General features: G+C 47.2%; 2 protein-coding genes across 2 annotated transcripts; both read left to right on the top strand.

Annotated features, from left to right (window-relative positions):
- Positions 1-14,624: 14,624 nt before the first annotated feature.
- Positions 14,625-45,234, top strand: XPNPEP2 (X-prolyl aminopeptidase 2). Its single transcript, XM_059680095.1, has 21 exons — positions 14,625-14,955; positions 17,898-17,971; positions 19,370-19,480; positions 20,616-20,679; positions 21,263-21,367; positions 21,627-21,713; positions 22,607-22,753; positions 26,338-26,439; positions 27,075-27,156; positions 27,409-27,604; positions 28,356-28,445; positions 32,072-32,181; positions 32,890-32,967; positions 34,060-34,131; positions 36,607-36,667; positions 38,555-38,624; positions 39,134-39,238; positions 39,666-39,725; positions 40,255-40,331; positions 43,132-43,221; positions 43,901-45,234. Exons 1-21 carry the CDS (start codon positions 14,907-14,909, stop codon positions 44,093-44,095), a joined length of 2,025 nt encoding a protein of 674 aa, XP_059536078.1. The 5' UTR covers positions 14,625-14,906; the 3' UTR covers positions 44,096-45,234.
- Positions 45,235-54,099: 8,865 nt separating this feature from the next.
- Positions 54,100-69,015, top strand: SASH3 (SAM and SH3 domain containing 3). The gene is made up of 9 exons (XM_059680096.1): positions 54,100-54,194; positions 55,619-55,913; positions 61,663-61,758; positions 62,466-62,612; positions 64,148-64,289; positions 65,968-66,116; positions 66,248-66,457; positions 66,604-66,754; positions 67,464-69,015. The coding sequence occupies exons 2-9, from the start codon at positions 55,857-55,859 to the stop codon at positions 67,652-67,654; spliced, it is 1,143 nt and encodes a 380-aa protein (XP_059536079.1). The 5' UTR covers positions 54,100-54,194; positions 55,619-55,856; the 3' UTR covers positions 67,655-69,015.
- The last annotated feature ends 1,789 nt before the right edge of the window (positions 69,016-70,804 follow it).

Below are 70,804 nucleotides of genomic sequence, written 5' to 3'. Positions count from 1 at the left end.
TGTCTGGCTCCAGACATGCTGGCTCCAGTTGGGCAGGTTAAGTCAGCTTCCAAGCACCTTTCATGAAGTTTCTCCAGTCCCTAGCTGTCAGCCTCAGAACACAACACAGGATGGGGGTTGGGAGTACTGGAAGAGAACAACCAAAGAGCATATATGCATATGTGCAAAGCCCATAGGCACAGACAATAATGTGGTGAAGGACTGGGTGGTGGTGGGGACAGGGGCTGGGTAGAGGCGAGCAAAGGGCAGGGGAGATATGGGAGAACTCTGTAATAGTGTCAACAATAAAAAAATGAGGATATCTCCTGAAACATTCATGTTCAACCCTAGTCAACATAAATACATGCACAGTCTTTTCTATTTAGACCCAACATACCCAAGCCATAGCTGGTGTGGTCCATGAGTTTGGAGCTGTTGTCTTCAGCAAAGAAGACAAACTGCTAGAGTCACCCATGTTCTCATCTAAGCCTCCTTCTTGAAAATTCAATAATAATTTATTGAGCACTCTCTGTGTGCAGGGCATTATGCCAAATATTGCATATGCATTATCTTATTATATCCGGACAACTACCTTACAAGTAGGTAAAATTATTATTATCCCCATTTAACAGATGAAGGAACTGAGACTCAGAGAAGTAGAAATCTTGCCTATGGTCACAGAACCAGTGAGTGGCAGAGATGTGGCAACTGCCACAGACCCTAACTGATTTGTATGCCTCCACTCTCTTTCCTTCAAACTAGCCTCCATGCCATAGTCACTGGTTGAGAACACAGACTTTGGAGTTATATCTGGATGGGTATAGCAGCTCACCTTTTTTTGCTGAAGAAAATAGCTCTAAATTCATGGACCACACCAGCTGTGGCTTGGGTATGTCAGGTCTGAATACAGAAGACTGTGTGTGTGTCTGTGATAAGGGAGAGCACAAATGTTGCAGAAGATAATTACGATGACCGTTAGATGTATTTAGGAAGTGAATTTGACAAAATATGGTGACTGACTATGAAGGCAGTGAAGAAGGAAGAGTCTGAAATGATTCTTGGGCAACTGGGTGTAAAGGAATGCTAATCATTAAAATAGGAACATTGAACATTACTTGGATGAGGAATGTGAAGGAAATAAAGAGACTCATTTTGGACATGGTGAATATGGGATAGCCAGGTGGAGATGGTCAGTGAGCAGTTGGTTTTATGAGTCCAGAGCTTATTAGGAAAGAGGTCTGGACTGGCATCAACTTATGGTTGAAATTTTTTCAAGGACAGTGGTATGCAAGAGAAAAGACAAGGACTGAAGCCAGAGCATCAATATTTAAGGGGAAGGTAGAATCAAAGGAGTGTAGGTAGATGACATGGATAGAGGAAGAAAACCAGAAAAATTGTCAAGGAAATCAAAGAAAGGGAAAAGTTCTACTAGATCAGCTATCACAGAAAGGTCAGTGCCCTTTAAATTGGTCCTTTAGCCCGGCCATCATAGCTCAGTGGTTGAGCATCAACCTATGAACCAGGAGGTCGTGGTTGGATTCCCGGTCAGAGAACATGCCCTGGTTGCAGGCTTGATCCCCACTGTAGGGCATGCAGGAGGCAGCTGATCAATGATTCTCTCTCATCATTGATGTTTCTATCTCCCTATCCCTTCCTCTCTGAAATCAATAAAAATATGTATGTTAAAAATAAATAAAATGGTCCTTTAGATTTTTGCATTAGAAGGCTCTGTTATCTATTACTATGTTGTTTGTTGTTGTTTTAATTATCTTTGTTGTTGAAAGTATTACAGATGTCCCCTTTCCCCCTTCCCCATTGACTCCCTTCACTCCACACCCTCCTCCCAGGCCTTCACCACACTATTGTCTATGTCCATGGGTTATACATATATACATATAAATTATTTGGTTAATCTCTTCCCTCCCCACCTCCCCCCTTCCCTCTGTGATTCATTAAACTGCTATGTTTTTTTTAAAAGTCACCCTAAAACTTAGTGGCTTAAAACAACATAAACCATTGTATTATCTTATTATCTTTCATGATTTCTGTGAGTTGGGAATTTGGGGAGCTGAGTAGTCTGGCTCAAAGTCTCTCATACGGTTTCAGTCAGAGAGTGGCTAGAGCTGGAGCACTGTAGGGAGGAGGTGGCTGGAGCATTCGAGGCTGGCCAGGCATCTCTCTCTCTCTCTCTCTTCATATGGTCTCAGGGCCTTGCCAAACCACCTCTCTGCATGGGATACTTTGAGCTTCCTCACAGCATGAGGTCTCAGGGTAGGTGAGCTGTTTATTTTTTATTTTTTTAAATATTTTTATTGATTTCAGAGAGGAAGGGAGAGAGAGTGAGATAAAAACATCAATGAGAAAGAATCATTGATCAGCTGCTTCCTGCACGCCCCCCACCAGAGATGGAGTCTGTAACCCAGGCATGAGCCCTGACCAGGACTTGAACCTGTGACCTTCTAGTTCATAGGTTGACTCTCAACCACTGAGCCACACCAGCCTGGCTAGGTGAACTGTTTACATGGCAGGTGAGGATCTCATGCTTTTATACATAACAACAAACAATCCAAGAAGAACTTAAGAAAACAATTTCATTAATAATAGCAAGCAAAAGAATAAAATATCTATCAATAAATATAACCAAGGAAGAGAAATACTTATATACTGAAAAGTGCATAGCATTGCTTACACAAACTAAAGACCTAATAAATGGAAAGATCTGTGTTCATAGATTAGAAGACTTAATATTGTTAAGTGGCAATACTGCCTAAAGTAATCTAAAAATTGAATACAATCCCTATCAAAATTCCAGTGGTATTTTTTTTTTTTTTTTTGCAAAAAGTGGAAAAGCTGAGCATCAAACTCATGTGGAATTACAAAGGGACCTCGATAGTCAAAATAATCTTGAAGAAGAAGACTATAGTTGAAAGACTCACACTTCCAGTTTCAAAACTTACTACAAAGCAACAGTAACCAAAATAGTGTGGTACCAGCATAAAGACAGATATATAAGCCAATTGAATAGCATGGAGACTCTAGAAAGAAACCCTTACATCTATGGCCTTGACCAGGGTGCCAAGATCATTATACAAAAATTAACTCAAAATGAATTAATGGCCTAAATGTGAAACAAAAATTATAAAACCCTTAGAAGAAAACATAGAGGAAAATCTTTATGACCTTAGATTTATCAATGCATTCTTAGATGTGACACCAAAAACACAAGCAAAAAGAGAAAAATAAATAAATAATTTAATTTTCTCAAAATTTGTTCATCAAAAGGCATTATCAAAAAAATGAAAAGAGCCCTAGAACATTGGCCTGCAGACTGAAAGATCCCCAGTTTGATTCCGGTCAAGTGCACATGCCCGGGTTGTGGGCTCAATCCCCAGTAGGGAGCGTGCAAGAGGCAGCCGACCAATGGTTCTCACTCATCAGTGATGTTCCTATCTCTCTCCCTCTCCTTTCCTCTCTGAAATCAGTAAAAATATTTTTTAAAAAGGAAAGTAACAAGATAACCTACAAAATGGGAGAAAATATTTGCAAACCCTATATCTGATAAGGGCCTACTGTCCAGAATATATATTTTTTAAAACTCTCACAACTCAACAGCAAACCAATTTTAAAATGGGCAAGGGACTTGAATAGACATGTCTCCAAAGAAGATATACAAGTGGCCAACAAGCACATGAAAGATGATTAGCATTATTAGTCATTAGGAAAACACAAATCAAAACCATGAGATACCTTTTCACAACCATTAGGTTGGCTATAATTTTTAATAATCAGAGAATAACGTGTTGGTGAGGCTATGAAGAAATTGAAACACTCATATTGCTAGTAGTAATGTAAAATGATGTGAAAACAGTTTGCTGATTCCTCGAAAAGTCAAACAGAATTACCACATGACCCAGCAATTTCACTCTTAGGTATATACCCAAAAGAATTGAAAACAGGTGTTGAGACAAAAACTTGCACATAAATGTTGATAGCTGCAGTCTTCACAATGCCCAAAAGGTTGAAACAACCCAAATTTCTGTCAACAGATGAATGGATGAACAAATTGTAATACAGCCATACAATGGATTATTCAGCCATAAGAAGAATGAAGTACTGATATGTGTTACAACTTAAATGAGCCTTGAAGACATTACGCTAAGTGAAAGCAGCCATACACAAAAGGTCACATAATAAATGAGTCTATTTATATGAAATGTCAAGAGTAGTCATATCTACAGAGACAGAAAGCAGATTAGTGGTTGCCAGAGGCAGAAAGACAAGAAGAAAGAATAGGGTGTAACTGCTTAATAGGTATGGAGTTTCATTTTGGAGTGGTGGAAATGTTTTTGAAACTACTAGGAATGGTGGTTTCACAATGTTGTGATTGTACTAAATTCTATTGTTCTCTGTAAAATGATTACTTTTGTTATGTTAATTTCACCTCAATTTTAAAAAAAGGAATGTTGCATCAAATAAAGCAGTATCACCTCTTCTGATCTAGCTGCAGAAACCACGTGGTATCATATTCAGCATATGCTATTGTCAAAATAGTCACAGAACCCTCCCAATTTCAAAGGGAGTAAATATAGCCCCTACTCTCAATGGGAGAACACCCCAATGGGAGAACACGAGCACCTGTAGTGGAGTGGTAGGGGCTAAAATCAGGCCACCCACAGTGGGTGATTGTGAAGATGGAAAATTGACCAAAGGGCACAAAATACCCGAATCAATGAAAAGATATGGTATGTTCCAGGACAAAAAGCTCAGTTTTATAAAGATAGATACTCTCACCAGATGAGTACATACATTTAAGCAATCTCAACTTGAATCATAACAGATATTTTATAGGACTTGAAGAGCTGATCTTGAAATCATCTAGAGAAGAAAATATATAATTATGACAAAGAAGTTTTTGAAAAGGGGGCAGGAAAGGTATACTACAAGGCTATAGTAATCAAAACAGCATGTTACTAGCATAGAAACAGACACAGATCACTGGAACAGAATAGAAAGCCTAGAAATAAACCATGCCTATAGGGTAAATTAATACATAACAAAAGAGGCAAAAACATACAATGGGTAAAGACAGTTCAGTCAGTAAATGGTGTTGGGAAACTGGACAGATGCATGCAAAAAAATGAAACTAGACTACCTTCCATAAACCAAAAATATAGGAAAATAAACTCAAAATGGATTAAAGAGTTAAATGTAAAACTCAAAACCATAAAACTCTTAGAAGAAAACATAGGCAGTAAATTCTCTGACATTTCTCTTAGCAATATTTTTTCTGATATATCTCCTCAGGCAAGGAAAACAAAAGAAAAATATAAACAAATGAAACTGCATCAAACAAAAGTTTTTGCACAGCAAAGAAAGTCATTAACAAAACAAAAAGGCAACCAGCTGAATGGAAGAACATATTTACCAATGATTCATCTGATAAGAGGTTAATATACAAAATTTATAAAGAAATCATACAACTCAACACCAAAAAAAAAAACCCCAAAGAAACAAAAACAAACCACAATCCAATTAAAAAATGGGCAAAGGACCTGAATAGACACTTCTTGAAAGAGGACATACTGATGGTCAATAGACATGAAAAGATGCTAACTTGGCCATAAAAAAGAATGAAATCTTACCATTTGCGACAGCCTGGATGAACCTTGAGGGCATTATGTTAAGTGAAATAAGCCAGTCAAAGAAAGACAAATACCATGTGATTACACTTATATGTGGAAATGTAAAGAATAATATATAACAAACAAACAAAACAGAAATAGACTCATAGATATAGAAAAATTGATGGTTGCCAGTGGGTAAGGAGGAAAAAGGGGAATAGATTAAGAAGTACAATTGCTAGTTACAAAATAGTCAGTGTGATGTAAAGTGGAGCATAGGGAATATAGTCAATAATATTATAACAACTATGTATGGTGCCAGGTGAGTACTTGAAATATCAGGGGGAACACTTTGTAAAGTATGATTGTCTATTCACTATGCTGTACACCTGAAACTAATATAAAATAATATTGAATGTCAACTGTAATTAAAAAGAAAATTATAAAAAGAAAATTGTAAATATTGACTCTGAGGCTCACACCTAGGGACCCTTCTGAAAAATATAAGTGAAACCAAGGAATGCACTGTTATCATGAGTTTTCCATCCTTCTCAATGCACGAATTGGAAACATTTAAGAAACAAGGCAATTGTCAATATCTAAAAACACATCCTTTTATTTAATTTTTATTTATTTATTTGTTTTTAAAAACACCTTTTTATTTAATTACTTAAGGCTTGGTGCATGAAATTTCATGCACTTGGGGTGGGGCGAGGGGGGCCTCAGCCTGACCTGCACCCTCTCACAATCCGGGACCCCTTGCTCCTTACCACCCACCTGTGGGAGCACATTGACCACCAGGGGGCAGCTGCTGCATTGAGCGTCTGCCCCCTGGTGGTCAGTGCACATTACAGTAACTGATTGTTCCGCATTCGGTAGATTTGCATATTAGGGTTTTATTATATAGGATTATTATTTATTATTTTTTTAATCCTCACCTGAGGATATTTTTTCATTGATTTTTAGAGTGGAAGAGAGAGGAAAAGTCAGAGAAATACCAATGTGAGAGAAATACATTGACCCCCACTGGGCATGGCTCAGTGGTTGAACATTGACCTATGAATCAGGAGGTCACAGTTTGATTCCCAATCAGGGCACATGCCCGGGTTTCAGGCTTGATCCGAGTGTGGGCCGCGCAGGAGGTAGCCTATCAATGATCCTCTCTCATCATTGATGTTTCTATCTTCCTCTCCTCTCCCTTCCTCTCTGAAATCAATAAAAATATTTTTTAAAAAAATAATTCTTATCTTTAAAAAAAGAAAAAGAAATACATTGATTGGTTGCCTTCTGTATGGGCCAGGGAGAAACCTTCAACCAAGGTACATGCCCTTGACAGGAATCGAACCTGGGATACTTTGGTCCACAGGCCAACACTTCATCCACTGAGCCAAACTGGCTAGGGCTGAAAACACACCATTTTAGACCCTGCAGAGTATCTTTGGAACCCTGTTTTCCAGGAATAGCCAGCAACATAGCCTTTGCACAGTACAGGGTGAGGGACTGAGTATATGGAGCCTCTGTGCTGATAAATGTTAGAAGGTATTAGAAAAACCTGGAGTGTTTAAACAAGGACGAAAATGAGAGCAAAGCACTACCCCTGCATTTTCCAGGCAAAGGACAGGTGACAAATACGCCCCAACTTTTGGAACTACAAAGCATCGCATGTTGGGGGAACATGTTTCAGTAGCACAAGATTCAGTAGCACATTGCCAGGACAGAAAACACTTCCAGACATTGGTATAATTCCCCATCAATTAGGCCTACTTAGATAATTCATTACTCTTCTCTGAGATTCTTTTCTTTTCTTTTCTTTTCTTTTCTTTTCTTTTCTTTTCTTTTCTTTTCTTTTCTTTTCTTTTCTTTTCTTTTCTTCTTTTCTTTTCTTTTCTTTTCTTTTCTTTTCTTTTCTTTTCTTTTCTTTTCTTTCCTTCCTTCCTTCCTTCCTTCCTTCCTTCCTTCCTTCCTTCCTTCCTTCCTTTCTTCTTTTTTTTATGTTGAAACTCTTTTTTTTAGATTAAATTTTTATTGTTCAGATTATTACAGTTGTTCCTCTTTTTTTCCCCCCATAGCTCTCCTCCACCTAGTTCCCACCCCAACCTCTGCCCTTACCCCTCCCACTGTCCTCATCCATAGGTGCACGATTTTTGTCCAGTCTCTTCCTGCACCCCCACACCCCTTTCCCCCCCCGCCAAGAATTGTCAGTCCACTCCCTTTCCATGCCCCTGGTTCTATTATATTCACCAGTTTACTCTGTTCATCAGATTATTTATTCACTTGATTTTTAGATTCACTTGTTGATAGATATGTATTTGCTGTTCATAATTTTTATCTTTACCTTTTTCTTCTTCCTCTTCTTAAAGAATACCTTTCAGCATTTCATATAATGCTGGTTTGGTGGTGGTGAACTCCTTTAGCTTTTTCTTATCTGTGAAGCTCTTTATCTGACCTTCAATTCTGAATGATCCAGCTTTGCTGGATAAAGTAATCTTGGTTGTAGGTTCTTGCTATTCATCACTTTGAATATTTCTTGCCACTCCCTTCTGGCCTGCATAGTTTCTGTTGAGAAATAAGCTGGCAGTCATATGGCTACTCCCTTGTAGGTAACTGACTGTCTTTCTCTTGATGCTTTTAAAATTCTCTTTTTGTCTTTTGCTCTTGGCATTTTAATTATGATGTGTCTTGGTGTGGTCCTCTTTGGATTCCTTTTGTTTGGGGTTCTCTGCGCTTCCTGGACTTGTAAGTCTATTTCTTTCACCAAGTAGGGGAAGTTTTCTGTCATTATTTCTTCAAATAGGTTTTCAATATCTTGCCCTCTCTCTTCTTTTGGCACCCCTATAATTCGGATGTTGGTACGCTTGAAGTTGTCCCAGAGGTTCTTTACACTATCTTCATATTTTTGGATTTTTTTTTTCTTTTTGCATTTCCAGTTTGGTGTTTTTTGCTTCTTCGTATTTCAAATCTTTGACTTGATTCTTGGGATCCTCTTGTCTGCTGTTGGACCTCTGTATATTATTCTTTATTTGTCAGTGTATGCTTAATTTCTAGTTGGTCTGTTTTCATATCCTCCAGGGTCTCACTAAATTTATCGGCAGTTTCCAGAAAATTCTTGAAAAACCTTATAACCGTGGTTTTGAACTCTATATCCAGTTGCTTGCTTTCTTCCATTTCTGTCATTTGTGACCTGTTTCTTTGTCTCCACATTTTTTATGCTTCCCTGTGTTGGTAGAGTGGCTTTGTGTGCTAGGTATCCTATAGGGCCCAGTGGCTCAGCCTCCCCAAGTACCTGAGGTGGACACTCTTGGTGCACCCCTTTGTGGACTTTGTGCACAGTCTTGTTGTAGTCTTGTTGTAGTTAAGCCTTGATTGTTGTAGTTATCACTGGGAGGAATTGACCTCCAGGCCAATTGGCTGTGAGAATCTGCTGTGTCTGCAGTGGGAGAACTTCTGTGCTGGAGACACCCTTCTGGGGCAAGACTTGCTTCAGTGGGGCTTTGGTGCTCACTGAGACTGCCCCCTGAGTGTGTCCCTTATGGACCTGAGGAGTTGTAATCTGGATGGTCCCACTCTGACCACTGGGTACACTGGCTCTTGGATTTAAGGAGGTACTAATTTAGCCTCTGCCTGAGGCTACCCTGCAGGAGCTAGGAAGAGATCTACAGATTCCCCTTCCTTTTTGGGGGTTTGGAGGTACCCAGATGAGGCCCAACTGTGAAGCAATGCAAACTGCTGTGGGGCCTTGGGCCTTCTCTTGGAAGTTCTGGGTCTGTCTTGCCCAGCTGCAGTTTGTTAGGTAACTTTCAGATTGCAAAGGGCCAGGGCATTCATATGCAAAAGCCTCTGCCACAGCCTGGGTTGGGCGGGGTCTCAGGGAATCAACAGGGTGGAGCAAGCAGCTATGGCTGATCCTCAGCCCTGCCCTAAGGGGCCCCGTATCTCAGTGTCCAGGTAATTGCTGCAAGCACCTCTGAGGGAAAGCCACCCTCGAGTTCTGAGTTCTGCCCTCTGCCAGACAGTCCAGTTTCTCCCCTTATGAGTTTGGGTCCCCAGAGACGTCCCGGAACTGGAATTCAGAGCAGTCGGAAGCCTGTGACTCCCTCCTGATTCAAAAAGACAGCCGTGTCCTCAGTTGCCAGTCCTTTCCGTGTGCTCGAGCCTCTGTACCTCTGAACTTTACTTCCACAACTCCTCTGAGTCTCAGTGTGCTTTTCTCTTTCCTTCTAGTTGTAGAATTTCCACTCAGCCAGCCTTCCTGTAGTTCTGAATGATGTCCGTTTTGTCTTTTCATTGTATTTTTGAAGTTGTTGTGGGAGGCAGCAATTTCTAGTATTTACCTATGCCACCATCTTGGTTTCTCTCTCCTTTCTTTTTTTGTAAGAGAACATTTATTTGGTAAATCACAGTGGTAGAAAAAGTAATCCCTAGAAGAAATGGGCTTAGACAACAAATTATAAAGGTAAAGAAAGGGTCCTTGGAGCTTGAGAGTGAGGAAGCTAAGGGTAACATGCCTAGACAAGAGGGAGGGAGGGAGGGAGGGAGGGAGGGAGGGAGGGAGGGAGGGAGGGAAGGGATGAAAAAGGGAAAGGCATGGGAGGGAGAGTCCCCTGAGGTATTTTCTTGTTAACTGGCTTATTTCATTCTTGGGATGGAGTTAATTTAAAAGATCTCTGTATTATGATGGGCTTTTATCTTCAGTAGTCCTTATACAAAAGTAAAGATTAGGCTTCTCTAGAAACAAAATAAAACACTCATAATCTATTTTTTAAATTACCAGGGGGGCCATTTTGCCTGAGATCCCATTTGCCCAATTTTTCAGAAGGTGAAATTAAGCATCTTCTCATTACTAACCTGGTTTGGGAAGCAAACAAAATTAAATCCACCTCCAAATAAAGCCACGTCCATTTTTCCAAGTTTATAGCTCCCTCTTCCCACCCCTACTTTGACTTCAGGAGAAACACAGGCACGCCTTAGCATGTGAAGGAGGTTGGCAAAAGAGAGTTTAAGGATAAGCTTTAGTGGAGATGCTCAGTAAACATTTGGATGGCTAACAAGGAGTATAGTGTGGGCAATCCACTGATCGGAACTCCAGGTTTGAGTTTCTGAATCCAGTAGTAGGGGGCATGTAGGAGGCAGTCAATCAATGTTCACTGATGTTTCTATCTCTCTCTCCCTCTCCCTTCTCTGAAATCTATAAAAACATATTTTAAAAAAGAAAAACACACGCAGACTGAAAGTAAAGGGCTAGAAAAACATATTACATGCAAATGAAAACAAACAACAAAAAAGCTAGGGTAGCAATACTTACGTCAGACCAAATAGGCCATGGCACTGCCTGCCTGTGTACTCTCAGGCTGTTGTTTGCATCCTTGCCTTCAATCTGCCCCCTGACCCTCCCCATGACCACTGCCTGAGGTGCCATTTCTGTGCTTCTCCTGGCAATGCTTGTCCACTTGCTGCTTCCCAAGACTGCCAAGATGGCCTCTGCCATTCTGGCCTGCTGGCTCTCACTTCACTTCTCAGGCCTCCCTTGGGTTCTACTCTTCCAGAGGGTCCCACAGCATAACTGCTTGAAAGCTGGTTGCTTTATGTGTATTTTCTATCAAACAAATGAAATTCCCTGTTATCATGATCTGAACTATGACTCAGGACACCTACTGTCACTGAGTGGGAGAAAAATGCAAATCAGGTGGATGCATTCTGATGGAAGTTAGTCAGGCATTGGTGCCCAGAGAGGGCATACCTAGATCAGAAGGCAAGATGACAAGCCTGGGGAGAGAGCAGGGTGCAAAAAAGAGGCATGAACAAGAAAAACCCTGAAGAACTTCTCCAACTTCAGAATTTAGCTTTAAGGTGATACTTGGACCAAAAAATGAGACAAGCAGAGATGGGCTGCCTGCAGAGGCCAAGCAAGACTTCAGGAGTCTTTGGTACAAGGACTCATGGTCATTCACCCTCCCCACCCTGAATCATTGTTTTCCACTTCAGGCCTGTTGCCAACTTGAGTTCAAGTCCCCAAACTGATGACTAAAGACATTAGTTTTGAGATAAGGAGATAAGGGAGGAGCTAGGTGGGAAGGCAGGTGAGATCATCATTGCCACCAGGGTAAAGACAGAAGCAGAGGGCTGAGTACTATGTGGATCCTTGGTAGCCTCTGAGATCATCCCCAGGGCAGAGTCCAGGAGATGGGGAGGGGCACCAATAGTTTTATTTGCTTCCAGAGTTGGCACTTCTGCCTAGCTGATCTTTGGTATAATATTAACTGCCATTTCAGCAGTGTTGGATGCCAGGGGCAGAAAGAACAAGGTATAGATGAGACAGGTATGACTTCTAGTTATGTATTTGGCTCAATAGACACTTATGTAGCATTGACTCCTATGGAAAATACATTCTGAGAGCTTCACAGACATTAATCCACTTAATCCTCATCATACCCCTAAAGAAGTTAGTGCTATTATTACCCCATTTCATAGGGCAAGGAAACTGTGGGCTCACAGAAGTGAAGTGACTGGTGCAGTGCCATGCAGTTAGTGAGTGGGAGTTGGGATTGAAACCCTGGCAGTCTGGCTCGTAGGCTCACTGATGAAGGCAGGGCCGTTTGTCCTAGACCAGTGATGGCGAACCTTTTGAGCTTGGAATGTCAGCACTTTGAAAAACCCTAACTTAACTCTGGTGCTGTGTCACATATAGAAATTTTTTGATATTTGCAACCATAGTAAAACAAAGACTTATATTTTTGATACTTATTTTATATATTTAAATGCCATTTAACAAAGAAAAATCAACCAAAAAAATGAGTTCGCATGTCACCTCTGACACTCGTGTCATAGGTTCGCCATCACTGTCCTAGACAGCTGTCTTCAGGGTTGTCTCACCCTGCCCTTTGCCACAACACTCCCTCCCCTCCCGCATGATTCCATCAAATTGCCCTGCTTGCCCTTCAGGATAGCTATTATGATGCAGGTGGGAGAGAAGGGCCTTTGAGGGGGTGTTCCCCAACCCTCTGGTCTCTGGGAATAACTTTATTCTCAGTCCTGGAATGGTGGAGGCTAGGGGGTAGAGAAAAGATAGTAAGCGTGTCAGCAGGACCAGACCACACAGGGTTCTCGAAGTCCTTGTCCCCAGTCAATCCTCTGAGGTTGAGGGCTCTGCCTCAGCTTTTGTTCCTAGAGGTAGAGTTCACTGAATCTTCTCACTCATTTATTTTTTTTTCATAGGTGAAGGGAGAGGGAGAGAGAGAAACATCAATGATGAGAGAGAACCATTGATTGGCTGCCTCCTGCACACTCCCTACTGGGGATCGAGCCCACAACCCTGGCATATGTCTTTGACCGGAATCGAACCTGGGACCTTTCAGTCCGCAAGTCAATGCTCTATCCACTGAGCAAAACTGGCTAGGGCCTTCTCACTTATTTAGACTCCCCTCCTTCAGAGAGTCCCAGGAAGACCCCCTTTCCCTCTTCAAGATGGTCTATTCTATTTTATTTGGATGGATTCTCTTAAAGCTGCCTTAAACTTGTGCATGTAAGCAGAGTATAAATACATTAAAAATAAAAGTGGGGCCCTCCAGGCTAGGTGAGCACCTGCTCATTGGGTCTGTTTGTATCTCAGAAGTATTCCTTTCCATGCCCGGCTGACGTGGTTCAGTGGTTGAACGTCAACCCATGAACCAGAAGGTCACAGGTCAACTCCCGGGTTGCAGTATCGATCCCCAGTAGGGGACATGCAGAGGCAGCCGATCAATGATTCTCATCATTGCTGTTTCTATCTCTTTCTTCCTCTCCATTCCTCTTTGAAATCAATAAAAATATATGTATTTTTTAAAAAAGAAGTATTCTTTCCGGGCTAAGGGTTCTAGAGGACATTTACTCGGAGCTGCTTTGGCACTGGTGCAGCAAGCTGTCAACTAATGCAGTGGCTGTGGAGACAAAGCTGGCCTCAGTTTCATCACTTCCATCATAGGGAGTCATGCTGGTTAGGATAACCAAAGTCATGTTCCAGAAGCTATAGCAGAAACTCCATGTCCAGTTAACCAAATTTGTCTTCTGGGAACCCCCAAATTCCCTTCTCTCAATCTTCTTTCCCCTTCAGTGGCATCCCCTAATCCAGTGGTTCCCAACCTTTATTTGGCCATGCCCCACCTAAGCATCTCTAAAATCCTGATGCCCCCCCCACCATGACATATAATTCTTATTATTCAAAAAGTGAACTCCTTTTCAGGTGGTAGAAGCCTAAAAGACCATTAACTTGGTCTAAACAAGCTTCCAAAGAACATGGCATCCAGGAAAGAGAAAAATAAAAGAACGAAAGGGCAGTTGAAGTATTGAGGAAGAAATCACTAAAAAATTGATTTAAAAAATAATATGAACTGATATGAAAAAATAGAAAATAAAGTTTCAAAACATATAATAGAGAACTGAAATGCATAAATATGTCACAATATATATATACTTATATGCTGTCTATGAAGCCCCGAAATGCAAAAAAATCAGTTAATAACTCATTCTCGAATAGCTCCCCTTAAAAATCAAATTGCTATCCTCCCCCCCTGCCGTGGAGTGTGTGCCCCACATTGGGAACCACTGCCCTAATCCCTCCAAACAGGCCTTTGGGCCTTTCCCTTCTCAGGTGTGAATGGTATTAACAGTCCCAAGAGAAGGGCAGTCTTACCCTCTGCCAGTGACTGGCAGCACTTTTGCAAAGCGGGCTCTCTTGAGGGGACTCGCTGCAGCTCACAAAAGTAACTGTCCAGCTATAAACAACTTCCCTGAGGGGTGCAGTGGGGCTTCTCGGGTTCTAGGGAGAGAGATCACTGGCTTTTTCTGACACAGGCCACCTTAAAAAAGGAGGAAGGATAAACACCCATCGCGAAGCAAAAGTGGGATTGTAGCCAGAGCCTGGGGTGGGAAGCTAATGGGAAACAGCTTGCCGGAGGGAGGGGGACAGAATTCAGGAATGGCCAGAGGCTGGCTGCTGTAGATAAAGGGGGCTGGGAGAAGCAGGTTGATTGAGACTAGCTGCTGCTCCTCTGTCTCGATCTTTGGACTCTGCCCCGGGGCCGGCTCACACCTTATTCCAGGAGACTCATAGCAAGCAGAGGCTTCTCTGCCCACCCTGAGTCCTGGATCCTTCATAAACAACAGACCAGAAGGGGATTCTTCATCAACCAGCTGGACACCTCCATATCACCAGCCCCTGCCCTCTGGCTGCTCCTGCCCGGGAAAAGGCCTGGAGGAAGAGGCCAGGAAAGGAAGAGACCTGCCCCTCTCCTCTGTCCCTCCATTGACCCAGCACCAGCATCTGGAGACTCCATGGCCTGGGCTTCCTGGGGCTGCTGCCCCTGGCTTGTCCTCCTCTCTGGTATGTGCATCCCGATCTCTCCATCCCCTCCCACGCCGGGCGGGCAGGTCCAGCTGGAGAGTAGCTCTGGCCTCCCCTTCTGGGTTCAGAAATGGTTGGAGTGAGGGCTGGGCCCGGTTGTCTCTTTTTCTCTTGAGCCCCCTCTGTCTTGAGGAAGAACACCAGGGCCAGTCCTTGAGACCCTCAAGACTCAGGTCTAGTCTGGTTTGACACCTTTCCATTCCCACCTGTTTAAGGGGAAAAAATGATTCTGGCACTTTTTTTAAAAAGTAAGGAAGAGCCCTGGCCTGTGTGGCTCAGTTGGTTGTGGAGTGTCATCCTATACACCAGAAGGTGGGTTTGATTCCCGGTCAAGGCATATGCCCAGATTGTGGGTTCTAACCTTGGTCGGGGCACATGTGGGAGGTGACCGATCAATGTTCTATCTATCTATCTATCTATCTATCTATCTATCTATCTATCTATCTACCTACCCATCTATCTAATCTCCCTTCCCCTCTCAATTAAAAACAAAAGTAAGGAAGATTTTATTCAAGACTATTGCAATAGGGACACTGCAATAGAGGAGGAAGATCAGGCTTAACTCTGAATACAACAAAGATGGCCAATGATCAGAGAAAGGAGGTCAGTGGATGGGAAATTCCTAAGAGGAGAGAGACATCGAGGGTAGGGAGATAAGATTCTTTTTTAAAAAAAACTATTTTCATTGATTTCAGAGAGGAAGGGAGAAGAGAGAGATAGAAACATCAATGATGAGCAAGAATCATTGATCAGCTGCCTTCTGCATGCTCCACACTGGGAATCGAGCCCGCAACATGGGCATGTGCCCTGACCAGGAATTGAACTGTGACCTCTTGGTTCATAGGTCGACGCTCAACCACTGAGCCATGCTGGCTAGGCAAGGGTAGGGAGATTCTTGCTAAATCGACTTAATAGGATACTTGTGGAAGGCAGGCCATGGTGATCAGATACCAAGGGTGGGAGTGAGGAATTTGATCAGATATCAAGAGGTAATTAGATATTAAGGGTGAGGGAGTCTCTCTAAACTCACTTAGGAATATTCTTTCTAAGACTGGGAGATTCAAGACCATCAAGGACAGGATGGGCATGGCAGGCCAAAGTCAAAGCCTAATCGTGAAGAGGGCTTGGAGAAGCATAACTAAAGCTTGGTCTTTGTCACCCTTTATTTGTCCTCTTTGGTCACAACGAACTGCCCATCTCAGCATCATCCATACCCACTCCACTTCCAGCTTTAGAGAGGCCTTCCTTCCCTTTGCTCTCTGTCAATAGGACTTTGCTCATTCATTCAGTGCCCAGTTCCTGAGTACCTCTCCAGAGCCAGGACCACAGAATGATTTGGCTGCAGAGTCTACCCTTGGGAGACATAGCCTGGGCCTCAGAGAACAGGACATAGGTTGGCTGAGTCTTGCTTTTTATGTTGGCATCTTAGCACCACCATTTTGTCAGAGATCTGCTCCTGCAGAAATGAGGATTCATTTTCTTAAATCAATAAGATTTAGTCTCCCTCTTGAGTTTATAAGACCAAGACAACAAGGCAGAGCATTCATGATGTTAAACCCCAGTCACCTTCCTTCTATCTATAGCTCAACCCACTCAGAAAGTAAAAGTACAGTGGGAACGTCCATACTCAGGCCCCCATTATCCTCTGGGGAGATCTTTCTCAAAAGGCGAGGTGCTATCCCAGCCAGTGTGGCTCTGTGGTTGAGCGTCGACCTATGAACCAGAAGGTCATGGTTCCATTCCCATTCAAGGCACATGCCCAGGTTGCGGGCTCAATCCCCAGTAGGGAGCGTGCAGGAGGCAGCCGATCAGTGATTCTCTCTCATCATTGGTGTTTCTATCTCTCTCTCCCTCTCCCTTCCTCTCTGAAATCAATGAAAATATTTTTTTAAAGGTGAGGTGCTAGAGGGACAGACTATCGGAGACCACTGGACTTTTAGGGCCCAGAGCCTGTAGGATTTAGCCCAGCGCCTGGCATACAGTAGGCACTTAGGAAATGTTCACTCTGAATATTTGGCAATCCTACTTGGATCACACTAAATTTGGGGCACAGCCCAAGTTGGAAACTAAGTCTCCGTGCACTCTGTCCCTTCTGTGGCACTATTCTTCCATGGTTGGATTTTTGTACTCCAATGGCCCAGATTCAAACCACTGACCTACCCCTGACTAACTGTGGCAAAACTTGGGCAAGTTACTAAACTGACCTGGGCCTCAGCTTCCTCCTCTATAGCAAGTAAATAGTAATACTCACCTCACAGAATTGCTACAGGTATCAAATGATATGCTATAAATAAATTGTTGACTTCAGTGTCTGGCACAAAGTAGAAGCTCTTTCATGCTAACCCACCTTTTCCCACCAGGTGATGATGTCAGACTGAGTGAAATTGCCTGTCTTACATACTTCAAACTAGCTTGGAATGATAGGCAGAGATTTGGATTATATGAAATGATACAAGTGGGCCTTGAGTTTAAGTAAACCCAATGTATATGAAATTAGATTTATAGAAGGGTAAAATGAAGGTAGGGTGATTATTTAGTGAGATCCTTTAAAGCATTTCAAAGAAAATTTGATTACAAAAATTTAATTTACACACAACTTTTCCAGTTCAGTAGACCCTGAAGAGACCCAATTAGATTAGAAGGAAAAATTTGATTTAATGAGCACTAAAACTTTTCCCAAAGTGGCAATCACTTGTCAATGGATCAGGTTTCTTTTATTGTGACCCAGGTTGCCAACCAATTCATTCTGATTTCTTAGAAATGTGATTATTTTTATCCTCAAGGAGAGTTGGACAGCATCGTGTGTTTTCAAATGATAGAGGGTTGCAGGGACACGAAGCAGAGTTGGGAGAACATGTCCCTGTGCGCTCTCGAAATTATCTGATCACCACGTGACCCTGGATTTTTCTCTTGTTTTCTAGTTTGTGCCTGGGGCCATGCAAAGCCAGTGGACCTGAGAAGAGAGAACGTGAGAAACTGTTCAACGAGCCCTCATGTGAGGCCCTGGCTTAGCCCACCCAACAGGTCCCATCGTCCTCCCCATCCCACATTGGCTCAGTTGCTAGCCTCTCCCTTTACCAGACTGTCTTCTGATTTCTGGACTTTGGGGCCACTGTTTCTGATTAACATCCCTCAGGAAGGGCAACACATTGTCAGGTGTCTGGTATTCACCCCTCGTCCTTCCCTCCCACCCATTCCTAAAGGCTTGGACCTAAACAGCCCTACCAGAGGGAGGGATAAGGGGAAAGAAAGTGGATAGGAGACCTGCAGCTAACCTTTGATTGAGCCTACGCAGAGGCCAAGAGGAAGCTGGGAGGATGGAAAACAAGAATTCTAGAGGAACAGCAAAAGGGAAGGCAAAGAAGGGAGGAAGGAAGAAGACAGAAGGTTAGAAGAGACAATGGAAGAGCAAGAGAGGGGGGCCTAGGTTGTGAAGACTTAGAGAAGGCCCAATAGATTAGAGCAGAAAAATCATCAGCTTCTTGGCTGGACACCAAAGTGATTCTTTCCAAAACCAAAATAGGTAAAGGCACTTGCCCAGGCAGGGGTAGGCGAAAAGGTGAGAGCTGGTGGGCCTGCCAGTATCCGCTAAGTCTCAGGAGTACATCTGCTTGCATTGTCAACTTTATGAGACCACTGGCGCTGACAGGTGGGTGGGCCAGCCACATTACTTTTCCTTAAAAGCAAACATGGATATATTGTGGAGTAGAATGCAAAACAAACCAAAATAAACAAATAAAAAACCCACACTTTATTTTAAAGTTAAAGCAGCCTTTAAAAACTGTCTTGACTTGGAGGGGATCTTTCTGGACAATGTCCCAAACTCCTCGGGTTATTCATTCACTCTCCTTTGCCATTTGAAACTAGTGAATGGAAACCTGAAAAAGTCCCTGAGGTAGGGTTGCCAGATGAAATACAGAATGCCAAGTTATATTTGAATTTAAGATAATGCATAATATTTTACATAAGTATGCCCTAAATAGTGCAAGGGACATAATTACACTAAAACATTATTTGTTTATCTGCATTTCAAATGTGACTGAATTGTCATCCTGTATTTATATTTGTTAAATTGGTAGTGCTACCTCTAAGATATCCAAAGAGAGACTGTCCCCTGCAACTTCACCCACAATCCTAGACTAAGGTCCCATTATTGTCACAAAAGGTCCCTCTCCAAGCTCTTCAACACCTATCTCTCTGCTCAGCCCATGCACCTTAATCTAGACTAACCCGTAATATCAGTTGCTGCCCCATCCCTCTCCAGGCCAGCCCAGCCTACCCACCCTACCAGCCCCGAGGCCCTGCCTAAGAAGATGATGGGGGCACAGGCATCATTTTCTCTAAACAATATGTGTCTCTGTGTGTGTCTTGGTGTCTTTCTGTCCCACAACAGTACCTTCCAGTTACTGTGGTCAATACCACGGTGCAGCTCACAGCCCTTCGCCAGCAGATGCAAACCCAGAATCTCTCTGCCTACATCATCCCAAACACGGATGCCCACATGGTAAGGGATGGCCCCCACCCCCCATCCTTGCCCTTTCTGCTACCCCAGGTCAGCTTATGAGAACGGGCCACAAACAGGAGATTGTTATGACTCAGAAGATGTAGGCAGAGGAAGGATTTGACAGGCAAAGGAAGAAAATGGGGAGCTTGGACATGGGAGTTTAAAGAGCTGAAAGAATGCAATCCTTTACATAGGAGAGAAGACACTGCCAAATCTTGACCTCAGGCAATGAAACTATAAATAACTTCAGAATGGATTTTGATCACTTCCTAGATGACAGATCCACAATGAATGTTTAGGAGGATAGGATGTAGTCTTGGAATAGGACTGGAAGAATGCTAAGCTCCCTTCCTGCTCAGCCCTTTTCATAACTTAATGGACAGAGCACTGAAATCATCCAGAGCCCCGGACTACACAAGTTCGGGGTGCATGTAGGCTAGGGGAGGGGGAACAGACAGGAAACAATATAGTCTAAAGAACTGCTTTTCCCAAAGAAGAGCCCTGCCCACCCTTTCCCACTACTGTTTCCCCCCTTCACCCCATCCACCTTTCCAGCACAAACCCATTTGGAAGAGGAGGAATTTTAGTGTCAATAAGATTACTTGAATTAGTTTGCCTACCTGGTGGGAAAGACTAAGAACCTTGGCTAAGTGTCTGAACTTCTGAGCCTTAGTTTCCTCTTCTGCAAGATAGGAATGATGAACTCTGTGTCTGAGGATTACGAGGATCAAAATACTATAATGTATAAAGCCCTCTGCAGAAATGATTTATGATGGGCTCAGTGTACTATGCTAGACTGGGGAATAGGGTGACAGCTGGAGGGAAGAACCCAGAAGAACCAAAAGGCATGATCCCAGACTGCACAGAATTTGCATTCTGTCCAGGGATTTAAGACTCCTTTGCAGAACATTTTAGTATTAGATTGTGAGGTTTAGACTCTAAGAGATATAGTTGTTCAAGGGAAGAGATCCTAAGAGCTAGGGGGAATTCCAGAGTGCTTCCTGGAAGAGGTGCCCAGTATGCCTGGCTTTTAGGACTGGATCAATCTGACCAAAAAGAAGTGGGATGTGGTTGGGAGCTTTTCGTGTGAGGTCTGACTTCATGAGGAAGGCTAACAATAATGTTGATTTCCTAGAGTGAGTACATTGGCGAACATGACAAGAGGCTTACATGGATGACAGGCTTTACAGGGTCTTCAGGTAACAACTATTACCCTGCCCTCATTGCTTCTATTGGTCATCTCAGAGGTGGTCACAGGTACCCTGGTGTGGCTAGCTCTCTGCACCCAAGACCCCAGGACCTGGTGTCCAGAAGCTCCTTACTACTCTGCCCCCACTCCACCACTCCAAAAAGGGTCACCAGGGCACACATCTCATAGTCCACCAGCCACACTTCTGCATGAGGCAGAGAGCCCTCCTGGCTTCCTTCCAGTGCTCATTGCCTCTGCCACAGGCAGGCCCAGCCTAGCACTACCTGAGCTCCTTTTCTGGGACAGTCCCTACTCCTATGTCTAGCCACTAGGAACCTGCTGATTCCCTTGGGTCACTTGGGAACAAAATATTGCTTTGCTGGTCCTTGTAGGGAAAACATCACTTCACATGGCCAAATGAGGCACAAATGTAGAGGCCTTATATGAGGTCCCAGTTTTTGAAGGGGCCTCCCACCCTGATCCTGGCCCCTTGAATGAAATCCAAGCTTCTCTTGCTGATTATTGCACATGCACTAATAAAACCACATCCTTCACTTTCACCCTCACCTCCAAGTTTCTTTGTTCTGCCCCAGGAACTGCAGTGGTGACCATGGGGAAAGCAGGTCTCTGGACTGACAGCCGCTACTGGACCCAGGCTGAGCAAGAGATGGACTGCAATTGGGAGCTCCATAAGGAAGGTAAAGGGGCTGCATGGATTTGTTCCCTAAGTCCTGGAACCCAGGCTACGGTAAGTTCGGGGATGTACTAGGTGAGGGGGTACATTCAAGGCCAAGTTCGGTCCCTATAGAAAGCTGGGGAAATTCGAGGCCATTCTTAAACTTTGAGGCTGCTATCAAGGAGGACACACATGGCAGCACTATCACGGGCAGAAGCCTGGTTAGAGGGTCTGGGGCTGGCCCTGGAGGTGACCTCTGTTCCTTCCTGTCTTCCTCTAAGTTGGCAGTACTCCCATTGTCAACTGGCTCCTCAATGAGATTCCTGCTGGAGGGCGTGTGGGCTTTGACCCCCTCCTCTTCTCCATTGGTAAGTTCTTCCTTCAGTCCCTGTATTTGTCTACACCAATGGGGATGACTCAACTTCCCTGGGATGTAAAGAAGCATAGTTTTGGTAGAAGGAGGGGCAGGGAGACTAAAGACATAGTGTTTGAACTTGTGCTTGCAGAATATTTTGCAACAAGAACGTATTCATGAATTTTGTAATGAAAATATATTTAAAAGAATGAATACAGACTTTTTAAAGTCATGAGGGCGGAGACCCAATCTAGAAGACTCAGTGAACTGTTAAGATCTAGCAAATGAATAGTCTAAGATGTCTTTGAACCCAGAACAATCCTCTAGGACCTGGAACTCTACTAATTAGGGCACTAGAATCACTTACTTGGTAGCCCTCTTCTGGAAGGCAGCTTGGAAGGGTCAAAGGAGTTGAGAGGGCTTCTGAGTAAAGAAGCACAGTCTTCCCTCTCCCCAGGAATGCAGCTCCCTGGGTTCTGGGGCCCCAACTGACTGGCCAGCCTGACCCCAAGGATAGAGACTTTGTGAATATGTACTAAAGGCTCACACTTCAGAAATGGCTTCTTTGACAGCCTTTCCAATGGCCTAAACATCATCATTCCTTTGGGCTATGACATTGAAGCTCGGTCAAAATGGATAGTACTGAAAGAGGGCCCCACATCCATTGGTACTTAATAAGATGAGCTTAGCCAATTGGCTATGGAAAGTATTGGAGTGGGCTCAGGGAAACTAGTCTTTGAAAGTGGAAAGAAGAAGGTGAGAAGACAGGACTCAGGAGGGCCAGGCTGCTTGGACAGGCTCTGGGCAGCTAGGGCTACAGGAGCAGAACAGGAGACAGACTGGATAAAGACTAACTGTGCCTGAGTCAGTGGGCAGGGGACAAGTGACTCCTTCCTGTCTCTGCAGGCACCTGGAAGAGTTATGACACGGCCCTCCAAGGCTCTGACAGAGAGCTGGTGTCAATCACAACCAACCTTGTGGACCTGGTGTGGGGTTCAAAGAGGCCTCCAGTTCCAAGCCAGCCCATTTATGTCCTGCAGGAGGCATTCACAGGTGAATCCCCAAGCCAGCTCTCCTTCCCAACATGTAGCAACACGGGCCCCTGCTGCTGCTACTTTGGCTGAAAGAAAAATTGTCCTGAGAGGTACCAAAGCAATGGTTCTCAAAACTTCATGTCCACCCCAATTGCCTTGGGTGTTTGTTTAAATGCAGATTTCTGAACCCTCTCAAACGTGACTCAGAATCAAAAGGTCCCCAGATCATATTTAGAAAATGCTGGAATAAAGAGTGTTAGTATTTGAAGCAATAGGAAGCAGGGAGAGAGAAAACAAGGGAGTCAGAGAAAGATGAAAAATAACATACCCTTTTGCAGAGAGAAAAGACACAATATGAGTTGCTGATGTGGTATTGGAGACAACTCCCATTGACTCATTCAAACCTTGACTTCCAGCGCTCTTATGATGAGGAATTTAGATTTAAGGTGGCTGGAGTTGGGTGGGCCAGGGTGGACAAAGGCAGTAAATAAGCTCGGGGTCAGTGTGTGGCACAGATTAGGATTCAAGTTTCAGCCGGACTACAAAGCAAAGTTAAGTGACCCCAAAAACTCTAACATCAATAACCTTAACCCTGCTGACACCATCTCAATACATCATAAAAGAACAGTATGCTCTATGATTCTTATAAGTAGTAACTAAAATCCTGGCAGGATCAGGCTACTTACTGACTGTGAATCAGTCTTGGCCACCACCACTGTTCTACCTTCCCAGGAATTCTGAACGGGCCAATGGACCTGGATTCCTAGGAATATTGGGCAATCTGAGAGGCCCCTTTTCACTTGCAGGTCCGTGCACAGTTGTTGTTTGGAGAGGAGACAAAAAAGCAGGAGGGGAATTTCAAAATAGCAGCTCTGATGAAACAAGTTAAAATTGTGTCCAATTTTCTTTATTCATTCTGATGTAATTTATAGAATCATTCTTTCTGCATCTTGGCAGGTTTTAAAGAAACTTGATATCCATGGCTGTTCCATCAAACATAAAACTTATCTGGTTCAGATAAAGAAGGGCACGGTTATGTTGGGAAGGGGAGGGGATAAAGAGAAAAACTTCCCAGAAACTGGGAGACAATTTGCATGAGTTTTGTCACGTCCCACAAGTGAGGGGAAACCGAGCCATCGCTGGCTACTTGTCTCAAGAATAGCCATCAGGTGCCAGAATTGGGCCTGGAATCCCGAAAATAAAGTTCTTGAGTCTCTAAGGTTATAGAGATGAGAGATTGTTTCTCCAGCAACTCATGGGTTTTGAAGGGCCAAGGGAGCAAGGAAAGAACTTGAAAAGTTAGAGACACATTGGTTGGTTGCCTCCTGCACGCACCCCGACCAGAGCCAAGGAACCTACAACCAAGGTATGTGCCCTTGACTGGAATCAAACCCGAGTCCCTTCAGTCCTTGGGCTGACACTCTATCCACTGAGCCAAATCGGCTAGGGCTGTATTGGACAATTTAAATTTGCTTTCATTATTTGTCTCAAAAATTATCACATTCATAAACCTTGAAAGCATAATTCTAGGTGAAAGAAGCCAGTTAAAGAAGGCCCCATATTGTATGGTTCCATTTGTATGAAATATCCAGCAGAGGCAAATCCATTGAGACAGAAAGCAGAGTAGTGTTTTCCACAGGCTGAAAGAAGGTGGAACAGGGAGAGACTGCATAAGGGCTACAGGGTTTCCTTTGGGGATGATGAAAATGTTCTGGAATTAGATAGTGGTGGTGGTTGCACAATCTTGTGATTGTTCTTAAAGCCACTGAATTGTACACTTTAAAACTGTTATAATGATACATTTTATGGTATGTGTATTTTGCCACAGTAAAATAAAATAAACCTTAAGAAAAGTATCATACCCAAGTGGGGGGAAACTAAAAGGAAAAAAAAAAGTGTGATACCCAAAGCTTTGATTCTTGTTGAATTATTTTAGCTGTTTGCATACAGTTTTTTTTAAATGGCATTCAGTTATTTATGCTAATCTCTGAGCCCAACTAGGACCCTATTAACGGGTTATGACCTGTGGGTAAATTCCTAGCCCTGTGTAGAGGTAGGTTCTTTATCGGGAGCAGGAATAAAAGATGAAAACTAAAGTCCTAAGACCAGGATACAGCATCCCAGAAAGGACAGCTCTGTGACACTGAATTTAAGGACAGGTTTGGAGACTGACAATGTTAGCAAGATAGTCCAGGGTCTGTACAGATTAAGAGTGTGAGCCATATAGTCAAATCAACTGGGTTCAAATCTCAGCTCCACCCCTTGCCAGCTATGAGACCCTAGATAAGTCACTTTGACTCCTCTAAGACTCTGTAAAATGGGCCAAGTAAGAATTAAAACAATGTATACAAAGTGCTTAGACCAGATCTGTGGTGTATTAAGCACCAAGGTTACTGCAGGGAAGAGACTTAAACATGGTCCAGTCCTATTCTTTTGCCCTTCAACTAGGGCTGCTCTCCTGCTCTCTGTTCTGCATGCATATTTATTGATCAGAAAGTTGTATCCGACTCACTATACCCCAGTACACCATTCTATGCGCATTACAAATATGTATTCAGGGTAAAGGGAGATAAATGGTGACAGAAGGAGACTTTATTTAGGGTGGTGAACACACAATACAATATACACTTGAAACCCGTATAATTTTACTAACAAATGTCATCACAATAAATCCAATAAAAATTTTAAATACAGGGAATCCCCCAAAATGTATACACACTTTAGCAGCTGATAGCTCAATTTTGAAAATGAAATGTATTTTAATAAACACTGCCTTTGTAATTATTCAATGTGTGTGTACACATTTTGGGGGGACACCCTATATATGAATTCATTTGATCCCCATAACAATCCTAATGATACTATCATTATGATCTGTTCTCATTATACACATGTGCAAAATATAACTAATTTGCCCAAGGTCACTCAGCTAGAAATGGCAGAGCTAGGATTTAAACACAGATAGCGTGGGTCCAGAGCCCATATCCCAGGGGTGGGCAAACTTTTTGACTCCAGGGCCACAATGGGTTCTTAAACTGGACCGGAGGGCTGGAACAAAAGCATGGATGGAGTGTTTGTGTGAACTAATATAAATTCAAAGTAAACATCATTACATAAAAGGGTACGGTCTTTTTTTTTTTTTTTAGTTTTATTCATTTCAAACAGGCCGGATCTGGCCCGCGGGCCGTAGTTTGCCCACAGCTGTCATATCCCTAAGGACTGCAAGAGTAGAAGTTTATTTAAAGAAAGAGTTCCGCCGAAACCGGTTTGGCTCAGTGGATAGAGCGTCAGCCTGTGGACTGAAAGGTCCCAGGTTCGATTCCAGTCAAGGGCATGTACCTTGGTTGCGGACACATCTCCAGTAGGGGGTGTGCAGGAGGCAGCTGATAGATGTTTCTCTCTCATCGATGTTTCTAACTCTCTATCTCTCTCCCTTCCTCTCTGTAAAAAATCAATAAAATATATTTTAAAAAAAATAAAAAAATAAAGAAAGAGTTCCACTGCTTTTAGGGAAATGAAAAACTATTGCCCTAAGGGAGCCCCCTCAGAGTGTGAAAGAGAAGGTATATTACTCACGCTTTCTTTGGGCTCCTTTGCTTCTAGGGAGCACCTGGCAGGAGAAAGTATCTAACATTCGCAGCCAGATGCAGAAGCATCGCAAGGCCCCAACTGCTGTACTTCTGTCAATGCTTGATGAGACAGCCTGTGAGTACACATGTGGGAGACTGGCTTCCTCCAACCCCCAAGCCTCCTGGACCCTGCAGCCTAGGACTCCTCCCCCAGCCACCAGGTGCCCACCACTTCTGTGGCCATGGCCTATGGGAACTAAGGGGAGAGGGAAGGAGATCATATCTGCTGAATAGAGCAACAAGGAAGCCCAGGGCAATCTGGGGCCAGCCCCCAGGCCACTGGAGGAATGGCCTGACCACAGCAGCAAAGGTTTCTGTCTCATGAAGGGGAAGAGGCTCAGAAAACACCTCCCAGCAGCCCAGCCCCCATCCCATGGCACTCACACATCCAGCTTTAGCACCCAGTGAAGCTCTGTTCTGTCCCTGTGTGGCCCAAGGGCTTCTTACCTGACCCCAGCTCTAGGCTTCAGATAATCTGGGAACCCCCTGAAACTGTGTGCTTACTGCTGACTGAGCATCTGCATTTTTCTGAGAGAAGGGTCCATAATTCTCATCCCTGCCTCAAAGACACCCCCACCCCCAAAGACTGAGAAACATGCAAAGGTAGATGAAGCAGGGGTGCTGCTGGCAATCTTTGGGGTGCGGCATAGGCGTCAAATGTGCTGGCTTCAAGCAGTTCAGCCTCATACATAGTCCCTTCCTCCTCCCCAGGGCTCTTCAACCTGCGCAGTAGTGACATCCCTTATAACCCCTTCTTCTATTCCTACACGCTGCTCACGGACTCATCCATCAGGTATGGCTTTTCTTTGCCTTGCTGTGCTGGACTTTCTCCCATTTCTACCCTTCACTGCTCCATCACTTACCCTACCGCCGTATGCAGCCTTCCCATGAGCTTGGAGTTTTTCCTACCCCTTTGACCGTTGTTCCCACCTATTCCAAATCTGGTCTGCTCCCGCTCCCTGGCCTCCAGCAACAAAGGGCCTCAGGTCCTTTGCGTTGTCCTTAAATATTCTCAGGACTTTCCTGATCTTGCCTTCCTACTCAGGTTATTTGTAAACAAGAGTCGTTTTAACTCCGAGACCCTGCAGTATCTGAACTCCAGCTGCACAGGACCCATGTGTGTGCAACTTGAAGATTATAGCCAAGTCTATGACAGCGTCCAAGCCTACGCCTCAGGAGCTGTGAGGATCTGGATTGGGACCAGCAATACTATGTATGCATTTTACAACGTGATACCCCAGGTGGGTCTGCCAGGCCCCAGCCTGGGCCAGACACTGCCCCACTCCAGCCCTGAGAAGCCCCTCAGCCATTCTGGCAGTTGGTCAGTCAGAAATGGTGCAGTGAGCCCCCTTCTAGGCCTCACTGGGAAGAGAAGGAAAAGAAGAACCAGTTGTCTGTCCACAGAAAACTCAGAGATTGTCAAGGAGGCTAGAGGGAGTACAGCTTGGTAGAGCAGAGACTTTGAGGATGCCAAGCCTGAGACTGAGTCCTGGCTTTGCCCCAACTGGTTGTGCAATAACCTTGGACAACTGACTTATCCAAGCTGGACCTCTGTTCCCTCACCTGTTAAGTGGCGATAAGAGTCCCAACCTCAGAGGAGTTGCTCTGAGGAGCTATAGAGGAAATAGTGCATGTAAAACACAGTGCCTGGCACACAGTAGGTGCTCAATAAATGATATATGCTGGGGTATGATGGGCAGGAAACTCACTGTCAGAAAAGCCCATTGACTGGTGGGGGCCAGGCTCTGATCTGTCCCAGAGCGCTGGTGGGATCCAGAGGCAGGGAGTGATAGAAGGGCAGGAAGGAGGGGAGGTTAAGCTGGCCATGGAAGACTAGGAAAGACCTGAATAGCCAGAAAGGACACAAGGAAAAGTCATTGCCACCATAGGGATAGGCAAGCCTCCCTTCAGCCAGGATTTCTTGTCAATCCATTTCAAACATACTGTCCCTTGGAAAAGGTTCTCAGGCCTCTTCTTCTCTGCATATGACAGGATAAAATCATAGCAGAAACCTACTCCCCAGTGATGGTAACCAAGGCGGTGAAAAACAGCAAGGAGCAGACTCTCCTCAAAGCCAGCCACGTAAGTCCATGGGCAGGCAGAACAGCCTTTTTGAAGCCCCAGATCTGAGGGGTTACAAAGGGGACCCTGCAGGAGGAGCCTGAAGAAGCCCCTTCAATGAAACAGAAGTGGACACAGAATTCCTAGGCATAAACCATTGCTTTACTATCTTACTCCTGGCATGGTATAGTGGTTTAGAACATAGGCCCTGGAGCTAAGGTATCAGAGTTCAAACCCCAGCTCACCTCCTAGATGGGTGACCTTGGGCAAGTGGCTTCACCTCTCTGGGCCTCAGTTACATCATCTGTAAAGTGAGGATTAAAATAATAATCTTCAGCATAGGGTTGTTTTGAAGATTAAATAAATATATAATATATATTATACTATATATGATATATGTGTACATAAAACTCATATATTATCTACACTAATAAAAGACAAACATGCAAATTGACCGTACCTTTGCTATGCCTTAAGGCCACGCCCACCAGCCAATCAGAGCAACTATATGCAAATTAACCTAACCAAGATGGCTGGCGGCAGCCGTGGAGCTGGAGCAAGCAGGAGGCTTGGTTACCCCAGTGATGGTGGAAGCCAAGCTTCCCGCCCCACCCTGGCTGGCTCTGAGCTCCACTCAAGGCTACAAAGTTTCAATTATAGAAGGTAAATAAATCCCAGAATTAAAAAAAGAAAGAAAGAAAGGAGAGGCTGGGAGCTTCCGTCACCAGGGGGCTTGGCCAACCTGAAAATAACCCTCAGCCCCTTGCCCAGACTGGCCAGTCACCCAAGGGGGACCCCCAACCCTAAAGGGGGTGTGGCCAGCCTGAAAACAGCCATCAGCCCCTCACCCAGACTGGCCAGGCACCCCAGTGGGGACCCACACCCTGATCCAGGACACCCTTCAGGGCAAACCAGCCAGCCCCCACCCGTACACGAGGCCTCTATCCTCCTATATAATAAAAGGGTAATATGCAAATTGACCCTAACAGCAGAACGACTGCGAATGACTGGTCACTATGACACACACTGACCACCAGGGGGCAGATGCACAGTGCAGGAGCTGTCCCCTGGTGGTCAGTGCGCTCCCACAGGGGGCGCTGTGCTCAGCCACAAGCCAGGCTGCCAGCTGCCAGCACAGTGTTGGTGGTGGGAGCCTCTCCCTCCTCCTCAACAGCGCTAAGGATGTCCAACTGCAGCTTAGGCCTGGTCCTCGCTGGCAAGTGGACATCCCCCGAGGGCTGCTGGGCTGCCAGAGAGATGTCTGACTGCCAGCTTGGGCCCGATCTCCCAGGAAGCAGGCCTAAGCCAGCAGGTGGACATCCTCCGAGGGGTCCCAGACTGCGAGAGGGCACAGGCTGGGCTGAGGGACCCCCCCGAATGCAGAAATTTTTGTGCACTGGGCCTCTAGTAATATCAATAATAGTCATCTTTCGATATCCACAGAAGATTGGTTCCAGGACCCCCTCAGATACCAAAATCTGCAGATGCTCAAGTCCCTTATGTAAAATGTTCTAGTATTTGCATATAACCTACACACATCCTCCCATATACTTTATTTATTTATCCTCACTCAAGGATATTTTTCCATTGATTTTTAGAGAAAGTGGAAGAGAGGGAAAGACAGAGAGATATTGATGTAAGTGAAACACATTGATTGGTTGCCTCCTGCACACACCCTTAACCAGGGACAGGGAGGAGCCTGCAACAGAGGTATGTGCCCTTGACTGGAATTGAACCCAGGACCCTTCAGTCTGCAGGCTGATGCTCTATCCACTGAGCCAAACTGACTAGGGCTCCTTCCATATACTTCAATCATCTCTAGATTTCTTATAATACCTAATGTAATGCAAATGTGGAGTAAATAGAGGGTGGGGCAAAAGTAGGTTTACAGTTGTAACTACATGAAATTAAGTTTATTCTTGTATTATTTAATAACTAGGGGCCCGGTGCACAAAATTCGTGTACTGGGTGGGGGGGGGGGAGTGTCCCTCAGCCCAGCCTGCCCCCTCTCACATACTGGGAGCCCTCAGGCGTTGACCCCCATCACCCTCCAATCGCAGGATCGGCCCCTTGCCCAGGCCTGACGCCTCTGGCCTAGGCGTCCAGCCCGGGCAGCGGGGACCTGCAGTGGCAGCGGGGGGCGTCACGATCGCGCAGGCTCCGCCCCTGCCCCTGCAGGATGCCTCTGGCTGAGGCGTCCGGCCCGGGCAGCGGAGACCCACAGCTGCAGTGGCCCCGCGATCGTGGGCTTCGCTTTAGGCCCAAGCAAGGGACCCCTAGCTCCTGGGACTACCAGCTTCGACCGTGCCCAGCTCCCATCGCTGGCTCCACCCCTACTTCCTGCTATCACTGGCCAGGGCGGAAAAGGCACCTGATTCTCCAATCATGGCTGGGGGGCAGGGCAAAGGCGGCCCCAGGGCCGCCTTTGCCCTGCCCCCCAGCTCTTAGCTCCCCCCTGGGTTTCTGATCACTGTCAGTGGCAGGGGGCTTCTTCCTGCTTTCCCTTTCGCCTCCCTGCATTGTGCCTACATATGCAAATTAACCGCCATCTTGTTGACAGTTAACTGCCAATCTTAGTTGGCAGTTAACTGCCAATCTTAGTTGGCAGTTAATTTGCATATAGCCCTGATTAGCCAATGAAAAGGGTATCGTCGTACGCCAATTACCATTTTTCTCTTTTATTAGTGTTGATTATTGTATTATTGTATTATTTTGCATATGAACAACTGTAAACCTACTTTTGCCTCACCCTGTAGTTGTTATACTGTATTGTTTAGGGATTGACTTTCTGAATACTTTTTCAAATATTTTTGATCCATGGTTGGTTGAATCTGTGGATACAGAGCCTGTGGTTACAGAGGCTGACTATATTTAATAAATATTAATAAATTATTATGTTTAAGTATTTTCATTATAATATACAATCAATATATAATATATAATTACATATTATATAAATGTATGTACATACATTTACATACATATAATGTGTATATACATGTAAATATATAATTATATAAATATGTAAGAATCATATGAATTATATAAATTTGTAATTATAATTACATACATATAATTATTATATTAAATGATATACGTATTGCTTTGAGCACTGTCAGGCACATTCCAAGTGTTCGCTGTAATTATTTTCTCACCCTGGCAAGAGGATGGCTTACTTTTTTGGATATTCCCAATAAAATAAGGACAAAGCACATTTTAAAAAACGTTTTCTTATGGAAAATCTTAAGCATATGTGAAAGTCGAGAAAATAGCATAATGATTCCCATACACCATCACTGAGTTTCAGCTATCATCAATATGGGCAATTCCATATTGTCTGCAAACCCACATTCATTTCCTCCATTCCCCACCCTCTGCTGCTGGGTGACCTTAAAGCAAATCCCATATATTATATCCTTTCTTCTGTCAACATGTCAGTAAGTATCTCTAAAAGACAAGGACTCTTCAAAACATCACTATCCTGTAATTACATACATAAACACTAACAAGAATCCCTTCATATTATCAAATAGCCGGTGAAACCCTCATGTTCTTAAAATTCAGCCAGACCAGCCACCTGGTCTCATCATCCTGGAGCCTTGATTGAGACTATTCCTCAGCCGGTTTCTCTGCTTGCCCCACTCCAGGTGCAGGATGCTGTGGCATTGATCTGCTACTTGGTCTGGCTGGAGAAGAACGTGCCCAAAGGCACAGTGGACGAGTTCTCAGGGGCACAGCTACTGGACACATTCCGAGGGTGAAGGACCATGGCAGTCCTTTTTGGCTGATTATGTTCTAATGTGGGGATGGGGGAAGGGAAGGGGACTTGGTCTCCATACTTTGGGGGAAAGGAAGACCCTCCTTGTGTTTGGGGGCCTCTCTGGAACTAGGAGTGACTGGTTCTTGGGTGGTCCTGGAGCTGGGCAGGGAGTGTTTGGGTAACATTCTCCAGCCCCAGCTGACAGTAGAACAACTTCAAGGGCCACAACCCAATATCACCCCCTAGTGTCTGCTTCAGACATAACTCATTCTCCCTGGGGGTAGCTGGTTCAGGTCTATTGGCCTCTGGACCACTTGACAATATAAAGTTGAAGATGGAGGTTCCCTGAGGGCACCAGGTCATAGGCAGGCTGTAGGTTTGAGGTGAAGGATGCTGCTCCCGGGTTAGGGAAGTTTTTAAATACAGGAAACTAAGTTTCTTCACTCTTGCTTTACCACGAACATACTGTGGGTCATATAGGCCTTGGTTTCCCCATCTGTAAAATGGAGGTGGAGGAGGAATAACTAGTGTCCCTCCTTCTCTGACCTTGAGTGCTCTATAAGTGGCAGGTCGGGACTTGGGAAGATGGAACCAAGAAGTGGGACTGGGAGAGTGTGTCTGAGGTAGAAGCAGCTGTGACCTTCATTTGCCCTTGTTCGATATCCTGGGCCCATTCATTGACCATTCCTGCCTTGTACTTTGCAGAAAAGAAAAGTTTTCCTCCGGACCCAGTTTCCAAACCATCTCTGCTAGTGGTCTGAACGCTGCCCTGGCCCACTACAGGTACTTCAGGAAAAAGAATTTTCTGGTGATCCCAGTGTATGAACAGGGGGAGTGGGGGTGGAGGAAGTAATGCTCTGGGACCCGAGTCCATATTTAAACTTTAAGGCCTTTAGCACTGTGGGGGCTGAGAGTGGGGCGTGGGGCCCAGTGGGTAGGTTGAGGTGTCTCCTTAGAATTAAAAGGCCAGAGCAATTTTCCCCCAAGAGGCTGTGACTTTGTGAGCACTCAGGGCTAAGGGATCTGGAATAGAAGCAGGGCTGATGCTGGATGCTTTTCCTTGATGTCCTGTGAGTTATTTATGTGAGTTAATTCTTAAAGCTCCCAAGCACATGGGGAAAGACCTGTTCATTCAACCTGAACCAACTAAGGTGGGCCCAAGATGTAGGCTGGCTTAATGTTTGGCTCCGTAGGACACAAACATCTGTAGGCCTGCCTGATGAAATTTGGGAGGTCAAGCTGACCAGATGCCTCAGGCTGGCATGGGCACAACAAGGGTAGGTCAGACATCCTCCAAGGGCCAGCCTAGCCTATCCCAGAATTCCCTCCCATGGCATCTCCCAAGTCCTCATCTGCCTTGGCCTAGGTAGGAACTCCTCGGCCCTACCAAACCTTGCTCTCCTGCCCCATCCTTGAGTACCTGCACCTTGGCTCCTCAGGGCCCTCTGCTCTAGGAGGTAGCAGGAAGTTAGAGAAAGAGTCCAGGCCCAGTTCCCTTCCCACTTTACCCCATGGCTTTTGCAACTCCCTTGGCCTCTGCAGACTGGTCTCTCCTTATGTAAAAGGTGATGACTGCAGTGGTGCTCTCTGCGGTTCTCCCAGCCCCCGCATTCTGGGATCTTTCCTTCTCCCCTCCCTGGAGACCGGGGCCTTGCTTGTGAAGTGCAGGATAAACAGATACATGCTGAGGACATTAGTGGCAGAAGCTGAAGACTTTCCTAGGGCCCTTTGGGAGATAATGACTTCACCAAAGGAGTCAACCTAAAAGTCCAGCCCCTAGGGGTGAGGGGGGTTCCTCTGCTTTCATAGAGGACCCCCACCCCACCCAGTACAGGGATTGGCTGCTCCTTTTCTCAGCATCTCTCCCCTTCTCAGCCCATCAAAGGAGGTACACCGCAAGCTGACTTCAGATGAGATGTACCTGGTGGATTCTGGGGGACAATACTGGTATGTAGTCTCTACCATACTCTGGCCTGGCTGTCTCAGCCCAGACACCTTGGGTGGCCAATAGCTGGCCAAGGCTTTCCCATCCTGGTCATGGATTCTTCATCTGAGAAAGGAAAGGCCTGCATTGAATGAGCCTTCCCATTTTTACACTTGGTGGGGGTGGGGGTGGGGGTGGGGGTGGGGGGGTGTTTCTGCACAGTGGGAAACACACAGAAACCAAAACAGTAAGGTTGCCCATGCAGCACCTCAGTGAGAATCAAGATGATTCCTCTGGCTCAAATAAAATGTTTTTAAGCCCACATATTATTACACAGTCTGAACAGACATGCTTAGCAGCCCTGCCTTGCTGCACAATCAGTGTACCCATACTCTCACCCAGTCATGCACACACCACCAAGCCATGCATCCTCCTCAGCCCCCTCCCCTCCCACCTGCATGGGTGAGGTGACCATGTCAGGTTGGGGGTATGGGCAGAATCCAAAAGCAACAGGCCCACAAGAGAAGCAATCTCAAGGGACATCCAGATCATGGGTATGTGTCTGTGTGTGCTCCCCTGAGTGCATGCACAACCACATGTAGGGCACTGTCCTATGTTTTTCAAAGATTTTTTTCATTGATTTTTAGAGAGAGGGGAAGGGAGAGGAAGAGAGAGAAACATTGATGCGAGAGTTAAATGATGCAAGAACGAAACATTGATCAGCTGCCTCCTGCACCACCCCCCGCCCCCCCACGGGGATGGAGCCCACAACCTGGGCATGCACAAGCATCTAAGAATCAAACCAGCAACCTTTTGGTGCACGGGACAACGCCCAACCAACTGAGCCACACTGGCAAGGTTGCGGGCTCAGTTTCCAGTGGGGGCCATGCAGGAGGCAGCAGATCAATGTTTTGCTGTAAGATGTTTTGATGTAAGAGGTTGCTGTAACCCCTGCACCAAGACTTCGCAATCTGTGTGTCCACCTGTGTGCTCTCATTAAAATTAGTACAGAACCATGAAGTGAATGGCATTCCTTTAGATGTGTTACCCTTACACAGTGCACAACCTGAACACCCGGATGTGCCAGCCATGCAGAACAGGCTAACCCCATTCCTTCCAAATATGTAACCAATCATTCACACAGGAGCTGAGCTGAGAGGAGCTGGAAGAGTTTCCCTTCTCATCTAGGAAGCAAGTGGACTCAGGGAAAGAAGTGGTGCTGGGACTGATGGAGGAGTAGCTTCGAACAGTTTGTCATCCTCTATCTTGTAGAAATGGTGAATGTGTTAATGACAAAGGCATTTCACATATTCTGAACATAGCCCTGAGAGCCAGAAGAGCAGGCACACAGCCCAGAAGCCTTTCCTAGTGACCAGTGTGGCTCTTTGTGTACTGGGCACAGCCAGTGTGCAAAGGGGAAGTGAATTTGTGGGGCGTTGCTGGATTGGGGCATGCTCAGAGCAGGGTGAGGCCAGGGAAATGGTCACCTCACTTCTCTCCTTCTGAAGAAGTCTGCCACGCCCTGTGAGCTGCTCCCAAGGAGGAGTCCCCAGGGCCCTGGGACCATTTCTCCCCTCCCCCTTCCCAGGGTGGCCACATGGGCCATCCTGGGGGAACAGCTGCAGCTGGTGGTCAGACTTTTTGGCTTCTGGCTTCAGTTCACTGGGACTCTGAGCAAATTCCTGGGTCAGATCCATGTTTACAGTAGAGCAACTGTGTGGAGAGTGAGTTCTTGATGCAGGGCTGGCTTCACTGAGGCTCAGAGAAGGACAGGGCCTCCCAGCCTTAATCGCCTCATCTGTGAAATGGAGATAATGAAACCTGCTCTCTCTCCCTTCCCAGGGAGCTGCCAAAAGTGTTCTATGGATAGTAAATAACTATCTGGATGTGTGCGTGTTATGATGTCTCTGGATCTGTTTCCCAGTCTGTAAAAATGGGACAATCCCCTCACACCTCTCACAAAGCCTGGAAGAAGCATTGCTTTTATTTTTGTTTTTAATATATTTTTATTGATTGCAAAGAGGGAGAGCGGGAGAGAGATAGAAACATTGATCAGCAGCCTCCTGCATGTCCCCCACTGGGGATAGAGCCCACAACCCGGGCATGTGTCCTGACTGGGAATCAAACCACGACCTCCTGGTTCATAGGTCAACACTCAACCACTGAGCCACCACTGGCCAGGCATGGAAGAAACCTTGCTTTTAGAGTGAGCTTGACCCAAGCAAAGCCAAGTTTACAAACAGCCAGAATGGGGAGCTCTTTGTGAAAAATCAGGATTGCCCGACAATATAGTAATTTGATTTTGATAGCTTTGCAGCTCCTTCACCCATAAATGCTGAAGATGGGCATTTGCTGAAGGCAGTCATCTTCCTCCCACCCACCCCTGTCCCAGCCCTGCCACTCAAACCCTCCTTGAGAGCACACAGGAAGCACACAGGCACGATCCCTACCCCCAGGTGTTCAGCAGAGCTGGACATGTTGATTTTCCTTCTACACAGGGGCGGAACCACAGACATCACCAGAACAGTCCACTGGGGTACCCCGTCTGCTTTCCAAAAGGTAAGCATTAGACCTAGATTTCCTCTACCCATCCTCATTCCAGGGACACCCAAGAGATCACTCTATTAAGAGCCCTTTCACGTTACCGAATCTGAGGTTAAGTAGTTTGCCCATGTTCACACAGCAAGTTAGTACCACAAAACCCAGTGTTCCCGGGTTCTTCCCCAGAGATGTTTCAGGCCACCAACAGAACTTCACAATCTGTGTGGCTGCCTGTGTGCTCTCATTGGAAGTAGTCATAACCATGATGTGAATGGCATTCATTTAGATGTGCCCAAGCTTATCATCATCTCATTTCAGGAAATCAATGAACAAATATTTACTTGGTGCTGTCTGTGTGCCTAGCTCTGTGCTCAGCAGAAAGGAGGAAGAAAGGCATTCCAGGAGGAAAGTCGCAGAAATGGAAAGGAGCTGGGGCTTTTCAGGAAGCAGTGAGGGCTGGTCTGCTTGATGCAGAGGCTGGGAACTCATCTATGTTCACTAGGGGGCCTCTGGGGAAAGTGGGGAACAGGGGGCTGCATTCATGCATTCAGCAAGCAGACTGTGGTTCAGGCATTGCACTGAAAATGTCAGCACTGGTTAGGCCTGAAGGAGCTCACAGTTTAGCGGGTTGCGTCTGCTGCCTAGGTTGTCCTGCCCAAGATGAAAAACGTGTGTATATGTGTGTGTGTGTGTGTGTGTGTGTGTGTGTGAGAGAGAGAGAGAGAGAGAGAGAGAGAGAGAGAGAGAGAGAGACAGACATTGCTATAGGGCAGTGATGGCAAACCTTTTGAGCTCGGCGTGTCAGCATTTTGAAAAACCCTAACCTAACTCTGGTGCCATGTCACATATAGAAATTTTTTGATATTTGCAACCATAGTAAAACAAAGTCTTATATTTTTGATATTTATTTTATATATTTAAATGCCATTTAACAAAGAAAAATCAACCAAAAAAATGAGTTCGCGTGTCACCTCTGACACGCGTGTCATAGGTTCGCCATCACTGCTATAGGGCCTGACCAGGAAAAGAGGCTGCTGTCAGTCCAATTTCCTTTCTTTTTTTCTTTTTTTTAACATATTTTTATTGATTTCAGAGAGGAAGGGAGAGGGAGAGAGAAATAGAAACATCAATGATGAGAGAGAACCATTGATTGGCTGCCTCCTGTGTGTTCCCAATTGAGAATCAAGCCCGCAATCTGGGCATGTGCCCTTGACTAGAATCAAATCTGGAACCCTTCAGTCCACAGGCCGATGCTCTATCCACTGAGCCAAATCGGCTAGGACCACTTTCCTTTCTTTTTCCACAAGGTCACAGCCCTGACCAAACGAGGCTGATCTGGCACACTATCAGATCCCAACCCAAATTTTAAACCTTAAAAAAAGGATGATCATGATAATGGTAATAAGGGCTCTGGCCTCAATTTGAGCATTTACTCTGTCGGGAGGACCTTACGTGCATGAGTCTCCCTACTCCTCCCAGCAACATTATGAGCTAGTATTGTGGTCATCCCATCATAAAAGAGGAAAGTGAGACCCAGAGAGGTTAAAGGTGCTTGCTTAAGGTTCAGAGTTTGTGAGTGGCCAAGTCAGGGTTCCAGCCCAGGGAGTTTGCCTCCCAAGCCCCTGCTGTCACTGTCTCAGCTCACCATCATCTACAAGCATCCCATGCACCAAGCTTTGGGCAGGTCCCCCTCTGCCACCTCTGGGCATGTTCTAGAACCTGGGTGACCACACATGAACATTCACCTCCCTCCCAACACCCTCCCCCCTCTCCACACACACACACACACACACACAGGCCTGAGCCCACACACCTACAATACACATAGGTCAAACAGCTGGAAACTCGGGTTCCCCTTCTTATGTGCCACTTTATTTCTCCCTCTTCCCCCCCCCCCCCAATCAGGAGGCATATACCCGCGTGTTGATAGGAAATATCGATCTTTCCAGACTCATCTTTCCTGCTGGTACATCAGGTAGGTTTCAGAGACCAGGCTGGACCCAGAGTCTTAGACGCTGATTTCACTAGACTCAGACCACCACCCTGGAGGAGTTACTGGGGGTTGGGGGCAGGGATTATATCATCACCCATACGTTGTATAGATAAGAAAACCCGGCCTAGAGAGAGAAAGCGATTTGCCCAAGGTTACACAGAGTCACTAGGAGAGCCAGGCTTTGAACACAGGCCTCCTGCCTCTTGATCTAAGCTTAGGTTGGGGAGGTTAGAGTGGGCTGCAGGAGTCATGGGAGGATTCCTGGAGGAAGTAGGTGTCTTGGCAGATGTGGAGAAATTGTAATAGAGTCATCAGTCCAGATAATGGGTACGACGTAAGGTGTGCTGGAGATAGTACAGCTTACCTGCCTCTCAGCAGCCCCTCTCCACAGGCACCATCCTGGTAGTAGGCTCTATAACAAGAGAGCAAGAAAGGAGCAAGGTGAACAGTTTGGGGTCCAGAAGACTGACTGGATGCCATCTCTCTTCCAGGACCAATGTTGGAAGCCTTTGCCCGCAAAGCCTTGTGGGAGGTTGGGCTCAATTATGGCCACGGGACAGGCCATGGCATTGGCAACTTCCTGTGTGTGCACGAGTGTAGGTATCTCCTCAACACACCCTCAGGGTTCTCCTTCTGAACATGGTAGATCCTTTCATAGTTACGGAAATGACCAAACCCTCAGAGATGCAGTGACCCATCCAAGGTTACCCAGCTGGTGGGAAGTGATGCTCCGTGGGGTAAGTGAGAAATTCTGGGAGTTTGGCCACTCTGGTGGCCTGCCTGGCATCTGGGAGGGCCCCAGAGAGAGGAGTAGCCGGCCAATACCTAGTAGCTGACTGGCAGAGACCCTGCAGAAAGAAAAGCTAGAGTCAATCTGGTCTGTAAGGTAGACAATAACATGGTGGACAAGTGCTGCTAGAGGTACCCAGGAATCCCCAGTTACCCACTGTTCCAGAGAGCCTGCTACTTTCCAAGCTGGTGAGTACAGGAGCACTGAAACTTTACCTATATCTCCCTTTCCAGGGCCAGTGGGATTCCATTCCAGCGGCCTTACTATGGGCAAGGGCATGTTCACTTCCATCGGTATGACTCTTGGGCTCCTTCAACCCCCACCCTGCACCCCAAAACTAGCCCAGGACTGCAGTCTAGAGAACATGGAAGGCACAGGCACACCTGGGATCAACTGCTGCCCTCCTTCTACTCCCCACTCTCAGTCCCAAATGGGTTGCTCGACCCTAACCATAGGCCTCTTCAGCCCATACCCTCATTTTGCTTTTGGGAGTTGGTTCCCAGCTGTACATCCAACTATAGAGTCTCCAATTAACTATTGGGGTAACAAAACAGTTGAACACAGGGAGAAGGAAGTACCTCCAGGACCCAAGTGGGCCCTGACATCTTCCCCACTAGGCTACAAGGGAGGTTAGAGTGAGCTGAGGCCCGGCAGGTTGCCTCAGGGTAGCCAATGAATATCTAACAAGCAGTGGGTCTGCCCTGGTCACCAGGCAAGGGCAGCCAGGCAGCCATACTCTGTAGCCACTCCTCAATTGGTACAGGAAGTCTGGGCTCAGGTTTCCCCCCTGCTTAATGCAACCAGCATCTCTGTGTCTCCCAGAACCTGGTTACTATCAGGATGGCGAATTTGGGATCCGTCTTGAAGATGTGGCCCTCGTGGTAGAAGCAAAGACCAAGGTAAAGTGCCACTGAGATGGGCTGGAAGCTTAAACAGCATGGCAGTGACTTTGGGCTGTGTGTGTGTGTGTGTGTGTGTGTGTGTGTGTGTGTGTGTGTGTAGAAGGGTCTACAGAAGGTCACAGGAAAGGGCATCTGAATGTGTGGACATGAATTTATTTGGAGTCTTCCTTAGTTCCAGAAAAATTTTATAAATCAGAATTTCTCAAACCTGTTTGCATATTAGAATATTAGAACCATATATAGAGAGCTTTTTAAAAAAAAACAAAAACAAACACCAATGCCCAGGTCCCAATCCAGACCAAATGAGTCAGTATTCCTGCCCTAAATCATTGGTTCTCAATGTATATAATGATCACCAGGGGAGCTTCTGAGAAGTAACAATTCTGTATAATAGCAACCAACAAGATAAACTACCTAGGTACAAAGTTTCAAAAACTTACATGGAAAAAATCTCTACTTAGGGATATAAAAAAGATTTAAGTAAATGGTGCTCTCCAGAAAGAAGCCTCAATATTATGAAGATGACATTTCTACCTAAATTAATCTGTAAATTCAAGCCAATCTCAATTTCAGCACTAGTACCTGAATGCCCTTGTAATTTCACAAAATGGTAGTAAGTTTATTTGTAAAAATGAACATTTAAAAAACAGCTATGACCCTGGCTAGTGTGGCTCAGTTGGTTGGAGCATCATACCATACACTGAAAGGTTAAGGGTTTGATTCCCGGTCAGGGCACATACCCAGGTTGTAGGTTCAATCCCCAGTCAGGGTGCCTAAGGGAGGCAACCAATCGATGTGTCTTCCTCACATTGGTGTCTCTTTCTCTCTGTCTCTTCCACTTCTTTAAAAAGCAATAAGAAAAATATCCTTGGGTGAGGATTAACAAAACAAAACAAAACAAAATGCCTGTACTATTTTTTTTTTTTTGCCTGTATTTTTTATCTCAGCATTCCCTCTGCCAGATATATACCTTCTGGATATAGTCACAAAAGATCACCAAGATGTTTATATACAACTAGGGGCCCGGTGCACTGGGTGTGTGTGTGGGGGGAGCGTCCCTCAGCCCAGCCTGCCCCCTCTCACATACTGGGAGCCCTCAGGCGTTGACCCCCATCACCCTCCAATCGCAGGATCGGCCCCTTGCCCAGGGCTGACGCCTCTGGCCTAGGCGTCCGGCCCGGGCAGCGGGAACCCTCAGCTGCAGCGGCCCCGCGATCGGGACTGCCAGCTTCGACCGTGCCCAGCTCCCATTGCTGGCTCCACCCCTACTTCCTGCTATCACTGGCCAGGGCGGAAAAGGCACCTGATTCTCCGATCATGGCTGGGGGGCAGGGCAAAGGCAGCCCCAGGGCAAAGGCCTTTGCCCTGCCCCCCAGCTCTTAGCTCCCCCCCCCCCCGGGTTTCTGATCACTGTCAGTGGCAGGGGGCTTCTTCCTGCTTTCCCTTTCGCCTCCCTGCATTGTGCCTACATATGCAAATTAACCGCCATCTTGTTGGCGGTTAACTGCCAATCTTAGTTGGCAGTTAATTTGCATATAGCCCTGATTAGCCAATGAAAAGGGTAGCTCGTACGCCAATTACCATTTTTCTCTTTTATTAGTGTTGATGATGTTGACTGTAGTATCAATAGTCATAGTTCAAGGAGTAGAAACAGTCTAAATATCTATCACTGGTTAAATAAATCATGATCCACATACTATGGATCCTCATGCAGCCCTTAAAAAGAATGAGCTGCTTCTCCCTCTGCTAACATGGAGTGCTCTCCTAGGTTTACTATTGAGGTGAGGTGGGGAAGAGAATGTGCACAATAGTGTATGATTTTGCATGAATTTTAAAAATATAGACATATATACTGTGTATGTCTAAAATGTTTTCAGGAAAGAAAGCAGGCAGGGAGGAGACTTTCAAATATTGGGTATCTTTTTGTAGTTTGAATTTTCTTTTTTTTCCCCCTTTTTTGTTTCTTTATTAAGTTATTACATATGTGTCCTTACCCCCCTACACACACACTCATGCCCTCACCCCCCTGTTGTCTGTGTCCATTGGTTAGGCCTATATACACGCATATAAGTCCTTTGGTTGATCTCTCCCCCTTACCCCCACCCTCCCCTACCTTCCCGCTGAGGTTTCATGGTCTGATCGATGTTTCTCTGTCTCTGGATCTGTTTTTGTTCATCAGTTTATGTTGTTCATATATTCCATAAATGAGTGAGATCATGTGATATTTACTTTCTCTGACTGGCTTATTTCGCTTAGCATAATGCTCTCCAGTTCCTAAGCGTATACATGCAAGACCTCTATGAGAGATGGGAATTATGGGCTATTTTTTCTTCATACTTATCTCTATAGATTCATCAATAGATACATAGATAGAAATATGGAGATAGACAGACATAAAATTCTAATACTTATCTTTAAATTATTTGATTGTAGGTTCCCAGCCCCACCCTAGAGTTTCTCACTCCAGTGTCTAGGGAGGATGGGTCTCAGAATCTATACATTTAACAAGCTCCCTAGATGATGTGTGGATGCACAAAGTTTGAGAAATACAGACCTAAGTCTAAATTCACGAATTAGGAGGAAACCACCAAAGGTGGGGTGCTAAGTGGTAGAAAGGGGGGTAGCCAAGGGCATTGTGGGAGACTCAAGCCTCCTCTGAGTCTTGGGTTTGATAAGGGTCAGTTCCCTGTGCCCATAGCTCCTGGGTGGCGTGTTCCAGCACTTCCTTCAGCCTAGCTTCTCCTCCTCACTCACTTCCTGCTTTTCCTGCTTTTCCACCGTCCCTGTGGCCTTTCAGTACCCAGGGACCTACCTGACCTTTGAAGTGGTGTCATTGGTACCCTATGACCGGAATCTCATTGATGTCAGACTGCTGTCCCCAGAGCAGGTGAGTGCCCTTCAGCACTGTCAACCCTTCAGACCCTGAACCAGTTCCTGCCTTCTCCACCCTGGGCCTCTCTCGCCTCTGCTCCCCCCACCCTAAGACTCCATGCCCCTTCCATTCCACTGGGAGGGTTCACACTGGTGGCATCTGTAGGCACACACTGTGGTATGCCTTCTTCCCTCACCAGAGACCCCAGGAGTTCTTGAAAGCTCCAGTCAGACCAGGTAGTAACTTCCTGGGGAGTCTGAGACTAGGTCTCTGAACTCTGCCAACTCAAGTCCTAGAACTAAAATCAATCCCTCCCCCACTCTGGACCACAGAACCCTTTTCGGTAAAATGGGATAAGGCCTGCCCTACTTACTGTCATTGCCAGGCCTGAAATCCACTCCCCCTGACTCACACCCCAAGGAAGTCACTATGACATTAAACAGCCACTGTGTCAAACTGCCTCTGAAAAGCCCTGGAGAATGCCTGAGCCTGATGATGGCTGGGGAATCAGAAGGGAAGGACCAGAGATTGGGTACTAAGTGCATAAATCCCCTATGGGCACCTATGGGGTATCTATGGGTACTTGGGCCAAGGTGAGCAGCTGGACTACCACAGCAGGGAACTAGATGGCACCAAGATCTCAGCTCTTGGCAGCCCATCCTAAGGAACACCTCATCCCTCCTACTCTTTGCAGCTCCAATACCTGAATCGCTACTACCAGACCATCCGAGAGAAGGTGGGCCCAGAGCTGGAGAAGCGCCAACTACTGGAGGAACTCAAGTGGTTACAGCAGCACACAGAGCCCTTGTCTGCGAAGGCTCCACGCACCACCTTTTTGGCCTCTCTGTTGGCAGCCTCCACTCTTGCCATCCTTGGCTGGAGTGTCTAGAGGCCCAGGACTCCCCTGCTAACCCTGTCACTCAGCTCCCTTCACCCTGCACCACCCATGCCCTAAGAGCTTCTGCTGGCCCATTGCCTGGAAACCTTTATCCTCAGCTTCCTTCTCCAGGACCAAGCCCCAGCCACTCAGGGCTTCTTGGGCTTATACACCTCACCCTCGGTTCCCAACCCCAGGATAGGAGAGCCAGCTAGTTCCTTTCCTCCAGTGGGCCCAGTAGGCCTAACCTATAACCTGGCAGAGCCTGTTGCTGCTGCGCCCCATGGCCCTGGGAGAGCCCCACCCTAAAACCACCAGAGCTGTTCCCTCACACTGGCTCCTAAATCCATGCCCTTAAGGTTGCCTCTATTCACCCCCACCTGTACCTGGCCCTACAGTGACCTCCTGGCTGCTTGCCTATAGATTGAAGGAACAAGGGTGGCTTCCAAGCTTCCTGCTGTGCCTATAAAGGGAGAGGAAGGGAGGGTGGTTGAGTCCTCTGATGCCATACTGCCACCCCAGGGTCAGGGAGACCAGCCAGGGAAGGGGCATGTACAGCAGCCCTCCACCCAACGTGTGAGCCCATCACTTCCAAACCCTGGATGGGCTCCATGCCAAGTGACAGGATAGGGACTTAAGCCATAGGAATTTGGCCATGGGGTAGGAGGGAATGCGGGAAGCGCTCTGGAATATGGCCCTACCCAAAGTTGGGAAAAGCCTGAACAGTGATGCTGAATCATTCTCTCAGATTTCCTGGCATGTGGGAGCCCATTTAACTTTCCAAAGTACAGCCACAGTGATGATGCTATTAAATCCTTCAGCATCCTTGGATGACCATTAACCTGTGAGGCCAGTGTCTGGTTTTCCCATTTTATAGATAAGAGAACTGAGTCCAGACAGAGTGGGATCTGCCCAAGATACACAGTGTTTGGTTGGGACATGGTGGGACCAGAATGGGCCAGGAGTCCAACTCTTGACTTTTGGCACCATGGAGAATCCCTTAGCCTACCTCCCAGCCCTCTCTGGCTCTCTGAGCCACTGTTGTTGGGGGGTGGGGAAGGGTAGTTTTCTCTGGCCAGCCCAGCCGTTAGCCACCTGGGCTCACATCCTGCTAGATACTTAAAACAACCTGGCAACAAAGCCTGCATTTAGGTTTTGCATTGTCTGCTGTGTTGCTGGGGACTTCTATTACCTGTGGCTTTTGTGGTGGGGGAGGAAGGGTGGGGGTGGGGATGTGAGGCTCCCAGAAGCTCGGTTGGGGAGCATATGTGCTTGAGAATGTGCCTGTGAGCATGCGTGCAGTGTTCCTGTATTCCCATGCATGCCACTCCCAGACAACTACTTCCTGCGCTAAAGGTCTTGGAGCCTTATGGAAGGAACAGAAGGGAGCTTCACACTGGGGTATTTGTCAAATGTGGTCCAGGAAAGTTGGGGCCACTATCTTTGCTCAGAGGAGCATAGTCTGGGGAAAGAGAGAACCAAGCCTTTGAGGCAGGGTGCTGGGCAAACGCACCAGGCAGAGGAGTCCCCCAGCTTGGGACCACCAGGCCTAGTTTGCCTGTGACAATTATCACCAGCGATGCTTGCATCCAAAGGCCCCAGCTCTGAGCCAGCCTCACTGAGGCCTCTAGCACCCAACAGTGGGCCTCTGTTGGCTGAGTCATTTGCTCCTTCACATGCTCACCCCACAAAGACAACTACTAATAATAAAATTACAGGTTCCACCAACACCGTCGTCATCAGTGCTACCATCTACGGAGTGTTTAGTATGTACCAGGATCTGTGCTTTACATGCATTCTTTTAGATTTTTTTTTTATTTTACTGTGGTAGGAACACTAAATGTGAGATCAACCTTCGTAAGAAGTGTTTAAGGGTACACTATTGTATTTTCTCATTTAATTCCCACGGCCTATGAGAAGGTTCTTTTATTGTCCCCATTTTACAAGAGAGGCTCATAGAGATTAACCAACTCACTCAAGGTCACTCATCCAGGAAATGAAAAAAGCAGGATTCAAACCAGTCAGATGACTCTAGAACTCTCAGAAAAGGGCAAGGAGTATGGCTCACACCATTTCACAGATGAGAAAACAGGCTCAACCAGGATCAAATAGCTGGTGAACTGGGACTCAGGCCCAACCAGTGTTCCCCACACTATCCTGCTTCTCCAGTGCCTGCCTGCCCAGGCCTTTACCTTTGGCCCCTGACCCTTGCTCCTGCTGTTCTGGCAAGCTCCGGGCAGCAGGAGTGTCCTGGGTGTCTGACCAAGACCCACTGGCAGGCCTTTCAGTGCAAGGTGGCTTACACGGTCCTCTTTTCCCCTCTTCAGTGCAAGACCTAGGGTTCCACCTCATCTCCTCCCTGTAACTTAACTGCCGTCTCCAACCCAAAATCTTGGGGTTGGGAAGCCCCACCCTAGAAGCATAGCTACAGAAGGGGCTGCTTCCACCCTAGATCCTCCTTTCCAGTGTTCCTCCAGGCACACTTACCATCCTGCTTTAAGGCTTGCACTTTGGATCAGGCAGGGAAACATTCAGAGTCCACACAGCAAGGCTAGCATAAGCAGAGGCACTTGACACATCCATCCTTATGAACTGAAGATAAATAAATGCCCTTTGGGCTTTGGTCCTTTGTCTTTACGTATGCTGGAGGATGGACTTACCAAACCCCTCGTTGCCCCTGATTGCCACTGTGGAGCAGGCCATGTGGAAAAGCCCTTTTTCCTAAGTGTTAGAATTCTTTTCCAAAGAGCTGTGCCAGCAATGTGACCTTGAGCAAGTCCCTTCACCTTTCTGGTCTTCAGTTATCCCTCCTGTAAACACCTGCCTCAGAAGGTTACACTGAGAGCCCATAAATTCCGGATGTGACAGGACCCTATAAGCCAGGAAGAGATGATAATGCTATTATTTGTCCAGTATGACCTCACCTTTGGAGCTAGGTAAGGAAAAGGTTTGGGACCCAGATGTTATTTATTTATTTATTTGTTTGTTTGTTTGTTTGTCTGTTAATCCTCACCCAAGGATTGATTTTTTATATTTTTAGAGAAAGTGGAAAGGAGGAAGGGAGGGAAGGAGGGAGGGAGGGGGGCGAGAGAGAGAGAGAGAGAGAGAGAGAGAGAGAGAGAGAGAGAGAGACATCGATATGAGAGACACATCAACTGGCTGCCTGTCCACACAGGCCAGGGATAGACCCTGCCCTTGACCGGGAATCAAACCCATGACCCTTCAGTGCTCAGGCCAACGCTCTATCCACTGAGCACACCGGCTAGGGCTGGGACCCAAATTTAAAATATTAATCATAAAAACTAGACAGGCTTTTGAGCAATTATCTAATTTGTGTTGTCCCAGCTCTGCTCCTTAGAGCCCGGGCTTCCTCAGAAATGTCACCAGGGCTGCCACAGAAAGAGCTCCAGCCAAAGGCAGCCTATATACGCTTCCTATCAAATTATATTGGAAGTAGTCACCAGGCCAGCTTCATGGGCCATCCCTCGCGCAGTAGTGCAGTAAGCACAAGACCCTGCACTTGATTTAATGCTCTTCTGCCACCATCATGAAGTTTTTAATAATTTTTGAACAAGGGTCTTGCATTTTTATTTTGCACCAAGCTCCACAAACTTCATAGCCAGTACTGGCTAGCAACTCTGTGACCAAGCAAACAAACAAACAAAAAGTGGGTTCAATCCCTTTCACTGTACAGATAGGCAATTGCAAACAGCAGCCCAGAAATAGAAAGGGACTTGCCCAAGGTCACACCACCCATTGGGGCCAGAGCTAAGACTAAACCCCAGTGTCCTGACTCAGCTTTGTGCTGGCTCCTTGCTGGCTTTCAATGGATGCTTGGCCCTCCTTTACTGCCTCCGATGAGCAAATTAGGACCCAAGGAGAGCTGTTTGAGGTCACATATTTGTGACAACAGTGGTTATGATGGCACTGAGATACATTTCTTGATGCTTTAAATCCTTTTTGGAAAAGGAAAGTGCATGGGTAAGATGATAGATAGATAGATAGATAGATAGATAGATAGATAGATAGATAGATACACAGACTTTGAATGGTTCATTTAAGAAATAGCCTGGCCAGCGTGGCTCAGTGTTTGAGCATTGACCTATGAACCAGAAGGTCACAATTTGATTCCCAGTCAGGGCACATGCCCAGGGCACATGCCCAGTGTGGGGCATGCAGGAGGCAGCCAATTGATGATTCTCTCTCATTATTGATGTTTCTATGTCTTCCTCCCCATCCCTTTCTCTCTAAAAAAAAAATAAATAAATAACATATTAACAAAAAATAAAATAAAAATTAACTGAGTGGGTCCTCACTCACTCGCCATCCAGCTGGCTCCAGATCTTCATGGACTGGGACTGTGCAAGGGGGCAGGGGGCTGGCTAATTTTCACCCAGCTAAACCAAGTCAGCAGTGAATTTTACCAACTCACTGGTCACTTCCTCAAATCAGTGTTTGGGCACTCTTGGTGCCAAAAAAAAAAGAAATATGAAAGATTTAATAGCAACTGTTTCCTCCCTGTTTATCCATCCCTGTCCTCCAAGGCTGTCTCAGCTGGGAGTGGGCGGTGCTCCTCAACCCCGCCCAGCCAGCCAACCCTTGCCCTGAGGCCACCCATCTTTTCACTTCCTTGTTTCTTTGTGAAACAGGAACTGAGCAAGTAGAGTAAAATGGGTAGTTGAGAAAGCCCCAGTCGTCCATGTCAAGGCCCTGAAGCTGAAAAGCTAATTTCCCTCCCAGCAGTCCCACGTAAGTAGTTCTAGGTCCTCTTACTTGTCACACCTCCTGTGAATAGCTTGGACTGGGGGACCCTGCCCTTGACAAAGTGGAGATACAAGGATATGAGCCACAGAATCATGGAGCAGTGATTCCTATGGGGCCCCAGATGGGATGTAAAAGCAAGTGCCAAGGCAAGAGAAGAAACACTGGGTTGCGTCTGGAGTAAACAGATATAGAGTCACCTACTGGGTACCAAGAGCTTTCCATGAGATGGGAACTGGGCTGAGACAGGTCATCTTGGTAACTCTGGTTACTTACACACACACACACACACACACACACACACACACACACACACACCATTCCCCTTCCCCAAGCAAGGCTCACATGATCACTGTTACTGTCTTCACTAGAGCTCATTGCCCGAGATCATATAGCCAGTATGTGATGTACTAAGATTTGAATGGAGTTCAGCCTGACTCCATTTCTGCCAGGTCTTATCCCGCTCCTTCTCTTTGTTAAAGCCTTAGACAAGTGTCCCCTAGAGACTGCTCAGCGACCTTTGTCACTATAACCTTGGGACAGAGGCCTAAACAGAACAGCCAGTTTCCCATAGAAAGGACCTCCAGTGAGTTTCCTTCTGAGCCCTAAAACCCAGCCTCCTCTTCTGGTAGTAACCACCACAGCTGCCTGCAGGTGTTTTCTTGTTTCTAAACCAAGAACTTATTCAGAGATGACTGTCTCTCCCTCCCATCAGCCCCTGCTACCAGGGGCTCCCCAGTGTCCCCAGAGCTGCAAGTTCTGTGTGTACTGTTCGTGTGCATGAGGAATGGATGTTTCTCACCTGACTCTCCTCTGCCCTCCTCCTCCCATCTGCACTTTTGCTCTTCTCGCCCTTCCTGCCTAAGATTATCACCATGAAATCTGCTAACAGGTTGGGCTACCAAGTGGACTTCACCTTGGAAATGTCCAGGTGTTTTCAAGGAACTATGTGGTTTCTGAGCATTTCTAGAGATGGGAAGATTACTACTTGCCAGGGCTCAGGTGATATCATTTTTCTTAAAAAATATGTTTTTATTGATTTTTAGAGAGAGAGGAAGGGAGAGAGAGAGAGAGAGATAAGAACATCAATGATGAGAGAGAATCATTGATTGGCTGCCTCCTGCATGCCCCCTACTGGGGATCAAGCCTGCAACCCGGGCATGTGCCCTGACCGGCAATCGAACCAGTGACCTCTTGGTTCTTGGATCGATGCTCAACCACTGAGCCACACCCAGCCAGGCAGGTGGCACTATTTTAATATTGAAAATGTCTTCTTTGGAAAGAACGCAGTCTTCCATTTATCTGTTCTCCATCATTCCTGGCCACCCAGAACACATCCCCTACACGTCAGCTGTTTGAAGTCAACTTGGTTTCCTACTCAATCCTCTAGGGCAGGGGTGGGCAAACTTTTTGACTCGAGGGCCACAATGGGTTCTTAAACTGGACCGGAGGGCCGGAACAAAAGCATGGATGGAGTGTTTGTGTGAACTAATATAAATTCAAAGTAAACATCATTACATAAAAGGGTACGGTCTTTTTTTTTTTTTTTTAGTTTTATTCATTTCAAACGGGCCGGACCCGGCCCACGGGCCGTAGTTTGCCCACGGCTGCTCTAGGGCCTATACTACCGGTACTAGAGTCTACTCTAGGCCAAATACTACCAGTGTTAAATATTCCCCAGCTTGACAAAGGCTCCCCTATAGCTCACCCCACTTAATCAGCCCTAAGCTATCCAGCTATTGTGCATATGATGTGATTTCCAGATGCCCACCCCATCCTCTTTACTCCCCTCTGGGACTGTTTCAATGTGGCCCTGTGGCACCTAGTCTGGTCACCTCACCTCCTTTTTGTGTAACTCTGCATTAGAGACACTTGAGACTAGCAGTTGGTAGCATGGACTATGGACCAAGACCAATCCTATGTTTAAACTTGGCTTCCACCACTTCCTAGCTGTGTCTTGCACAATTTGCTGAATCCCTCTGAGCCTCAGTTTCCCCCTGGAAAATGGGGCTAACAATGGTGCTTGCCTTATAGGGTTGTAGTAAAGTCCACTGTGTGTGTGTGTGTGTGTGTGTGTGAGAGAGAGAGAGAGAGAGAGAGAGAGAGAGAGAGAGAGAGAGAGAAAGAGAGAGAGAGAAAGAGAGAGAGAGAGGTGAAAATAAGAATAATTTGAGGCCCTGACCGGCGGCGGTTCAGTGGTTAGAGCAGGGGTGGGCAAACTTTTTGACTCGAGGGCCACAATGGGTTCTTAAACTGGACCGGAGGGCTGGAACAAAAGCATGGATGGAGTGTTTGTGTGAACTAATATAAATTCAAAGTAAACATCATTACATAAAAGGGTACGGTCTTTTTGTTTTTGGTTTTATTCATTTCAAACAGGCCGGATCCGGCCCGCGGGCCGTAGTTTGCCCACGGCTGGGTTAGAGCATCAGCGTGCACACTGGAGGATCATGGGTTCGATTTCTTGCCAAGGGCACATATTTGGGTTTCAGGATCCATCCCCACCCCCAGTCAGGGTTCATGTGGGAGGCAACCAATTGATGTGTCTCTCTCACATCAGTTTCTCTCTCTCCTCTCTCACCTTCTCCCCCCTTCCTTCCACTCTCTAAAAGAAAAATCAATGGAAAAATCCTCAGGTAAGGATTTTAAAAAAAAGTCATTTGGGAAAATTTTCCAAATATACGTACCCCTTGCTATCCAAACTCTTACTCACTCAAATCAGCACTATACCCATAATCTTCTGCTAAATTAGGATCTCTTGGGGGATGCAGGTGGGGTCCTGTTCTATGTGAATGTAGCCTATGAAGACCTTGTGTCTTTGGCAACTCCGTGTCCCCCTTTGAGGGTTCAGATGGCTCTCACTATCAGTGGACCATCCCTCAACACACACACACACACACACACACACACACACACACACACACACACACACACACTACAATACTGATGCTAAATTAAGGTTCTCTTGCCCCACATTTATACTGGTCACATCTTTGCAATAATAATCCCAATTTAAACTAGACAGTCCTCTGTATCCATGGATGCTTGAACCCACGGATATGGAGGGCTCACTAAGGGATTTGAGCATCCTTGGATTTTGGTATCTGCGGAGGGTCCTGGAACCAATCCCGCTCCTCCCCATACTGAGGGATGACTACTTAGCTCAGGGGGTTCTGTCAGGATTAATGTGGTGCTTGGCAAAGAACAAGTGCTGGGCAAATGTAAGCTTGCTGCTCCGCCCACGATCAAACTCCCAGGTGCAAAGGACCTTGACAGCTGTCCCTATCACATCTCCTCAAGTTGCCTTAGCACTGCCTCTGCCCAGAGCTAGGTCTGCCAGCCCATTATCAAATTTGAGTTGGCCTTGTTCATTAAACTACTGACCTGCATCACTACTTTAGCTGAGGGCTCTGTGTACCTAGTAGGTAACCTATCAAATGCACATGTATTGCCCAGAAGGAACACCTATTTTAAAAGTGTTTAAGACCCATTAGCCAGCTGGGGCTTAACCTACTGGGACTCAGGCCAGAGCAATCTGCTGGGAGAGAAAAGCTGGGGGAAGGTAAGTCTGGTTGGGGGAGCCCTGGACCCCCAGAAGGGGGTCTTTGGGCCAGTAGAGACAGATCTAAAAAGGCCACAGAGGGCAGGACTGAAAACACTGAAGGCTGGCCCTGGCTGATTTGGCTCAGTGGATAGAGCGTTGGCCTGCGGACTAAAGGGTCCCAGGTTCAATTCCAGTCAAGGGTACTTGGGACGTGCAGGAGGCAGCCGATCAATGAGTCTCTCTCATCATTGATGTGTCTATCTCTCCCTCTCCCTTCCTCTCTGAAATCAATAAAAATATATAAAACAAAACAAAACAAAACACTGAAGGCTAAACTTCTCTCTGCGCTCCTCTCCAAGGTCCTCTCACACACCCGCCCCCGGCTGCCTTTTCCCAGGCGGCCTGGTTAGGTGGCTGCCTTTGAAGACTGCGGTTAGAGTGTGAGCTCAGCAAGCTGCCTGGGCTGAGCAAACAGGAAGCGGGCACATCCTGTGCGCGGGCTGGGGACACGGAAGGTTCTGAAGGTTCTGCGAGTGAGCAGCTCCCTGCCTGGCCGCTCCTGGCGCCCAGCCCCCGGTGCCCTCGAGGCCTTGCAGCCCCTGCAGCCCCTGAAGCCGTGGCCCTCACGCAGCGTGCCACGAGGCTGCACTCTGGGCCCCGATCGCGCCGCCCCCAGGCATCAGAGGCCCAATGGGTCCCTTACATCGTTGTCAGGACTCCTTCCCACGCAGCTCAACCTCAGCAGTTTACACGCTAGGGCCCAACGGACAGGACCAGGCAGACAGCCAGGGGCCTTCAGGCTGAAAAAAGCAGGCCCTCAGGGAAGCAAGCCTATCTTTTCATGTGTCTGCCCAGCAGGCTGAGCCAATGAAGTGTGGTTTCAGCTTGGGGAGGACTTAGTCTTTTCTGAGTTCACCCCAACCTATTCAGCGGTTCTCAACCTGTGGGCCGCGAACAATGAAAATACATCCTGCATATCAGATATTTACATTATGATTCATAACAGTAGCAACATTACAGTTATGAAGTAGCAACGAAAACAATTTTATGGTTGGGGGTCACCACAACATGAGGAACTGTATTCAAGGGTTGCGGCATTAGGAAGGTTGAGAACCACTGCGAGATGGTCGGAGGGCATGGGGCAGGCTAGAGAGGGTAGGAGAGAGGAAGTCACAAGAACATCTTGGGAAGAGCAGAGGGCCAGATCGGGATTTCACAAGTGCTACAGTGCAGAGCTTTAAAAGATGTATACCTTTCAATAAATAAATTTTAAAAAAAGATGTATACCTTTTACTTCAGGATTCCCCTTCTGGCAATCTATCCTAAGGGGAAAATCGTAATTGTGAATATTTACCTTAAAGACGTGCAATGAATAAGATAGATATATATATATTTAAGCCAACCTAAGATCATCAGTAAGGGCCCAGTGAAATAATCATGGTACAGCCACACAATGAGCTGCTTGGCAGCCATTAAAATCACGTAGTTGAAAAATATTTCATAGTGTGAGAAAATCTTAATGATACTATGTTCAGTGTCACAAGCAGATACCAACACAGTTTGTGAAGTGTGACTTTAATTTTTTTAAAATATTAATATTAACCAATAAATAATAAAAACAAAATAAAAATATATTAAAGCAGTTTTATTTAGGTATAATTGACCTACAATAAACTCACATTTTTAAAACTGTATTTTTGTTGCTTTCAGAGAGGAAGGGAGAGAGAGAAGCATTAATGATAAGAGAGAAACATTGGTCAGCTACCTCCTGCATGCCCCACACTGAAGATTGAGCCCACAACCCAGGTATGTGCCCTGATTGGGAATCTAACTGTGACCTCCTGGTTCATAGATCAATGCTTAACCACAGAGCCACACCAGCCAAGCAAACTGCACATTTTTAAAGTGTATGATTTGAGTTGAGACTGTGTATATGCATAAAGCCATCACCACAACCAACATAGCAAACATATTCATCACCCTCAAAAAGTCCTTCCCCTCTCTACCCCCAGCCACTGATCTGCTTTCTGAGAAGTGTGATTTTTTTTTTAAGCACAAGCAAACACGCTCACACACACAGGTAGTTAAATGCTCAAAAACAGAAAAAAAAATCCTTCCAAATAGTATTGAGGAATGCTTGTTGAGCATGGGGCATTTGCTGATGGTGTGGAGTTGCCTGCAAATGCTTTTCTTTTTCATGGTGATGGCTTTTGTGGTGATAAATATATAGGTGATGGCCAGAGGGTTTTTACTCGCATGGTTCTCAACCTTCCTAATGCCGCGACCCTTTAATACAGTTCCCAACCATAAAATTATTTTTGTTGTTACTTTGTAAGCCTAATTTTGCTACTGTTATGAATCGTAATGTAAATATTTTATATGCAGGATGTATTTTCATTGTTGGCGACCCACAAGTAAGGTGTGACAGCTCTAGTGAGGATGACTGTAGGCTTAGGGTGGTAACTGAGAGGTAAGGGTTGTAGAGTTGATGACTCTAGGAGTGATGTTTGTAAGGGTGAGGGCATCAGTGGGGGTGACCAGCTGTAGCAATAGTGTTTGTAGGGGTAATGGCTGTGAGGTCATAGTGACAGTGATAAGGCAGATATAGGAAGGTGACTGAAGGGTATTGACTATAGGTAATTCTAGCAATGATGGCTGTAGCCATGCTGATGCAGTTGTAGGGATGACTGCAGAGGTGATTGTTGTAGGAGTGATGGCTGTAGGGGTGATGGTTGTAAGAATGTTGTGGGGATACTGACTCTAATGTCTATAAGGGTGACAGTTGTGAGGATGATGATTATAATGGTGAAAGCGGCAATGATGATAACTATATGGGTGATGGCTGAGGGTGTTGACTGCAAGGGTGGTTGCCATTGTGATGATGGTTGTAGGTGTGCTGATGGCAGTGAGGATGGCTACAGGGGTGATGGTTGTAGGGGCAATAGTAGTGGTAGTGATGGAAGTGGTGACTGTGATGCAAGATGGCCAGGAGCATTGGCCCAACAGGTAAAGAGATGGTCCAAATTCTGGTTTCTGGATTCTGGTCAAAGAGATAAGAGGCCTGAGTAAGTCATATAATGTCATGTTGATTGGCCACCTATGGGGGGGATGAAGCAGAAGGATGATTGACATGAGATGGCAAGGTAGGGACTTTTCTCTGCTTGTTCAACCCAAGAGCCGTCTGCATCAGAATCTCTAGAGACTGAAGCTAGGACTTCCTTCCTCCCTAGGGGCCGACAGGGCCTACGATTGCTGTAAGAGCAGGTCACGTGGTAGGGTTTCCTGTATGCTGCTGCTGCCGGGTGTCCATGGCCCTCACCCCCAAGCAGCTACTGCAGCAGTCAGAGTGGCAGCCCGAGGTTCGGTCCATGCTGTGCCCCCTGGACAGTGCTGGCGAGGCTGAACAAGAGGCCACCACATCTCGACACCTAGGAGATTAGGGAAGGAGTGTCAGCAGGGCAGAGGACCATGTTGCGCCGCAAGCCATCCAACGCCAGTGAAAAGGAGCCCACTCAGAAGAAAAAGGTGAGGAGCATCTCTGGGAACTCACTTCTTCCTTCCCTCTGCTCTCATAATCCAGCCCCTGGACTCATAGAAGTGGGAGGACCAAAAGCCATACCTTGATTCTGTACGCAAGGGCTCCCGAGAGCAATGGGACAGGAACCCAGAGGTTACTAGAATAACAGAAATACTAAAGAGACTTCCAGAATTCCAGAGATATGGAGTTACAAAATAGACTCTCAGAAGTCTGGAGTTATAGAACTTAATCCTATAGTGATGGGATAGAGACCTGATATTAAGGGCTAGAATCCTAGACTAGAATTTGAGAATCACAAAATGCAATTCTCAAGTTGCATCTGAAGACTGTACTTAATTGTCTCTCCCTTACACTGGTCCTGCCACCATTTCTGCGTGAGCATGGCCTCTTAAGAGCCATCTCAATCAAAGGGTCCTGCTGGGCCACCCCATTTGAGCCATGATGTTCCTAGGACCCCACTCTTCGGCTGTAGCCAGATTCTGCTCACTTGATTCAGTTCTGTTGTAGCTCCCCTGGCCCACTAGAGAGAAATTATTTGTTAAGAATGAAAAATGAAGCTGGTGAGATGGGGAGTAGGAGTGGGGGTTGAGGAGGAACAATCTGACGGAGAGATTTTAGAGGCCAGGAATAAAAGCAGCTGCCACGGACAACTGAGGTATTCATATTCCTGGAGCTAAAGCCAATCTGGAAGATCCCTCGAAGGCTCTGCCAGATCTAAGCTTCTCTAGTTGGATTTGAGGATTTCTAGACTTAATTCTTTGATTTGATTATAGGATTTTCCCAGGCAATCGGCAAGTACATCCCACATATCCAGCAGAACCCTAAAACAATCTCAAAGCAGGCCTGAACCAGGTCCAAGAGGTCCAGGCCTAGCTGCAGGCCAAGGTCCAGGGCCTCCAGTCCCTCTCTGTTTCCCCAGAGCTCAGACCAGGGAGCCCCCTGGTCAGGTGAGCACCTCCTAGCCCAAGGATGAGCTTCAGATCACTAGTGTGTGCATCCTGCCCCATCTCGCTCCTGGGGTGGCTGCCACTTCCGCCTATACTCTCCTCACCCCAGTTGCTTCTGTAAGGTTGCAATGGAGGTGGGGGGGTGGCATGAGATTTATGAGTTTTCTCACAGGCTCTGTCACCTGCCTGTTAAAGCTCTGCACAGCACTGGACCTAGCAGACTTGCCATTGACTGTCTCTCTTTGGTGAGCGGTCTGCTTTCCCTTGCTCTTTGCCTAATGGGGATGGGAAGCCAAGACTGCTCGAGACACTGCTGGGCCCCAAACCACAGGGTAGCTGAGCTGCAGCAAAGAGTCTGAGAAAGAGCTGACACTTTAACACTAGGGCCCTGCGCTACCTCAGGCAGAGGTGCAAGGCGCACACAGAAGCCAGATTTCCCATTTTCTTTCCTCACTTCCATTATCCCAATTCTGTGTTTGGCCACTGGGTCTCTGGAATTTTCTCCAGGCCTTTCCCAGGAGAAGCAAGTCCCATGTGGTCCTCTAGGGGAAGGTGGTCCAGGCAAAGCCACTGCTAGCCAGAGCCTGGGCCAGCCTTCAATGCGACTCTTCAAGCCTCAAACCTTGGAAGTACCCTTAGAAAAGCCAAAGTATGCTTCCAGAAGGTGAAGACAGGATCTTCCCTGGGCCTGGAGGCAGTGGCTGGATCCAGCACTGTGACCTTGAGTAAGTCCCTTCCCCTCAGAGAGTAAAATGGCATGGTGGAGGAAAAAGCACAAAAGCAAGCAAGTCCTCTTTCTCCTGCCTCTGCTCCTCCTCCGGGCCTGCCAAATTGAGAAAGTGCTGTGCAGGGGACAGGAAAGCAGAGTTGGAATCCTACCAAGTTCTAGCTGTAGGACCTTGGACAGTTCATTGACTTTCTTTGGGCCTCAGTTTCCTCATCTCTGAAAAGGGGGATAGCTCCTGATCTGTTCACTTCAGGAAGTTACATGGATCACCTGAAACAATAAATGTGAGAGTGCTTTGTTGAGTGTGCGCATGTGCATACGAGGTGTTGCATGCTGTCAGCATGGGTGGGGGTGGGGAGCACACGGTAAAGAAGAACAAGGCCTGGGTCCCAGCCCTGAAGTGAAGAAAACAAGACTTAATAGCATCAAGAGCCAGCACTGAGTGAGAGCTCATGAGGATCAGGTACCAAGCACTGTGCTGTGCACTCCACCCATCTCTTAGCTCCTCAGCTTCTCATGACACCTTGTGAGTTAGGGGCAAATATTGTCTTTATCCCTATTTTAGGCCCAAGACTCAGAGATTTACCCAAGGTCACCCAGCTAGTAAGCTACAAAGCAGAAATCCAAACCAAGATTAGTCAGTCTCAGAATGTTAACCATTTCTCCTACTCTGTTGTCCGCTACTGATTTCAAAAGAATGTGATGAGAATGAAAGACTGAACACATCGTTAAGAGAACTCTGCAGGGCAGAACCAGATGACTACTGATTGTGGGACTTTCCAGGCAGCAGAGGCAGGAGCAGGCCCTCTAGGATGGTGGGGGTCAGGATGTGGCACCTATTGTTCATAATGAAGGATTGAGGAGGCCCCTGAGTTGGGGGTGGGGACATGCCCCTTGGCAGATTTTTGCCTCTAGTGAGGTCTCTCTCTCTCTCTCTCTCTCTCTCTCTCTCTCTCTCTCTCTCTCTTCCTCTCTCTATCTGTTAGGGTGTAGGAAGTGGACTGAGGTTTGTCCTGGGATCGCACCCCTACTTTCCACCACACCCCAAACCTCCTACCAAGGGAAATGGAGAGGAATTCTAGTGTCCACATGTTCCCTCCTTCCAGTCTCTCCCTGCTCCTCTCTCTCCCAATCCCAGCACACTACATCCCTATGGCTCCCTTCCTATGAAACACCTCTAGCGGGACATGCCTACCAGCATGCATTTTGTATTTTCAGTGGCTCCACATTGCCCACAGTTCCTTGGCATAGCTGGCAAGGGTTTTCCATAACCCTTTCTGCTCTACCTCCCATCACGTGCACTGGCATACCTACCATTCCATCGCCACACTGGAATGTCTCTAACTCTCACAATTGTTTAAACCTTACACAGCTGGTCAGTGGCAAAACCAAGATGTGAACCTTTGCCTGCTGACACCAAGTGAAGAGACTGGGGTTCAGGGAGGTTAAAGAACTTGCTGAAGATCACACATCCCAAAGTTGAACTCAGCGAGCGACACCTGACACCAGATAAATACTTCTTTCTAAGAGGTCCACGAATTACCCTTAAACATGAAAAATAATGCTCGGTTCTACCACCGCCCTGGGCAGGACCCCCAGGAAGGCCTCCCCACAAATGGAGGACAAGCAGAGAATCCAGAGGCTCAAGGATTTCAATTCATATCTTGGTGTCACTTCAGAGACACCCCAAGACATTCAGGATATTTGGGGCTGCCCCAGCGATTGGAGATCGGCCACTCTGGTCGGGCCCCACCCTTAGTCACCTGAAGAACTGTACAGCCTTTTCCATGTTCCTGGGCTGAGGATCCACCAGCAGCACCCAAGTCCCAGCACCACCCCCACAGTCCTTTTTGATAGTTTCCTCTGCTTATGGCTAAAGCTGGGCTGGAGGGGCCCTGAAACAAGGTCCCAGGAGCCAAAGGCCCCCCTCCCAGCCCCCTGACTGCAGATTAATGACAGGAAAAGGAAAGAACTGCGATTAGAGGGAGGCCTGGCAGTGAGTTTACTCTGCCCCAACAAAGCTCACTTCTGGCCCCATGCCTGCCCTCCTGCTTGCTTTCCAGGCTTGCCAGTCCCTGGGGTTTCTGGGGCGACTCTCAGCCTCCTGGTCTGCAGACCAGGCCAAGAGGTGATGGAGAGAAGGTCACGCTAGGCCCCATTGACCTATAAATAGCAGCCCACTCTGTTGCCCACCCTCTCTCTGTTCCCTCTTTTCCAGGCAGTAAGAGGAGGAAGTCATCGGGGCAGCTGCATCCTAGCCATACAAGAGGAGGAAATCAACGGAGAGCAGAGAGAAGGGGAAAGAAAGGGAGAAAAGGAGGAAAAAATATCGGGTGGGGAAAAGCAATGAAGGAGGGTAGAAGGGATACATGGGAACCAGAGCAGCCACCCCACAGTCATGCTTGCCCTTCCCCACTGGTGGACCCCTTTTCTGGCTCCCTAACATAGCATGGAAGAGGCTTCCTGATGGAGGCTGCAGATGCCCCACCCAGGAGGCCCTTGTGGTTCCAGTGGCTAGCGACTTGGCCTGACTGCTGACCCAGTTTCTGGTCAGCTAGCTTGTTGCAACCTCTAGAATAGTGTGGCCCCTGACCCTGATTGCTGACTCGCCTTGGGTCAAGACCCACCAAGAGAACAGAAGTGCTCCACTGCAGTCCTGGGGAGCTGGGGCCAGTTGTGTGTGTGTGTGTCGGGGGGCAGGTGACATTGCCCCTGCCCTAAGAGGTTGTCACTGGAACCCCCTTCTTAGGAAAGAGGATATGAAACTTTCAGCTTTGTGCGGGTTTGGAACTTTGGTTCTGCAAGGCCTTATCTCCGGTGTCTGCAGTCTATCCCGCTCTATCTGTCTGGCCATCTGTGAACCATGGTTCCTGTGTGTATCTGTAGTCTTGACTGTTGATCTTGATTCAGGCTCAGCCTCTGCTTCTTGTGTTGAAAGCCTGCCCTCATTACCTGTCTGGCCCTGGTTCCCGTGGCCGTCTTGGCATGTGCACACATACACAGTTAAGAAAGCTCATTTCCTGAAAACAGTCTCATCAGCACAAACAATAGGTCAGGCCGAAAAGTCCAAAGCCCAGCACCTGTCAGCAGTAGTCATGTCATCACATTAGTGGCTCAGATTAAAAGCTGGGGTGAAGAAAGAAAATGGCAGCTTTCTTTTACTCAATGACTGCCAGTCATTTGTGTCTCAAATCTGTGGGCACCTTCTCTGATGGCTTCTTTTTTGTTGTTGTTGTTGTTGTTGTTAATCCTCGCCAGAGGATATTTTTCCATTGAGGGAGAGTGGAAGAGAGAGGGGAAGACAGAGAGAAATAGCCATGTGAGAGAAACACATCGAATGGTTGCCTCCTGCACTCTCCCCGACCAGGGACTGAGGAGCCTGCAACCAAGGTACCTGCCCTTGACCAGAATCAAACCCAGGACCCTTTGTTCTGCAGGCTGACACTATCCACTGAGCCAAACCGGTTAGGGCTCCGATGGCTTCTAATGTGATTTTCCAGAAAACCTAATGCCACGTCTTACGGACTCCTGCGGGGAGTGTTTTGCTCTTCTTGGGACAGATTCACCAGGGTGGGGGCCCTAATGTGCTTACTGCTGTCACTGTGACAGGAGACTATTCTTGGAGCTGGCCCAGAGCCCGGAGGCCAGGCTGTGGGGCTTGGGAGGGTTTGCTCTGTTACATAAATGCGACGCTATTGTTCTTGCCAAGGTATGTCTAGTAGAAAATATGTCTTTGATTCATTTAGTCTTTCACGTCAGGGTTCTGGGGACCAAACTTCAGGTATTGGTGGAAATGCGGCCTTCATCTGAGGCCTAACTGAGGCTCCTGACATCAGAAGCTTGCTCTGGGGCAGGTATTAGAGGCCATTCATTCTCTGCTGTGAAACAGGATGAAGCCAGGTATCTCCAAAGTCATCTTGGTGTTTTACCTCAATAACGCTGGGACCTCAGGGCACATGTGGCTCTGTTCAGCCCTGGGGTGTGTGCATGTGTGTTGGGAATGGGAACAGCTCCGTACAGCCATTTTAGCACCACTGATTGCAACACCTCTGCTTCTTCCAGCTCTCACTGCAGCGCTCCAGCAGTTTCAAAGATTTTGCCAAATCCAAACCCAGCTCCCCAGTGGTGAGCGAGAAGGAATTTAATCTGGATGATAATGTAAGTTTCAGAGCTTCCTTGGAGTTGGGAGGCTGGCTGCAGGCCCTGGGCAAGGGAGTGGCTGGAAGTGAGAAAGGGAGGGTTGGAGGGAAAAGAGGAGTTTTTTAAATAAAATCTTTATTGTTGAACATATTACATATGTCCCCTTTTTTCCCCCATTGACCCCTTCTAGCCTACTCCTGCCTCCACCCCCACCCCAGGCCTTCATCAGCCTATTGTCTGTGTCCATGGGTTATGCATATATGCATACAAGTTCTTTGGTTGATCTCTTCCCACCCACCCACCACTACCTTCCCTCTGAGATTCAACGGTCTGTTCCATGCTTCTGTGTCTCTGATCTGATTTGTTCATCAGTTTATTTTGTCCATTAGTTTCCACATATGGGTGAGATCATGTGATACTTGTCTGGGAAAGAGGAGATTTTAGGATTGTTGAGGCAAAGTCTGCTTAAATACAGAAGGTCCACCTCTCCCACCCACCAAAATCCTGGGCCCCAAGAACTCACCTGCATCCTTTTCAGTTACAAATTAACTATAAAATTAATTACCCATTAATAGGGCTGAGGACAGGACTGAAACTAAGAGGGAAGGGGACAGGAACTTCCCATTCCCACCCCTCCATCCTCTGCTGGGGCCCGAAGGCTCCTTCTATCCCTAAATCCTAGACACAGGCAGTCACCAAGGTTCCTGGACTTCTTGTTGTCACAGATTCCAGAAGATGACTCAGGTGTCCCTACCCCAGAGGATGCTGGGAAAAGTGGCAAAAAGCTGGGGAAGAAGTGGAGGGCTGTGATTTCCCGAACCATGAACAGGAAGATGGGCAAGATGATGGTGAAGGCCCTGTCAGAGGAAATGGTGAGGCCTGGGATCCAGGGGAGGGGTGGGGACAGGTCCCACTCTGACAAGGTATGAGCATGGCTACCTTGACAGCCACTGCTCAGATACCATGTCTGAAGTCTCCATTAAATATGAGAAGAAAGGTCACATGGGAGGAGAGCTCACTCAGCCATGAATGGACAAGGCACTATGGTCCAGAGGGAATGGGGTTAGGGTGTAATGAGGGATGAAAGTTGGGGTAACTGGAGCTTCCTGAGGAGGCAAGCCTGAGGAGAATGGGCATCTGGGATTGGGAAGGCTTGATTCAAAGAGGGGCCCCTATGAGAGAAAATTGGAGAAGGCTGGCTTTAGCCCAAGGAGGGAGGGTATGACAGACATCTGTAGGGCAGTCACAGCCAAGCAGCTGAAGTCACACAGTGAGTCTGGCATGTTCTGAAGTCAACTAGTACTGGCTAATACCAGCTCAGGAAAGCAGCTGGCCAAATTTTCAGGAATTTTGCATGAAACATAACATTATTGAAAATTAAATGATATAAACTAAGAATTAAATAAATGATATTAAAAACAAAGGGACTACAGTCAATGCTCAAAACTGATCCCTTCCTAATTCTTGGACTCCCTTTCATTGTTCTCTATACCCTTGAAGTTATTTGCATCTGTAGTCTCCGTGTGGAGGAAATAGCCTCTGATGATGATGTGCTGCTTGGTCAGTGACTTCACTGTGGTAGCATGACATTGGCCATGGTGGGGAATATTAACAACACAGGAATTGATGACCTCTACACATAAAGGAGGAGTTCCCTCTGCACTGAGGTATGGTGAGGCGAGTGGTGCTTTGGAGTCAGGTGGACTTGAATGGGGCCTGGGGCCTGGCCTTGGGAATGTTCCTCCATTCTCATCTGAAAACTTGGGACAATCCAGCACTTATCCTCAAGTGAGGATTGAATGAAATGACAGATGTGCTTGGCACAAGGGAGCACAAAGGTAGTAACTCTTCAGCACTACTGTCTGCATGACTGCGTCCCAGTGACAGCTCGGAGTCCAAGCTCGGGCACCAGACTTCTTTGTATGTGTACTTTATTTTTTTAATACATTTTTATTGATTTCAGAGAGGAACGGAGAGGGAGAGAGAGATAGAAACATCAATGATGAGAGAGAATCATCGATTGGCTGCCTCCTGCACACCTCCTACTGGGGATCAAGCCCACAACCCAGGCATGTGCCCTGACCATGAATCGAACCTGGGACCCTGCAGTTCGCAGGCCAACGCTTTATCCACTGAGCCAAACCAGCTAGGGCTACAATGGCACTTTAAATGGACAGAGTACATTCACAGGGCCTCATTCTGTGAGATGGGCAGGGCAAGGACTTTTCATTCCCACCTTACAAAAGAGGAAGCTAGGGCTCCGAGAGTGCCATGCCGCCTGTAAGCTGAGGATCCAGCCAAGGCCCAGTTCTCTGTCAAGCCCAAGCCTATTTCCTCTGCACCTGGGCTGCCCCATGTGCACCCCAACAGAGATTGCTCAGGGCTTCCTGTTGTCCTTCCCCTGCAGGCAGACACTCTGGAGGAGGGCTCAGCCTCCCCGACATCTCCAGACTGCAGCCTGGACAGTCCTGGCCCTGAGAAGATGGCACTGTCATTTTCTGAGCAAGAGGAGCGTGAGCTGCCAGCACTCAGCCGGCAGACATCCACTGGTAAGTAGGGGAGGTGCAGGGACATCTGTCGAGTCTGGAGAAAAGGATTGGGTTAGGGCCCATTGTCTGGGAGGGGCAAAGAGAAATGAACCTTTACGGCTTACCTGCTGGGAATTTTCCCAGCCCGCTTCATGTTAAATCTTTACGACTTCATGGGGCCAGTACTATTATTATCCCCACTTTATTGATGTGAAAACTGAGGCTCAGGGAGGTTCAATGATTTGCTCAGGGTGACCCAGTCTTGAAGTCAGTTCTGCCCTAAAGGAGCTCCGTTTGCTGTCCCCAAGCCCTGGAGAACTCAAGGGCAGAGGAAAGCCCCCCTTGCCCTCTTTTTTAAAAATACATTTTTGTTGATTTCAGAGAGGAAGGGAGAGGGAGAGAGAGATGGAAGCATCAATGATGATGAGAAAGAGTCATTGATGGGCTGCCTCCTGCACACCCTGCATTGGGTTGGAGCCTATAACCTGAGCACATGCTCTTGACTGGAATCTGGAATCAAACCTGAGACCCTTCAGTCTGCAGGCCGACGCTCTATCCATTGAGCCAAACTGGCTAGGGCTCCCTTGCCCTCTTGAACCAGCCCACCCCCACCCTTCTAAGCAGAGCTAGAGGCTCCAGCTGCCTGGGCCTCTCTCATCCCAGGTTGGTGTGGGGGTATAGAGCCTCCAGCTGTGAAATTCAGCCTCTTGGACCCCAGACCTTGGATTGCTGAACTTAGGGCACCACTTGGCATCTTCTAGATGTCCATGGGGCTAGGCAGGAGATTCTGACAGCCCTGCCTAAAAGAGTGACTGAGTCCTCTGGGCTGCAAACCTTCAGAGGCACTGCCTTTCCCACCCCTCAGGCTAGTTCCAAGTTACCTGTTCTTTCTCTGGTTCCCCAGACCTGCCTGACCTGTCCCTCCTCCCCTGCACTGAAAGCCATTTAAAATAAGCTTCATCCTGCTCTTCCCTGAGAGAAAGACCCCATCTGAGTTTCCAGGTAACTGGACACTGAGTTTTATTAAGCAAGTTAAATATTAATGAAGGGTGTGGCTTCCTGGGTGGAAGGAGCACTAGAATGGGAATCAGGAGACCTAGAGCATAATAGACCCAGTGCTGCCAATTATAAGATGAAATGGGCCCTAACCGGTTTGGCTCAGTGGATAGAACGTCGGCCTGCGGACTGAAGGGTCCCAGGTTCGATTCCGGTCAAGGGCATGTACCTTAGCTGCGGGCACATCCCCAGTAGGGGGTGTGCAGGAGGCAGCTGATCGATGTTTCTAACTCTCTATCCCTCTCCCTTCCTCTCTGTAAAAAACAAACAAACAAACAAAAAGATGAGATGGGCAGGTCACTTGGCCTGTCTGGCCTCAGTATTCCTCATCTGTTTAGTGGGGTGTTGGCCCAATTGGTCTCTAGAGGCCTCCCAATTTGCCTGTTCTTTGGACTCTGAGCCGTTTCTCCTGTGGTCAGCTATTCTCATGTCTAACCTCAGAAGTGAAGCTGTGCTCCTGCAGGGTGGCCCAGGGGATGGGCCAGAATCTCTGCCACAATGTGAGACTAACCAGAACCTAGCTTTCCCCCCCCACCGTGTAGCCCTGGGACTCCTAGAAAGACTCCCTGCAAGGCACCTGCTGAGCGCAGCCCCAGCTGTCCTGGGACAAAGGTGACTCTCCTCCCTGCCCCATATCCTGCAGGCAGTGAGCTCTGCAGTCCCAGCCCAGGCTCTGGCAGCTTTGGAGAGGAGCCACCTGCCCCCCAGTACACAGGGCCCTTCTGTGGCCGGGCCCGAGTCCACACCGACTTCACTCCCAGCCCCTATGACCACGACTCACTGAAACTACAGGTAAGATTGGAATCCAGGTCCCAGGCTGCACGCATAGAGGGGGCTGGACTGAGTCAGGGTAGGACAGTGTCAGCGGAAGCCGCGGGACCGCCCTGGCCTCTCTCCTAATCCACTCTGTTCTTCTCCCACAGAAAGGTGATGTGATCCAGATCATTGAAAAGCCGCCTGTGGGCACATGGCTGGGCTTGCTCAATGGCAGGCTGGGCTCTTTCAAGTTCATCTACGTGGATGTGTTGCCCGAGGAGGCTGTGGGGCCTGCCCGCCCCAGCCGCCGACAGAGCAAGGGCAAGAGGCCCAAGCCTAAAACTCTGCATGAGCTGCTGGAGCGCATTGGCCTGGAGGTCTGACCTTGGGCCTGCATTAGTGGCTAGGATCAAAGGAGGTGCCCTTATCCCAGGGATGGTGGCCAGGGCACATCAGCTAAGTGGGGAGGGAAGGATTGGGGGGCTTGTAAGCAGCCTAGCTGGTGGTCTGCATCTGCCCACAGGAGCACACGTCCACCCTGCTGCTCAATGGCTACCAGACACTGGAGGACTTCAAAGAGCTGCGAGAAACACACCTCAATGAGCTGAACATCACAGACCCACAGCACCGGGCCAAGCTGCTCACTGCGGCCGAGCTGCTGCTGGACTACGACAGTGAGTGGGCTTTGGAGCTGGGTGGGGCGCCACTGGCGGTCCAAGGAGGGGAGGCCTCTGCCCCAGGGCCCTGTGCAGTGGATGGGAAGGCACTTTCCACACTTATTTTATCTTAGTTTTTATTTTTTTAAATATTTTTATTGATATCTGAGAGGAAGGGAAAGGGAGAGACAGAAACACCAATGATGAGAGAGACTCATTGATCGGCTGCCTCCTGCATGCCCACTGGGGATCAAGCCCGCAACTTGGCATGTGCCCTGACCTGGAATCAAACCATGACCTCCTGGCTCATAGGTCGATGCTCAACCACTGAGCCATGCTGGCTGGGCCCCTTTCCACACTTTAATCCCAGTCTCAGGCAAAGTTTGTGGGGAGAAGGGGTTTTAGGGATGATCGGGCCCCACTCCCTTTGGAATCCCAGGGGAGACTTAAGGCCAGAGAAGGTAAGGCAAGTACTCAAGGCCTCAAAGCTGGGCAATGACAGGGGCAGGTTTCGGGCCTCCTGGCTTAGTGCTGAGAAGTTTAAGTTCTTGAGCCTGTAAACTACAAGCAGGGCAGAGATGGTGACAGGTGCCCAGAGGGAGAGACTGCCTACAGTGTTCCTACCCCCAGGGCCCCTACTCCCACGCAGGGCTCCCTGGGGCTTCTGACCCACTCCCTTCCAAGGCCCAAGGCGCCATATTCCATCTCCCACCCTTGTCCCTGGCAGCCGGCAGCGAGGAGGCAGAAGAAGGTGGCGACAGCAGCCAGGAACCAGCAGTGCACACCCTGTCAGACCCCAAGGGGGACATCCCACGTGACTCAGGCTGCTTCGAGGGCTCAGAGAGCGGGCGTGATGAGGCAGAGCTGGTGTGCGCTGAGGAGCAGCTGCAGGGCCTCTCCCTGGCCGGGGCACCTTGAGCGCAGGTGGTGGCGGGCCAAGGCTGGGCCCGAGCAGCACATTCAACAGGGATGGGCCCGGCCTCCAGAGGTGGCCCGGGCTAGAGGACTGGCGCCTAGCCTGGCCCTGCTCCCCTCCCCTCTCCCTTGGCACCGAGGGCCGCAGCAGCTGTCCAGGGCCTGCAGGCTTGGCTGGAGTTGACAAGAAGCTGCTGAGGACACACCACACCTGCCTGGCCCCTCTCTCCACCAGCTACTGACAGTACAGCCCACTCTGGCCACGGCTACAGCAAGTGGAGCACCGAGGGGTCACCTCACTCATGTCCCTCAGCAACAAAGCCTCCAAATCCTCCTCACTCCCACAGCACCTTCCGCTGTCGCACTGTTTCTGAAAAGGGACCAAGTATTTCAGGTCTGTCTCAGGACCCTAAGGAAGTTGGCCATTTAAAAGGACTCTAATTGATCACGGAGAAATCCAGATTGTCCCCAATAAGGTTTGAAGAGAGCAACATGTACCTTTTCTACTTTCCTTCTCCTTAACTTCCTGTGAGGTTTAGCCACTAAATCACTGTGACTCGAATCAAGTGCCTTCCCCAATTTGGGTCTAGGACTGGCTGGCATTAGAATGGATAGACGCTGAGGGCCTTGCCAACTCGGACATTCTGTGACAATAAATGTCTGCTCTCCTGTTACCTGTGGCCCAAGATACCAGTGGGGCTTACGAAGGAGGCTGGGGGACCTCAGGCTCCCAAATGAAATGCCTGCTCCCGCTCATCAATTCTATACCTCCCCCCATAACTCAGGCCACGCTGCAACTTACTCCAGCTTAAAACAATGCCCATACCTTATAGAGCGTGCACTCTCCCTTTCCACTCCTGGCCCCCTCCAATGACATTTCGCTCAAGGGTGATGACAGAGGGCCAGACCTGGCTTCCAAAGATAAAATGGTCCCTCAGAAGCCAGATGCAGGTGCCGGCCCTGACTTGGCCTCTTGTGTGGGTCCTTGCAAGCCAGGAAAGCACAAACTTGACATTGGGGAATCCATTACCCCACTTTGCTTGTTAAAGGTTTTGATGTGCCCTGAGCTCCTGAAGGGGAGGGATAATATCTACTGCTGGTGGTGGGGGGGCTCCCTTGACCCCAGTACCAAATCTGTGCTCTGAATTCCAGAGTAACCCTTCCCCAGGGCTAAACTGGCTCAGGGAAAAACAGTGCCTACTATATATAGGACTGCTGGCTTAATGGACACACTTCTGAACCTACTACCAGGAACTTGGTAAAGCTAGCTTGTGCGGGGGGGGGGGGGGGGGGAAGGGATTAGTGTAAATATGAGGCGGGTGAGGGGAGATAGGTTGGCAACAATAAACATAAGTAGAATGAAATTACCATCTCATTATCTTTCTTTTTGTTGTTGTTGTTCTGTTAATCCTCACCCCAGGATATTTTTCCATTGATTTTTAGAGTGGAAGGGAGGGGGAGAGACCAAGAGAGAGGAACACCAATTGGTTGCCTCCCGCATGTGCCCCAACCAAGGCTGGGGCTCCAGCCTGCAACCAAGGTACCTGCCCTTGAACAGAATCCAACCCAGGACCGTTAGTCCAAGGGCCGAACGACCCTCTGTCCACTAAGCCAAACTGGCTAGAACTCCAGTTATCTTTCTTATGGAGAGAGGGTTGGGGGAACACACCAGTTTCCTTCAAAGCTGGACTCAGAAAAATGTCCTCCATTGTCCTTTCAGGGACATTTATCCCTTCCCTGCAGACCTAAAGCTCCATTTTGAAGCTCTAGCTGACTCTGCCTTTCCTGCTAACCAGCCCCTCCCTCCCATCTCAGGCTCCCAGGGCTACAGTCCTTTGCTGGGGTCTGAGAGTTGGGAGTATCTTCCTGGAAGAGTGGTTCTCAACCTTCCTAATGCCGTGACCCTTTAGTACAGTTCCTCATGTTGTGGTGACCCCCAATTTCATTGTTACAAATTGAACGTAATTAAAGCATAGTGATTAATCAGAAAAACAATATGTAATTATATATGTGTTTTTGGATGGTCTTAGGTAACCCCTGTGAAAGGGTCGTTTGACCCCCAAAGGGGTCGCGACCCACAGGTTGAGACCCACAAGAGCCTTGAAGACCTCTACTCCAATGAGAAAGGGCCTGAACTGGGGGTTGTCCAGTGTCCAGGAAGGGGAACGTTGAATTCAGCTGGGCCTTTCCTCTGAGGCCACCTCTTCCTGAGGCCTACCCTGTGATCACTGAAGCTACATCATCTCTTGGGAGGTAGAACTGAGACGAAGACCCTGGATTCCTTTGTTTCTGTCAGTATTAACTCCATGAGAGATAGAAAACTGGAGTGAGAGCTGCCACCAGAGGGGAGACAAGACCACTCTGCTTCCAGGCTTTGTTCTCAGTTGCACTCGCCCCACTGCTGTAAGTGGCAGCGGGCCTCAGGAAACTGTAAGCATTATCTTCACTAAAGAAGCAAGGAGGAGCCCAGATGACCTCAAAACCCCAAAGGCACTGAATAATGCCTGTAATTTAGTGAGTACTGACACATTTGCCAGGCTCAAGTGCTTTGCATTTCTTCTCATAATCATCATGGTATCCCCAAGGTAGGTACCTTCACATTCCCAGTATACAGAGGAGAAAACTGAGCAGCAGACAAGTTGAGGTTGAGTAGGAAGTCCAACAGCTTTCAGAGGCCCCCCCAGCCCTCCAAAGGGCAATCTGACCCTCGGTAGTGTGCCTTTAACACCCTTTAACCCATTCCCCTCCAAGGATTCAATCCACAGAAAGCCTTACAAGTACACATAGATACATGGACAAAGATATTTGCAACAGCTTTGTCTGTAAGACACTGAAAACACGAATGGGGAATTAGATACATTATGGTTAGTTCACGCAATACCATGCAGTCATTAAACATGACGTTGTAAAAAATATTTGACACAGGGAAAATCTTTGTAATTTTTTTATTGTTTAATTTAGTATTTTAAATTATTCAATAATATACAAATGTTCTTACTGTAATAGAAGTCTGTGCTATGTTATGGGGAAGAAGTAAGTGCTAAAACATTATTTATAGGGTGATTTATTTTAAGAAAAGAAAAACATACACAAGAATTAAGACCAGAAAGATCTGAATCAAATGGTAACTAGTGATGATCTTGTGAGGTGAGC

The sequence above is a fragment of the Myotis daubentonii genome, chromosome X (genome assembly GCF_963259705.1).
Source record: "Myotis daubentonii chromosome X, mMyoDau2.1, whole genome shotgun sequence".
Lineage (NCBI taxonomy): Eukaryota > Metazoa > Chordata > Mammalia > Chiroptera > Vespertilionidae > Myotis > Myotis daubentonii.
The sequence above is the reverse complement of the archived record's forward strand: the minus strand, read 5'-3'. Positions and strand labels throughout refer to the sequence as shown.

What these genes read in the sequence shown, in the direction of transcription:
- XPNPEP2 (XM_059680095.1), top strand. Translation starts at nt 14,907, where the DNA reads ATGGCCTGGGCTTCCTGGGGCTGCTGCCCCTGGCTTGTCCTCCTCTCT. An exon ending in CCTGCAGGAGGCATTCACAG is followed by an intron (nt 22,754 to 26,337) that starts GTGAATCCCCAA and finishes CTTTGCTTCTAG; the next exon opens with GGAGCACCTGGCAGGAGAAA. An exon ending in GGGCATGTTCACTTCCATCG is followed by an intron (nt 39,726 to 40,254) that starts GTATGACTCTTG and finishes TGTGTCTCCCAG; the next exon opens with AACCTGGTTACTATCAGGAT.
- SASH3 (XM_059680096.1), top strand. Translation starts at nt 55,857, where the DNA reads ATGTTGCGCCGCAAGCCATCCAACGCCAGTGAAAAGGAGCCCACTCAG. An exon ending in AATTTAATCTGGATGATAAT is followed by an intron (nt 61,759 to 62,465) that starts GTAAGTTTCAGA and finishes TTGTTGTCACAG; the next exon opens with ATTCCAGAAGATGACTCAGG. An exon ending in ACGACTCACTGAAACTACAG is followed by an intron (nt 66,117 to 66,247) that starts GTAAGATTGGAA and finishes CTTCTCCCACAG; the next exon opens with AAAGGTGATGTGATCCAGAT.